Below are 72,089 nucleotides of genomic sequence, written 5' to 3'. Positions count from 1 at the left end.
TGGTCCCGTCCCCAGCCTTAATCCCAAAGAGCCCCACACCCAACAAGGAAGCAAACAAAGTGTGAAGAAAATCACAGCAAGTACAGATGAGGAATTCCAAGCACTGACCACTTACCCACAGCCAGTTATGCACGAGGCAGAAAGCTGAGGACTGTTCATGTCTCCTTAGAAGAATGTCCAGGCTCCTCCGGCTGCTGCTCCTGGACAATTCCTCTACAAGTGCACCAAATAAGCCAACCAAGAGCCCTCACTACAAAAAATTCAATTGGTGCATGAAATCTTGCCCTCATCCCTGCCTCCCACATCAGCCCCACTAGAGCAGAGACTCAGTCAACACCCACAGTCACCGCTTCACCCTAGCGCCCACTGCCCTGCATCATTTCGGTCCCCTACTTGTTCATAGCTCACAAGACCTAGCCTGTGGGGATGCACACCTAACACACCTGCCCGTGTCCTATGAAGGAAGACAGCACAAGAAGAGGCAAGGACAGAGAGAGATTGAGACAAACAGACAGAGTGTGTGTGTTGGCCAACACATTAGAGGAGAGAGAGAGAGAGAAACGTGGGAGGGAGTCAAGAAACTCACCAGCTGGAGTCATCCCCCTGGATTTAATATGCTGCGGAGGACACACTGGTCCTAGCCAGAGACATGAGCAGCCCCTGAAAATGGGGACATCGTCTCCCTTGTAACCACAACTAGTCAGGAACCTTTTCTTACAAACCCAGCCCCAGCTAACGGGGCGTCCCTACCGGGAGCAAGATGGGCTTTGAGCAGAGCGATCACCAAAGAAGACACTTATCTCATTGAGAGTGGTGGCGGTTCGCTCCCAGATGGACGCCTTCTGCGTCGCATCAACAACGCTTGCAGACTCATCGCTCTTGCTCTCTTTCCATTGCACGAGGGCAGTAGACTCTGGCCTGTGACTTCTTTTCTCTTGCTACTAAACCCAGCACAAGGGGGAAAAACAAATCAGTCACCCTTTCAGTCAGCAACTTTGGGTAGGCTCTTATTTTCCCCTCCCGCACACAGTGGGGCTCCGCCCTCAACCCTATTCCCATTACACCGGTAGGATAACAAGTAGAAAGCACCCCTTGCAACGACACCCGAAATAGTCACTTTGCACAGCAGACTTTGATCACAGAAACCAAATCTCAAGGGGGAAAATAAAACATAGAAATTGGGCTTGTTTTTGGCCTGTAGCTTATTTCTCATTGTAGCTTGCTGCTTCCGGCAAGCAGGGGCAAAGGGGGGAGAGAGTCAGGGGTGCACAGCGGACCCACCACAGTCCCAGACTGCACGCCAGGAGAGATCTAGTCATTGAGTGCTGGGATTCTTAGGAATTGGCTTGTTTTGGCCTTATTGGAAATAGGATTAGCTTGATTTTTGGAATACTGTGAATTCAGGGTTCTTATCTACCCAGTGAAAGTTGGCAAGTATGACTCTGGTCTCTTCCCCAGCCTTAATCCCACAGTGCCCCATACCAAACAAGGAAGGAAACGGCCTATGAAGAAAATTACAGTGAGTACAGATGAGGAATTCCAAGCACTCACTGCTTACTCACAGCCAGTTAGGCAGAAGGCAGAAACCTGAAGACTGTTGAGATCTCCTCAGAAGGATGCCCAGGCTGCTCACGTCCACTTCTGCAGATTCTCGTCCGGCGAGAGCTCCTGGATGATTCCTCTGCAAACTAATAAAGTCAAGCAAATACAATCACTACACACAGCACTACTGGCGCATTTAATCTTGCCCTCATCCGTGCCTCCCTCTCCCATCCCATCTACATCCGCTCGACTCAATGAACAGAGACTGAGTCAACATCCAAAGACACTGCTCCACTCTAGAGCCCAATACCCTGCATGATTTTCATCCCCTCCTATTTGTTCATAGCTCCCGAGATCTAGCCTGTGGGGATGCACACCTATCACTCCTATCCATGTCCTATGAAGGGAGACAGCACAAGAAGCAGCAAGGACAGAGACAGAGTGAAAGAGAGACAGACAGAGTTTGTGTTGGCCAACACATTAGAGGAGAGAGAGAGAGAGAGAGAGAGAGAGAGAGAGAGAGAGAGAGAGAGAGAGAGAGAGTAAAAAACACAGGAGGGAGTCAAGAAACTCATGAGCTGGAGTCATCCCCCTGGATCCAACCTTCTGCTGCAGAGGACACACCCCTCCTGGCCAAAGAAATTACCAGCCCCTGAAAATGGGGACCTTGTCTCCTTCATAACCACTAGTTACGAACCTTTTCTTACAAACCCAGACCTTGCTAATGGGGCGTCCCTACCAGGAGCTGAGCCGTGAGCAGAGCAATCACCAAACCAGACACTTATCTCAGTGACAGTGGCCTCTGCTCGGCTCCCAGATGCACGGCTCTTGCCTGGCATGAACAATGCTCACAGGCTCGCTGCTCTCACTCACTTTCCATCGCACGAGGGCAGTAGGCTCTGACGTGTGATGCTGGGTTTAGTACCAAGGAAGAAGTAAAAGGAAGAAAAAAAATAAAATTACCATCTCCGTCTGCAATGTCACGTAGTCTCTTCATCCCACATCTCCCGTATCCCACAGCTCTGCCCACAACCCATCTCCCATTACTACTTTACAGCTGCAACTAGAAGAGACCCATTTTAACTGCACCCAAAATAGTCACTTTGCTCAGGAGACTCTTGTCCCTTCCCCAGCCTTAATCCCAACGAGGAAGCACACGGCCTATGAAGGAAACAAGAGTGAGTACAGACAAGGAATTGAAAACACTGACTTCTTACTCATAGCCAGTTATCCAGAATGCAGAAAGCTGAGGACTGTTCATGTCTCCTTAGAAGGATGTCCAGGCAGTTCAGGTCCACTTCTGCCAGCTTCTTCTCCAGCTGAGACTCCTGGACAATTCCTCTGCAAACTAATAAAGGCAAGCAAGCAAGAACTATCACTACACCAGTGGTTCTCAACCTTTTGTACTGATGATCCCTTTTACATAGCAAGCTTCTGAGTGTGACCCTCCCCTTATAAATTAAGAACACTTTTTATATATTCAACACCATTATAAATGCTGGAAGCAAAGTGATGTTTAGGATGGAGGATGACATTTCACAACCCCCCAGATAACAACCTTGCAGCCCCCTGACGGGACCTAAACCCCAGTTTGAGAACTCCTGCACTACGTAGAGCCCAATTAAGGCCCTCTTCCCTGCGTCGCTTTCGATCTGTCTTAGCCCCAAACACCAACAGTCACCGCTCCAGTCTCGCACCGACTGCCCTGCATGATTTTCGTCCCCTCCTACTTCTTTGTGGCACCCGAGACACAACCTGTGGGGGTGCACACCTAGCTCGCCTGCCAATATCCTAAGAAGGGAGACGGCACAAGGAAAGGCAAGGACAGATTGAGAAAGAGTGTTGGCCAACACACTAGAGAAGAGAGAGAAACACGAGAGGAAGGCAAGCAATTCACCACCTGGACTCATTCTCCTAGATGCAACATTCTGCTGCGTAGGACACACTGCTCCTGACGAGAAAACTGAGCAGCCCCTAAAAATAGGGACCTTCTCTCTCTCAAAACCACAGCTAGTCAGGAACCTTTTCTTACAAACACAGCCTCAGCAAACGGGGCATCCCTTTCAGGAGCAAGGTGGGCTGTGAGCAGAGCAATCACCAAAACAGACACTTATGTCATTGACAGTGATGACTGTTCCATTCCCAGTTGGACGGCTTTTTCAAGGCATCAATAATTCTCGCAGTCCCATCACTCTCGTTCACTTTCCATCGCATGAGGGCAGTAGACTCTGACTTGTCACTTCTTTTCCCTTGGTACTAAATCCAGCAGAAAAACAAGTCAGTCACCATCTCAATTGGCAATGTTGGGTAGCCGCTTCTTTTCGCCTCTCCCACATGGTGGGGCTCTGCCCTGAACCCTCCTCCCATCACGCCTTTATGACTACAAGTAGAAAGCACCCCTTGCAACAACACCTGAAATAGTCACTCTGCACAGATGACTCTGGTCAGACACACCGAACCTGTGGGGAAAACACGTAGAAATTGTGCTTCTTTTTGGCTTGTAACTTATTGCTTCTTGTAGCTTTTTGCTTCCAGCAAGCACGGACAAGGAGGAGCAAAGGGGACGGCTAGTTGAGGTGCACAGCGGGCCCACCACAGTCCCAGACTGCACGCCAGGGGAGATCTAGTCATTGAGTGTTGGGGTTCTTAGGGATTGGCTTGTTTTGGCCTTGTTTTCAAATGGGTTTCTCTTGATTTTTGGCTTATTGTCAAAGTCGGGCTGCTTATTTCCCCAGTGAAAGTTAGCAATTGTGACTCTGGTCCCTTCCCCAGCCTTAATCCCAAAGAGTCACACACCCAACAAGGAAGCAAACAAAGTGTGAAGAAAATCACAGCAAGTACAGATGAGGAATTCCAAGCACTCACCGCTTACTCACAGCCAGTTAGGCAGAAGGCAGACCCTGAAGACTGTTGAGGTCTCCTCAGAAGGATGCCCAGGCTGCTCACGTCCACTTCTGCATATTCTCGTCCGGCGAGGGCTCCTGGATGATTCCTCTGCAAACTAATAAAGTCAAGCAAATACAATCACTACACAGCACTACTGGTGCATTTAATCTTGCCCTCATCCCTGCCTCCCTCTCCCATCCCGTGAACATCCACAGACACCGCTCCATTCTAGCGCCCAATACCCTGCATGATTTTCATCCCCTCCTATTTGTTCATAGCTCCCGAGATCTAGCCTGTGGGGATGCACACCTAGCACTCCTATCCGTGTCCTATGAAGGGAGACGGCACAAGAAGCAGCAAGGACAGAGACAGAGTGAGAGAGAGACAGACAGACAGACAGAGTGTGTGTTGGCCAACACATTAGAGGAGAGAGAGAGAGTAAAAAACACGGGAGGGAGTCAAGAAACTCATAAGCTGGAGTCATCCCCCTGGATCCAACCTTCTGCTGCAGAGGACACACCCCTCCTGGCCAGAGAAATTACCAGCCCCTGAAAATGGGGACCTTGTCTCCTTCATAACCACTAGTTAGGAACCTTTTCTTACAAACCCAGACCTTGCTAATGGGGCGTCCCTACCAGGAGCTGAGCCATGAGCAGAACCCTCAGCAAAACAGACACTTATCTCAGTGACAGTGGCATCTCCTCGGTTCCCAGATGGACGACTCTTGCCTGGCCTGAACAATGCTCACAGGCTCGCTGCTCTCACTCACTGTCCATCGTATGAGGACAGTAGACTCTGATGTGTGACTTCTTTTTCCTTGGTACTAAACCCAGCAGAGGGAAGAAAAAGAAAAAAAAATAGCATCTCGGTCTGCAATGTCGCGTAGTCTCTTCATTTCACATCTCCTGTATCCCACAGCTCCGCCCTCAAACCATCTCCCGTTACTACTTTACACCTACAACTAGACAGGACCCATTGTAACTGCACCCAAAATGGTCACTTTGCTCAGGACTCTCCTGTCCCTTCCCCAGCCTTAATACCACTGTGCCCTGTACCCAACGAGGAAGCACACGGCCTGTGAAGAAAACTATAGCAAGTACAGATAAGGAATTGAAAGCACTGACCGCTTACTCACAGCCAGTTGTTCAGAAGGCAGGAAGCTGAGGACTGTTCATGTCTCCTTAGAAGGATGTCCAGGCTGCTCAGATCCACTTCTGCCAGTTTCTCCTTGGGCTGGGGCTCCTGGACAATTCCTTTGCAAGCGCAGCTGCAAAAGCCAAGCATGAGCCATAACTACATGCAGCTCTATTGGTGCTTGAACTCTTGGCCTCATCCCTGCCTCCCTCTTCCATCCCAACTACATCGGCCCCACTCGACGAACAGAGACCGAGTTAACACCAACAGTCACCGCTCCACTTTAACGCCTACTGCCCAACATGGTTTTCGTCCCCTCCTACTACTCCAGGGCTTCCAAGACCTAACCTGTGGGGATGCACACCTAGCACACCTGCCCATGTCCTAAGAAGGGAGACAGCATAAGGAAAGGCAAGGATAGAGAGAGGGTGTGTGTTGGCCAACATACTAGAGAACAGAGAGAGACAGAGACAGAGAGAGAGAGAGAAACACAGGAGGAAGGCAAGCAACTCTCCACCTGCAGCCATTCTCCTGGATCTAACCTTCTGCTCCAGAGGACACACTGCTCCTGGCCAGAGAACTGACCAGCCCCTGAAAATGGGGACCTTGTCTCCCTCATAACCACTAGTCGGGAACCTTTTCCTACAAACCCAGCCCCAGCTAACGGAGCACCGCTACCAGAAGCGAGGGGGCCATGAGCAGAGCAATCACCAAAATAGACACTTATCATTGAGAGTAGCAGCTGTTCCACTCCCAGTTGGACGGCTTTTCCGTAGCATAAATAGCTCTCGCGGTCCGATCACTTTTGCTCATTTTCCAAAGTATGAAGGGAGTAGACTCTGACGCCTGATTTATTTTCCCTTGGTACTAAAGCCAGCATAAGGGGAAAAAACAAGTAAGTTACCATCTCTGTGGGCAATGTTGGGGAGGCTCTACTTTTCGCCTCTCCCACACAGTGAGGCTCTGCCCTGAACCCTCATCCCATCACACCTTTAGGACTACAAGTAGAAAGCAACCCTTGGAATGACACCTTAAACAGTCACTCTGCACAGCACACTCTGGTCACACACACACCACACCTGTGGGGAAAAGCATGTTTTTGGCTTGTAACTTATTGCTTCTTGTAGCTTGTTGCTTCCAGCAAGCAGAGGCAAAGGTGGGTGAGAGTCAGGGGTGCACAGCGGGCCCACCACAGTCCCAGACTGCAGACGCCAGGAGAGATCCAGAGATCCCCCCGGCACCCCTACAGCCTGGAAGTCGGTATCTCTGCACCCCAAAAACCCCATAAGCCACCCAGGGACCTCTACAGCCTGGACATTGGTATCTATGCCCCCCATAAACCCCCTAAGCCCCCCAGGACCCCTACAGTCTGTACGTAGGTATATGTGCCCCTCAGAAACCCCTTCATCCCCCAGAAACCCTAACAGCTTGGATGTAGGTATCTCTGCCCACCACAAACTCCCTAAGCACCCCATTGACCCTTCCAGCCGGGACGAAGGTATCTGTGCCCCCCACGAACACCCTAACCCCCCTAGCGACCCCTACAACCTGGACATAGGAATATGTGCTCCCCACAAACCCCCTAAGCCCCTGAGGGACTTCTACAGCCTGGAAGTAGGTATCTGTGCCCCCCACGAAACCCGTAAGTTCCCATGGGACCCCTAAAGCCTGGACGTAGGAATATGTGCTCTCCACAAACCTCCTAAGCCCCCGAGGGACCCCTACACCCTGGATGTAGGTATCTATAACCCCCACGACCCCCTAAGCACCTCCGAGAAACCTACAGCCTGGACGTAGGAATGTGTGCCCCCCACAACCCCCTAAGACCTCCGGGACCCCTACAGCCTGGACGTAGGTATCTGTTCCCCCTACAAACCCCCTAAGACCCCCAGGGACGCTCCAGCCTGGATGTAGGTATCTGGGACCCCACACACCATCTAAGCCCCCCAGGGACCCCTACATTCTAAACGTAGGTATGTGTGGCCCCCATAAACCCTGAAAGCCCCCCAGGGACCTCTATAGCCTGGACCTTGGTATTTGTGACCCCCATAAACCCCCTAAGCCCCCCGGGATTCCTCCAATCTGTTCATAAGTATCTGTACCTCCCGCAAACACCCTAAGCCCACCAGGGACCCCTACATCCTGGATGCAGGTATATGTGCCTCCCACAAATCCCCTAAGCCTCCGAGGGAACACTCCAGCCTGGATGTAGGTATCTGGGCCCCCCACAAACCATCTAAGCCCCCCAGGGACCTCTACATCCTAAACGTAGGTATCTGTTGCCCCCACAAACCCCCTAAACCCCCCAGGGACCTCTACAGCCTGGACGTAGGTATCTGTGCCCCCAACGAACCCCCTAATCTCCCCGGGACCCCTAAGGCCTGGACCTAGGTATCTGTGCCCCCCACAAAACCCGTAAGCCCCTGAGGGATCCCTACAGCCTGGAGATAGTTATCTGTGCCCTTCCCCGAACCTCATAAATACCCCCGGGTCCACTCCAGGGTGGACGTAGGTATCTGTGCCCCTCACAAACCCCCTAAGCCCCCCAGGGTCACCTAAACCCTGGAAGTTGGTATCTGTGCCCTCAAAAAACCTTGTAAGCCCTCCAGGGGCCCCTACAGACTGGATGTAGGTATCGGTGCCCCCCACAAATCACCTAAGCCTCCCAGGACCCCTCCAGCCTGGACGAAGGTATCTCTGCCCCCCGCAATCACCATAAGCCCCTCAGGGACCACTCCAGTTTAGCCTTAGGTATCTGGGCTCCCCACAAAGCCCCTAAGCCCCCAAGGTACCCCTGCAGCCTGGACGTAGGAATATGTGCTCCCCACGAACACCCTAAACCCCAGAGGAAACCCTACAGCTTGGATGTAGATATGTGTGCCCCCCACAAACCCCCTAAGCCTCCCAGGGACGTCTAAAGCCCAGAGATAGGAATCTGTGCCCCCCCCCTGAAATCCATAAGCTGCTCTGGGACCCCTACAGCCTGGACAGAGGTACCTGTGCCCCCCACGACACCCTAAGCCCCCACCCTGGGGCCCCTACACCCTGGACATAGCTATCTGTGCACCCCCGAACTCCATAAGCACACCCGGGACCCCTACAACCAGGACGCAGGTATCTGTGCCCCCCCCCAAACCCCCTAAGCACCCTGGGGGTCCTCCAGTTGGTACATAGGTATCTGTGCCTCCCACAAACCCTCTAAGCTCCCCAAGGACTGCTCCAGCCTGGACGTAGTTATAACCCTTCTGCCAGGCTGAATTGAGAGCAGCAAGGGCCGGGTTCAATACATAGGGGACCCTTCCCTACAACATAATGCAAACCAGCTCGATCCCCCACCCAGTGATCTGGAAAATCTTACACACACACCCCTGGGTGCCTCAAAGAGGCAATAGCTCCCCTCTCCCAAGCACAGAGTCTGGGTGTAGCAGAAAATGTTTAATAACATGAGATAAACAACATAGCATTAAATTGGGAAAACACCTCAACTAGGCCGAGTCCTTTTCTCTGGGCTCTTGAGTCCAGCAACCCCCAAATCACCCCAAGACTCCAAAGTCCAATGCCTCAAATATCCCGAGTCCAGCAACCCAAAAATCAACCACAGTCTCACAGCCCCAGAGTTCATGAGTCTCTCTGCAGGTGTTTCCCCCCTGCCAGCCTGGGTAGAAAGGGGAACCGTACGTGGTCCAGGGCTGACTGCCCTACCTCTCTGTGGGATTCTGCTTCCGCCTTCCCCACGAACTGCTCACCTCTGCTCCACCGGCTGCTCTACTCCACCAGCCTTCCTGTGATCTGCTCCAGCCGTCCCCACAAACTGCTCTGCTCTGGCAGCTGCTCTGCTCCACCAGCCGTCCCTCGATCCGCTCCAGCCGTCCCACAAACTGCTCCGCTCTGCCAGCTGCTCTGCTCCACCAGCCTTCCTGTGATCTGCTCCAGCCGTCCCCACAAACTGCTCTGCTCTGGCAGCTGCTCTGCTCCACCAGCCGTCCCTCAATCCGCTCCAGCCGTCCCACAAACTGCTCCGCTCTGCCAGCTGCTCTGCTCCACCAGCCATCCTGTGATCTGCTCCAACTGTCCCACAAACTGCTCCGCTCTGCCAGCTGCCCTCCTCCACCAGCCGTCCTGTGATCTGCTCCAACTGTCCCACAAACTGCTCCACTCTGCCAGCTGCTCTGCTCTGCAATATAGCTTCAGGCTCCCCCACTACTTAGAACAGCTCTTTAGGAATTTCAGCTCTTTAGTGATTCCAGTTCAGGAACCTAGAACTTAGATTCTTAAGAGAATCCAAAATCAGCTCTGGTATTCAACACCAGGAAGAAAAAACAAGTGCAATTGGTGTTTCTGGCTCACCCAAGGAGCCCACTCCCTTGTCTAGCGAGTACCACTCCATTGATGGTGAGATTCCCTGTCACAAAGCAGTTTCACAGTTCCTCATCCACACAGTCAGGGTGACAACACTCCCCTTCTGCCGCCCTAACAACAAAGAAACTGGGGATCCCACAGCTGCCAAAGGAACCATCCCAGGATGCCGTGGGCTGTGCCTATGCAAACACCATCAGCCCCTGAAATTATTTTCCACACTCGCCATAATTCACCACCAGATGTCAGGGTAGAGCTCATCCTGACTCTGCTTACATAGGTATCTGTGCCTCCCACAAACCCCTAATCCCCGCGGGACCCATCTAGCCTGGACGAAGGTATTTCTGCCACCCACAACCCCCTAAGCCTCCCAGGGACAACACCACCATGGACGTAGGTATCTGTGCCCCCCACAAACCCCATAAACCCCCAGGGAACACTGCACCCTGGATGTAGGTATCTGTGTCCCCACTAAACCCCTAATCCCCCCAGGAATGTCTACAGCCTGAATATAAGTATCTGGGCCCAGCCCCAAACCCACTAATCCCCTCGGGACCCATCCAGCCTGGACGTAGGTATATCTGCACCCCACGAATCCCCTAAGACCACCTGAGACCCCTAAAGCCTGGAGGCTGGTATCTGTACACCTCAGAAACCCCCTAAACCCCAAGGGATGCCTCCAGTCTAGACATAGTTATCTGTGCCTCCCACGAACCCCCTAAGCCCCCCAGGAACCCTACAGCCTAGAGAGAGGTATCTGTGCCCCCCACGAACCCCCTAAGCTCCCCCTGGGAACCCCTGAAGCCTGGAGAGAGGTATCTGTGTCCCCCACGAACCCCCTAAATCCCTCCTGGACCCCTACAGCCTGGAGAGAGGGCTAGGGGGCCCCATCAAACCCCCTAACCACCTAACCCCCCAGGACACCTACAGCCTGGAGACAGGGCTTGAGGGACCCCCAAAACCCCCTAAGCCCCCCTGATACCCCAACAGCTTAGGGCATTCTGGGGGGCCCCCCAGCCCTCTCTCCAAGTCCCCCCAGAACCCTACAGCCTGGAGAGAGGGCTGGGGAGCCCCTGGAATCCCCTAAGCCCCTCCAGGACCCCTACAGCCTGGAGAGAGGGCTGCGGGGTCCCCCCAAACTCCCTAAGCCCCCCGGGACCCCTACAGCCTGGACAGAGATCTAGGGGGCCCCCCTGAACTCCTGATCCCCCCCAGGACCCCTACAGCCTGGAGAGACATCTGGGGGGACTCCCGGAACACCCTAAACCACCCCGGGACCCCTACAGCCTGGAGAGAGGGCTGGGGGTCACCCCCAGAACCCCCTAAGCCCCCCCCAGGACTCTACAGCCTGGAAAGAGGGCTGGGGGGCCCCCAGAAAACCCTAAGCCCCCTTGGGATCCCTACAGCCTGGAGAGGGCGCTGGGGCCCCCCCGATGCCCGAAGCCCCACTGGGACCCCTACAGCCTGGAGAGATGGCTGGGGGCCTGCCTGGGACCCCTACAGCCTGGAGAGGAGGCTGGGAGCCCCCCCAGAACCCCCTCAGCCCCCTGGGACCCCTACAGCCAGGAGAGAGGACTGGGGAGTCCCCCAGAACCCCCTAAGCACCCCCAGGACACCTACAGCCTAGAGAGTGGGCTGGAGGCCCCCCCAGAACCCCATAATACCCCGTGGAACCCCTACAGCCTGGTGAGAGGGCTGGGGCCCCCCCGAACCGCCTAAACCCCCTGGGACACCTACAGCCTGGAGAGAGGCCTGGGGGCCCCTCCGGAACCCCCTCAGGCCCCCCGGGACACTTGCAGCAGCGGAGAGAGTGCTGGGGGGCCCCTCCAAATCCCCTAAGCACCATCGGGACGCCTACATTCTGGAAACAGGGCTGCGAGGGCCCCTGGAACCTCGTAAGACACAGTGACGGCTGCACTGACACCGTGTGGCCACGAAGGGTAATGCACTGAGCATTTCTCTCAGAGGAACAGTGACACCATGTGGCCACGAAGGGTAATACACAGAACAGTTCCTGCATGGAGCCACAGTGACACCATGTGGCCACGCAGGGTAATGCACAGAGCATTTCTCTCAGTGGAACAGTGACACCGTGTGGCCACGAAGGGTAATTCACAGAGCAGTTCCTGCATGGAGCAACAGTGACATCATGTGGCCACGATGGGTAATGCACAGAGCAGTTCCTGCGTGCAGCTACAGTGACACCGTGTGGCCACACAGGATAATGCACAGAGTATTTCTCCTGGAGCAAGCGTGACACCGTGTGGCCACGAGGGTAATGAACATGGAATTTCTCACGGAGCAAGAGTGACACCGTGTGGCCACGCAGGGAAATTCACAGACCATTCCTGCATGGAGCTACAGTGACATGGTGTGGCCACGTTTGGTAATGCACAGAGCAGTTCCTGCGTGCAGCTACAGTGACACCGTGTGGCTACGCAGGGTAATGCACAGAGTATTTCTCATGGAGCAAGTGTGACACCGTGCGGCCATGAGGGTAATGCACATGGGATTTCTCACAGCACAACAGTGACACCATGTGGCCACGCAGGGTAATGCACAAAGCATTTCTCTCAGAGGAACAGTGACATCATGTGGCCACGAAGGGTAATGAACAGAAGAGTTCCTGCATTTAGCTACAGTGACACCGTGTGCCCACGCAGGGTAATGATCAGAGCATTTCTCATGGAGCAAGAGTAACACCGTGTGGCCACGCAGGGTTATGAACAGAACGGTTCCTGCATGAAGCTACAGTGACATCATGTGGCCACGAACGGTAATGCACAGAACAGTTCATGCATAGAGCTACAGTGACATCATGTGGCCACGCAGCGTAATACAGAGCATTTCTCTCAGTGGAACAGTGACACCGTGTGGTCTCGAAGGGTAATGCACAGAGCAGTTCCTGCATGGAGCAACAGTGACATCGTGTGGCCATGACGGGTAATGCACAGAGCAGTTCCTGCATGGAGCAACAGTGACACCATGTGGCCACGACGGGTAATGCACAGGATCAGTTCCTGCGTGCAGCTACAGTGACACCGTGTGGCCACGCAGGGTAATGCACAGAACAGTTCCCGCATGTATCTACAGTGACACCATGTGGCCAGGCACGGTAATGCACAGAACAGTTCCTGCATGGATCAACAGTGACACCGTGTGGCCACAACGGGTAATGCACAGAGCAGTTCCTGCGTGCAGCTACAGTGACACCGTGTGGCCACGCAGGGTAATGCACAGAGTATTTCTCTTGGAGCAACAGTGACACCGTGTGGCCACGCAGGGTAATGCACAGACCATTTCTCATGGAGCAACAGTGACACCATGTGGCCACGACGGGTAATACACATGGGATTTTTCACGGAACAACAGTGACACCATGTGGCCACGCAGGGTAATGCAGATGGGATTTCTCACGGAGCAACAGTGACACCATGTAGCCACGACGGGTAATGCACAGGAGCAGTTCCTGCGTGCAGCTACAGTGACACCGTGTGGCCACGCAGGGTAATGCACAGAACAGTTCCCGCATGTATCTACAGTGACACCGTGTGGCCACGCAGGGTAATGCACAGAACAGTTCCTGCATGTATCTACAGTGACACCGTGTGGCCACAACGGGTAATGCACAGAGCAGTTCCTGCGTGCAGCTACAGTGACACCGTGTGGCCACGCAGGGTAATGCACAGAGTATTTCTCTTGGAGCAACAGTGACACCGTGTGGCCACGCAGGGTAATGCACAGACCATTTCTCATGGAGCAACAGTGACACCATGTGGCCACGACGGGTAATACACATGGGATTTCTCACGGAACAACAGTGACACCATGTGGCCACGCAGGGTAATGCAGATGGGATTTCTCACGGAGCAACAGTGACACCATGTAGCCACGACGGGTAATGCACAGGAGCAGTTCCTGCGTGCAGCTACAGTGACACCGTGTGGCCACGCAGGGTAATGCACAGAACAGTTCCCGCATGTATCTACAGTGACACCATGTGGCCACGCAGGGTAATGCACATGGGATTTCTCACGGAGCAAGAGTGACACCCTGTGGCCACGCAGGGAAATTCACAGAGCAGTTTCTGCATGGAGCAACAGTGACACCATGTGGCCACGACGGGTAATGCACAGAGCAGTTCCTGCATGAAGCCACAGTGACATCGTGTGACCACGCAGGGTAATGCACAGCGTATTTCTCATGGAGGAAGCGGGACACCGTGTGGCCACGAGGCTAATGCACATGGGATTTCTCACGGCGCAAGAGTGACACCATGTGGCCAGGCACGGTAATGCACAGAGCATTTCTCTCAGAGGAACAGTGACACCGTGTGGCCATGAAGGGTAATGTATAGACCATTTCCTATATTGAGCAACAGTGACACCATGTGGCCATGAAGGGTAATGCACAGACCATATCTCATGGAGCAACAGTGACATCATGTGGCCACGATGGGTAATGCACAGAGCAGTTCCTGCGTGCAGCTACAGTGACACCGTGTGGCCACACAGGATAATGCACAGAGTATTTCTCCTGGAGCAAGCGTGACACCGTGTGGCCACGAGGGTAATGAACATGGAATTTCTCACGGAGCAAGAGTGACACCGTGTGGCCACGCAGGGAAATTCACAGACCATTCCTGCATGGAGCTACAGTGACATGGTGTGGCCACGTTTGGTAATGCACAGAGCAGTTCCTGCGTGCAGCTACAGTGACACCGTGTGGCTACGCAGGGTAATGCACAGAGTATTTCTCATGGAGCAAGTGTGACACCGTGCGGCCATGAGGGTAATGCACATGGGATTTCTCACAGCACAACAGTGACACCATGTGGCCACGCAGGGTAATGCACAAAGCATTTCTCTCAGAGGAACAGTGACATCATGTGGCCACGAAGGGTAATGAACAGAAGAGTTCCTGCATTTAGCTACAGTGACACCGTGTGCCCACGCAGGGTAATGATCAGAGCATTTCTCATGGAGCAAGAGTAACACCGTGTGGCCACGCAGGGTTATGAACAGAACGGTTCCTGCATGAAGCTACAGTGACATCATGTGGCCACGAACGGTAATGCACAGAACAGTTCATGCATAGAGCTACAGTGACATCATGTGGCCACGCAGCGTAATACAGAGCATTTCTCTCAGTGGAACAGTGACACCGTGTGGTCTCGAAGGGTAATGCACAGAGCAGTTCCTGCATGGAGCAACAGTGACATCGTGTGGCCATGACGGGTAATGCACAGAGCAGTTCCTGCATGGAGCAACAGTGACACCATGTGGCCACGACGGGTAATGCACAGGATCAGTTCCTGCGTGCAGCTACAGTGACACCGTGTGGCCACGCAGGGTAATGCACAGAACAGTTCCCGCATGTATCTACAGTGACACCATGTGGCCAGGCACGGTAATGCACAGAACAGTTCCTGCATGGATCAACAGTGACACCGTGTGGCCACAACGGGTAATGCACAGAGCAGTTCCTGCGTGCAGCTACAGTGACACCGTGTGGCCACGCAGGGTAATGCACAGAGTATTTCTCTTGGAGCAACAGTGACACCGTGTGGCCACGCAGGGTAATGCACAGACCATTTCTCATGGAGCAACAGTGACACCATGTGGCCACGACGGGTAATACACATGGGATTTCTCACGGAACAACAGTGACACCATGTGGCCACGCAGGGTAATGCAGATGGGATTTCTCACGGAGCAACAGTGACACCATGTAGCCACGACGGGTAATGCACAGGAGCAGTTCCTGCGTGCAGCTACAGTGACACCGTGTGGCCACGCAGGGTAATGCACAGAACAGTTCCCGCATGTATCTACAGTGACACCATGTGGCCACGCAGGGTAATGCACATGGGATTTCTCACGGAGCAAGAGTGACACCCTGTGGCCACGCAGGGAAATTCACAGAGCAGTTTCTGCATGGAGCAACAGTGACACCATGTGGCCACGACGGGTAATGCACAGAGCAGTTCCTGCATGAAGCCACAGTGACATCGTGTGACCACGCAGGGTAATGCACAGCGTATTTCTCATGGAGGAAGCGGGACACCGTGTGGCCACGAGGCTAATGCACATGGGATTTCTCACGGCGCAAGAGTGACACCATGTGGCCAGGCACGGTAATGCACAGAGCATTTCTCTCAGAGGAACAGTGACACCGTGTGGCCATGAAGGGTAATGTATAGACCATTTCCTATATTGAGCAACAGTGACACCATGTGGCCATGAAGGGTAATGCACAGACCATATCTCATGGAGCAACAGAGACACCGTGTGGCCACGCAGGGTAATGGACAGAGTTTTTCTCACGGAGCAACAGTGACACCGTGTTGCTACGCCGGGAAATTCACAGAACAGTTCTCGCATGTAGCTACAGTGACACCATGTGGCCCCGCAGGGTAATGCACAAAGCATTTCTCTCAGAGGAACAGTGACACCGTGTGGCCATGAAGGGTAATGCACAGAGCATTTCTCACGGAGGAATAGTGACACCGTGTGGCCACGAAGGGTAATGCACAGAGCATTTCTCTCAGAGGAACAGTGACACCGTGTTGCTACGCCTGGAAATTCACAGAGCAGTTTCTGCATGGAGCAACAGTGACACCGTGTGGCCACGCAGGGTAATGCACAGAACAGTTCCTGCATGGATCAACAGTGACACCGTGTGGCCACGCAGGGTAATGCACAGAACAGTTCTCGCATGTAGCTACAGTGACACCATGTGGCCCCGTAGGGTAATGCACAAAGCATTTCTCTCAGAGGAACAGTGACACCGTGTGGCCATGAAGGGTAATGCACAGAGCATTTTTCACGGAGGAATAGTGACACCTTGTGGCCACGTAGGGTAATGCACAGAGCAGTTCCTGCATGGAGCAACAGTGACACCGTGTGGCCACGCAGGATAATGCACAGAACAGTTCCTGCATGGATCAACAGTGACACCGTGTGGCCACGCAGGGTAATGCACAGAACAGTTCTCGCATGTAGCTACAGTGACACCATGTGGCCCCGCAGGGTAATGCACAAAGCATTTCTCTCAGAGGAACAGTGACACCGTGTGGCCATGAAGGGTAATGCACAGAGCATTTCTCATGGAGGAATAGTGACACCGTGTGGCCACGTAGGGTAATGCACAGAGCAGTTCCTGCATGGAGCAACTGTGACACCATGTGGCCACGAAGGGTAATGTACAAAGCACTTTTCACGGAGCAACAGTGACAGCGTGTGGCCACGCATAGTAATGCACAGAGCAGTTCCTGCATGGAGCAACTGTGACACCATGTGGCCACGCAGGGTAATGCACATGGGATTTCTCACGGAGCAACAGTGACACCGTGTGGCCACGCAGGGTTATGCACAGAACAGTTCCTTCATGGAGCAACTGTGACACCGTGTGGCCAAGTAGGGTAATGCACAGAACAGTTCCTGCATGTTGCTACAGTGATACCGTGTGGCCAAGTAGGGTAATGAACAGAGCAGTTCCTGCATGGAGCAACAGTGACACCATGTGACCACGGAGGGTAATGCACAGAGCAGTTCCTGCGTGCAGCTACAGTGACACCATGTGGCAGGGGCGACTCTAGAGCCCAGCGGGGCAAGCACCCGCCTGGGGCGGCCCTTTCCCAGGGGGGCGGCAGGCTGGGCCGGTGGACCAGCCGCAGTCATGCCTGCGGGAGGTCCACTGGAGCCTGGGGACAACCGGACCTGCCGCAGGCATTACTGCGGACGGTTCGCTGGTCCCGCGGCTCTACTGGACCTCCCGCAGGCATGACTGCGGCAGCTCAACCGGAGCCGCCGGACCAGCGAACCGCCGGCAGCTGCAGAGATCCAGCTGAGCCGCGCGACCAGCGGACCCTCCGCAGTCATGCCCGCGGCAGTTCCGCTGCTCCCGCGTCTCGGGGGCGCCTCCCGGGCATGATTGCTTGGGGCGGCCAAATTTGTAGAGCAGCCCCTGCCATGTGGCCACGCAGGGTAATGCACATGGGATTTCTCACGGAACAACAGTGACACCATGTGGCCACGCAGGGTAATGCACATGGGATTTCTCACGGAGCAACAGTGACATCCTGTGGCCACGACGGGTAATGCACAGAGCAGTTCCTGCATGGAGCAACAGTGACACCGTGTGGCCACGCAGGGTAATGCACAGAACAGTTCCTGCATGGATCAACAGTGACACCGTGTGGCCACGCAGGGTAATGCACAGAACAGTTCTCGCATGTAGCTACAGTGACACCATGTGGCCCCACAGGGTAATGCACAAAGCATTTCTCTCAGAGGAACAGTGACACCGTGTGGCCATGAAGGGTAATGCACAGAGCATTTCTCACGGAGGAATAGTGACACCGTGTGGCCACGTAGGGTAATGCACAGAGCAGTTCCTGCATGGAGCAACTGTGACACCATGTGGCCACGAAGGATAATGCACAAAGCAGTTCCTGCGTGCAGCTACAGTGACACCATGTGGCCACGCAGGGTAATGCACATGGGATTTAACACGGAACAACAGTGACACCATGTGGCCATGCAGGGTAATCCACATGGGATTTCTCACGGAGCAACAGTGACACCCTGTGGCCACGCAGGGAAATTCACAGAGCAGTTTCTGCATGGAGCAAGAGTGACACCCTGTGGCCACGCAGGGAAATTCACAGACCATTTCTCATGGAGCAACAGTGACACCATGTGGCCACGACGGGTAATGCACAGAGCAGTTCCTGCACGAAGCCACAGTGACATCGTGTGACCACGCAGGGTAATGCGCAGAGTATTTCTCATGGAGAAGCGGGACACCGTATGGCCACGAGGCTAATGCACATGGGATTTCTCACGGCACAAGAGTGACACCATGTGGCCAGGCAGGGTAATGCACAGAGCATTTCTCTCAGAGGAACAGTGACACCATGTGGCCAAGTAGGGTAATGCATAGACCATTTCCTATATTGAGCAACAGTGACACCATGTGGCCATGAAGGGTAATGCACAGACGATATCTCATGGAGCAACAGAGACACCGTGTGGCCGCGGAGGGTAATGCACAGAGCATTTCTCTCAGAGCAACAGTGACACCGTGTGGCCACGCAGGGTAATGCACAGAGTAGTTCCTGCATGGAGCAACAGTGACACCATGTGGCCACGCAGGGTAATGAACAGAGTTTTTCTCACGGAGCAACAGTGACACCGTGTTGCTACGCCGGGAAATTCACAGAGCAGTTTCTGCATGGAGCAACAGTGACACCGTTTGGCCACGCAGGGTAATGCACAGAACAGTTCCTGCATGGATCAACAGTGACACTGTGTGGCCACGACGGGTAATGCACAGAGCAGTTCCTGCGTGCAGCTACAGTGACACCGTGTGGCCACGCAGGGTAATGCACAGAGTATTTCTCTTGGAGCAACAGTGACACCGTGTGGCCACGCAGGGTAATGCACAGACCATTTCTCATGGAGCAACAGTGACACCATGTGGCCACGACGGGTAATTCACAGAGCAGTTCCTGCGTGCAGCTACAGTGACACCGTGTGGCCAAGTAGGGTAATGCACAGAAGAGTTCCTGCATGTTGCTACAGTGACACCGTGTGACCAAGTAGGGTAATGCACAGAGCAGTTCCTGCATGGATCAACAGTGACACCATGTGGCCACGGAGGGTAATGCACAGAGCAGTTCCTGCGTGCAGCTACAGTGACACCATGTGGCCACGCAGGGTAATGCACATGGGATTTCTCACGGAACAACAGTGACACCATGTGGCCACGCAGGGTAATGCACATGGGATTTCTCACGGCGCAACAGTGACACCCTGTGGCCACAACGGGTAATGCACAGAGCAGTTCCTGCATGGAGCAACAGTGACACCGTGTGGCCACGCAGAGTAATGGACAGAGCAGTTCCTGCGTGCAGCTACAGTGACACCATGTGGCCACGCAATGTAATGCACATGGGATTTCTCACGGAACAACAGTGACACCATGTGGCCACGCAGGGTAATGCACATGGGATTTCTCACGGAGCAACAGTGACACCCTGTGGCCACGCAGGGAAATTCACAGAGCAGTTTCTGCATGGAGCAACAGTGACACTATGTGGCCCTGCAGGGTAATGCACAGACCATTTCTCATGGAGCAACAGTGACACCATGTGGCCACGATGGGTAATGCACAGAGCAGTTCCTGCGTGCAGCTACAGTGACACCGTGTGGCCATGCAGGGTAATGCACAGAACAGTTCCCGCATGTATCTACAGTGACACCGTGTGGCCATGCTGGGTAATGCACATGGGATTTCTCACGGTGCAACAGTGAAACCATGTGGCCACGCAGGGTAATGCACAGAGCATTTCTCTCAGATGAACAGTGACACCGTGTGGCCAAGTGGGGTAATGCACAGAGTAGTTCCTGCATGGAGCAAAAGGGATACCATGTGGCCACGCAGGGTAATGCACAGAGTATTTCTCATGAAGCAAGCGGGGCACCGTGTGGCCATGAGGCTAATGCACATGGGGTTTCTCACGGTGCAACAGGGACAGCACGTGGCCACACAGGATAATGCACAGAACAGTTCCTGCGTGTAGCTACAGTGACACCATGTAGCCACGCAGGGTAATGCACAGAGCATTTCTCTTAGAGGAACAGTGACACCGTGTGGCCAAGTAGGGTAATGCATAGAGCATTTCCTATATGGAGCAACAGAGACACCGTGTGGCCACGAAAGGTAATGCACAGAGCAGTTCCTTCCTGGAGCTACAGTGACACCGTGTGCCCACGCAGGGTAATGGTGTGTCTGTTCCTCCGAGAGAAATGCTCTGTGCATTTCCCTGCGTGGCCACACAGTGTCACTGTTGCTCCATGAGAAATGGTCTGTGCATTATCCTGCGTGGCCACACGGTGTCATTATTGCTCCATGCAGGAACTGCTCAGCGCATTACCCCACATGGCCACACGGTCTCACTAGTTATTTCCCTCATGGAGCCACAGAGACACTAGGTCAGGGGTCAGCAACCTCTGGCAGCCGCGTGCCAAAGATGTCACTGGAGCCGATTTTCAATGGCACGCGGCTGCCTGCCAGGACTCCAGGGTGCCATTAAAAATCCTGCCAGCACGGCAAGCCACAGGGTCCGCGCTCCCAGGCTGGAGCACCGGGCCGAGCACAGCAAGCCCCCAGCCCCTCCCCCAGATCCCTGCCGCCACGCGCAGAGCTCTGGGTCCGGGGCTGCGCGCTCCCATGGGGCAGCATAGGCTCATGGTAAGGGGATCTGGTGCTGGGGGGCTTTGGTAAGGGGTGGGGGCAGTCAGGGAACAGGGTTGGTTGGATAGGGGGTGGGATCCTGGGGGGGTGGCTAGGGTTGGGGGTCTCTGGAGGCAGCAGACAGGGAACAGGGTCAGGGGACAGTTAGTGTGGGGGGGGTCTCTGGAGGAGGTGGTCAGGGGACAGTTAGTGTGGGGGGGGTCTCTGGAGGAGGTGGTCAGGGGACAAGGAGCTGAGGGGGTTAGATGAGTCAGGAGTTTGTGGGGTCTCTTAGGAGGCAGGGGTGTCGAGGGGGTTGCGGCAGGCAGGGAGCAGGGGGAGGGTTGTACGGGTTGGGAGTGCTGGGGGTCCTGTCGGGGGTGGGGAGTGGTTGGATGGGGCGTGGGAGTCCGGGGGTCTATCTCGGGGTGTGGATAAGGGTTAGGGCAGTCAGGGGACAGGTAGGGGGTAGACTCCTAGGGGGGCAGTGAGGGGACAAGGAACTCGGGGGGTTGGATGAATCAGGAGTTTGGGGAGGGGCTGTCAGGAGAAGGGTTGTATGGCTCAGGAGTTCTGGGGGTCCTGTCAGGGGGTGGGGGTGTGGATAAGGGTTGGGGCAGTCAGGGGACAGGTAGGGGGTAGGCTCCTACGGGGGCAGTCAGGGGACAAGAACAGGGAGGCTTAGATAGGGGATAGGGTTCTGGGGGGCAGTTAGGGGCAGGGGTCCCAGGAGGGGATAGTCAGGGGACAAGGAGCAGAGGGGGTTGGAGGTTCTGAGGGGGGCAGTCACCCAGCCCTCTGCCCTGAACCCTGACACCCCCCAACACACACACAGGCCCCTGCCCTGAGCCCTGTACCTCCCTCATACACACCCAGCCCTCTGTTGACTCCTTCACCCCCCCCCCGACCCCAGCCCTGACTCTGGCACCCCCACACATACCCAGCCCTGATACCTGCACCCCCCCTCACATGGCCCCAGTCCTCTGCCCTGAATCTTGCACCCCTGCACATCCCCACCCCCACCCTGAGCACCAAAGAGGAGCGCCTGCACCCCCACTCACATTCCCACCTGCACCCCTCACACCAAATGGGAGCTGCCCAGCTAAGTGCCCCCACACCCAGACCTCCTGCCCCAACCCTGAGCCACCTCCCTCATTCTAGCTCCTGGGCCAGACCCTTCAGCCCCAGCCTTGTGCTTGGTCCACTCCCACCCTCAGCTCAGTGCAGAGAGAGGAAGAGAATGGGCCAGAACCAGGGAGAAGGTAGCTACCCTCTGTCTGTGGGCAGGGCCCCGCACAGCCTGCTGGCGGCCTAGTGGAACAAAACCCCGGACCAGCAGCAGGTTGAGCAGGCCAGCGGTGTAAGATCAACATTTTAATTTAATTTTAAATGAAGCTACTTAAACATTTTGAAAACCTTGTTTATTTTACAATACAACACTAGTTATATAATATATAGACCTAGAAACTAAAGAGACCTTCTGAAAAACATTAAGGTTTCGCGTGCCAGTAATAAATTTTAGAGTGACTAAATGAAGACTCAGCACACCACTTGTGAAAGGTTGCTGACCCCTGATATAGACAATAACGTTATCTCACTCCAGTGTCTTCCGAAATGTTAATATTGCTTTTTTGATCTTTGAATCACAGCTATAGCAATAGACAAGACCGGAGCTAACATTTACCCTTCTATCTCTAACAATGCAGGCTGCATTTCAAACCTCTATTCCTTTACAGATCTTCCTAACCAGTCTTTAAAGTTTGGCCATGGGTCAAGGTCAGTTTGTGAGTTATCCGAAGAAGTGGGTATTCACCCACTTGCATCTGAAGAAGTGGGTATTCACCCACGAAAGCTCATGCTGCAAAACTTCTGTTAGTCTATAAGGTGCCACAGGATTCTTTGCTGCTTCTACAGAACCAGACTAACACGGCTACCCCTCTGATTCTTTGAGAGTTAATTAACTCTTGCTGGCCTCGTCACCTTACAATGAGATATTACATTACACGCAGATCACCACAAGGTCTCTGTGGCTTTGAGCTCCTTAGGACCTAGCCTTTAAAACGCTCTTTGCCACTGACCAATCCCTGTGAGAAGGGTGCAGGTCTCCCCTTTCTAGCTCCTCTTGGGCCGCTGGCACTTGCTGGGCAATGAGACCACGCTCTCCTGGGGGAAGGGAGGTCTCTCCTTTACAGTGCTTTTCTCTATGCCCCATTCGAACGCCCCTGGCTTAAGGACCACCCTGTAAGGAAGGTTTGGGTCTCCTTTGCCAAGCCAATTAAACCACAGGTCACTTTGACACGCCCGGCAAAATGACTGCCCTGTAACCAGGCTGTAAGGTCTTATCCCTCGCACGCTTAAACTAGGGGAGCCTTTTTCTGCCTGTGGCTGAGCGACACCCCACCCCTTGAGAAGGCTTGAGCTTCTGTTTCTCTTAGTGACAGGAAATTCCCCCACAATTATTTCTACTGGACTTTTTTGAGATTTGAAATGAAATCTTACTTGCGGCCTATCCAGGTCAGATGCAACATAGTGTGGCAAAGGGGCAGCTGTAAGGGGATGGTGGAAGCTGTGGGAAAATGCACCCCTTTTCTCAAAACAGCCAAGAAATGGCCCAACCATGCAAATGTCACTCTGTCTAGAAATGAACAGGTGAGGTGGGGGACTCCTTTCAGACCCTCACTTCCACCTCATCCTTCCTCAAGTCCTTTTGCCCTGCCCAATTTACACCGCTCAACCAACCACAACTTTAACCCTTTGTTTTCTTGTGCACAAGAAACACACCGTCACACTGATGAGTGTTCAACTGTAGACATTCGGACAGCTCCCTCAGCTGTGTCCAAATTCCAGGCCTTGTGTCTCTTTGGAGATAGACAGAGGAGATTCCTAGGACTACGTCCGAAGGGATTGATGTGGCTATCCTTTCTGAAATGTGTTAATGTTCAGGTGTTGTAAGCACATGCGGTGGTATTCAGAGCCAGCCCGTGGGTGCACCTAACCCTACTAACAGGACTGCGTCACAAGGAAGAGGGGTCTTTTCTGGTAAAAGTTAGGGAGCACCAAGTTATTTTCTTGGTGAGGTAGGAAGGTAAGTCCGGAAGGGTGTCGCTAAGAGATGGAGGATTGATCGGAAAGGAGACACTCAGCAGGATCCCTCCCTTACCCGTTCATTTCCAGATCTTTTCACATTGGGGACTTCCCCCCGCACCGAGTTTAAAGGAGGAGTATTTTACTAAAGAAAGGGTGACCGCCCTGTAATCAGGGTTCAGGCCCCTTTTCTCCTCTCTGCATTGGCCCTCTTAATGGCACCCAACAGTCACTCCGCAGAGCAGATTCTGGGCCCTCCCCAGCCACAGAGCCCCGTACCCAAGGAGGAAGCACACGGCCTGTGAAGAAAACTACAGCAAGTACAGATGAGGAACAGCCAGTTATGCAGAAACCCGAGGACTATTCATGTCTCCTTAGAAGGAGGTCCAGGCTTCTCAGATCCACTTCTGAATATTCTGCTCCGGCGAGGGCTCCCGGACGATTCCTCTGCAAACTAATAAAGCCAAGCAAGGACCATCATTACACAGAGCTCTATGAATGTCCTCATCCCTGCCTCCCTCTCCCATTCCATCTATATCCACCGGACTCAATGAACAGAGACTGAGTCAACATCCACAGACACTGCCTCACTCTAGCGCCCACTATCCTGCATGATTTTCATCCCCTCCTACTTGTTCATAGCTCCCGAGACCAAGCCTGTGGGGATGCACACCTAGCACTCCTGCCCCTGTTCTATGAAGGGAGACGGCACAAGGAGAGGCAAGGACAGAGACAGAGAGAAAGAGAGTGTTGGCCAACACACTAGAGAAAAAAGAGTGAGAGAGAGAGAGACACACACACACGAGAAAGGCAAGTAACTCACCATCTGGAGTCATCCTCCTGGATCCAACCTTCTCCTGCGGAGGACACATTGCTTGTGAACAGAGCAATGACAAGCCCCTGAAAATGGGGACCTTGTCTCCCTTGTATCCCCAGCTAGTCAGGAAACTCTTCTGACAAACCAACCCCAGCGTCTGTACCTGGAGTCAGATGGGCTGTTAACAGAACCCTCAGCAAAACAGACACCTATCTCACTGACAGTGGGATCTGCTTGGCTCCCAAATGAACGGCTCTTGCCTGGCATGAACAATGCTCACAGGCTCGCTGCTCTCACTCACTTTCCATTGCATGAGGGCAGTAGACTCTGACATGTGACTTATTTTTCCTTGGTACTAAACCCAGCAGAGGAGAGAAAAACAAATTAGCATCTCCATCGGCAATGTCACGTAGTTTCTTCATCTCCCATATTCCACGGCTCCGCCATCAAACCATCTTTTATTACTACTTTACATCTGCAACTAGAAGGGATCCATTGTAACTGCACCCAAAATAGTCACTTTGCTCAGGAGACCCTTGTCCCTTCCCCAGCCTTAATACCACAGTGTCCTGTACCCAGCGAGGAAGCACAAGGCCTGTGAAGTAAACTACAGCGAGTACAGATAAGGAATTGAAAGCACTGACCGCTTACTCACAGGCAGTTGTTCAGAAGGCAGAAAGCTGAGGACTGTTCCTGTCTGGTTAGAACCGTGTCCAAGCTGCTCAGATCCACCTCTGCCAGTTTCTCCTTCGGCTCGAGCTCCTGGACAATTCCTCTGGAAATGCAGCTGCAAAAGCCAAGCATGCGCCATCTCTACACACAGTTCTAATGGTGCTTGAAATGTTGCCCTCAATCCTGCCTCCCTCTTCCACCCATCTACATCAGGCCCACTTGAACAGAGACCGATTAAAACACTGACAGTCACTGCTCCACTCTCGCACCCACTACCCCTCATGGTTTTCGTCCCCTCCTACTACTTCAGGGCTTTCAAGACCTAACCTGTGGAGATGCACATCTCGCAGGCCTGCCTGTGTCCTAAGAAGGGAGACGGCACAAGGAAAGGACAGATTAAGAGAGCGTTGGCCAACACACTAAAGAGACAGAGAGCGAGAAAATGAGAAACACGGGAGGAAGGCAAGCAACTTGTCACCTGGAGTCATCCTCCTGGATCCAACCTTCCGCTGCAGAGGACACACCGGTACTGGCCAGAGGACTGAGCAGCCCCTGAAAATAGGGACCTTGTCTCCCTCGTAACCACAGCAGAGCCGTCACCTAACAAGACACTTATCTCACTGACAGTGGTCCTTGCTCCACTCCCAGCTGGATGGCTCTTCCCTGGCATCAACAATGCTTAGAATCTCCCAGCTCTCGCTCCCTTTCCATGGCATGTGCTGAGTGGACTCTTGGTACTAAACCCAGCACTAGGGGGAAAAACCAATCAGTTAGCATCTCACTCTGCAACGTGCATAGGTTCTTCTTCTCCCATCTACCACACCTCAGGGCTCCGCCCTCAACCCTCCTCCCATTACAGCTTTAGCACTACAACTAAAAAGCAGCTCACTGCACCTACATCCAAGATACTCACTCTGCACAGGAGACTTGTGCCTTTGCCTCGTCTGAATCCCACAGAGCACCGTGTCCAATGAGGAAATTCAGAGCCTCTGAACAAAACCGGAGCCAGTACAGATGAGGGATTCCAAGCACTGACCGCTTACTCACAGCCAGTTGTGCGGGAGGCAGAAATCTGAGGACCATTCATGTCTGCTTAGAAGGATGTCCAGGCTCTTCAGGTCCGCGTCTGCCATTTTCTCCTTCAGCTGCTGCTCCTGGACAATTCCTCTGCAAGCGCAGGAAATGAGCGAAGCAAGAGCCATCACTACACAAAATTCAATTGGTGCAGGTAATCTTGCCCTCATCCCTGCCTCCCTCTCCCATCCTATCTACATCAGGCCCACTTGAAGAGAGACAGTCAACATCCACAGTCACCCCTCCACTCTAGCGCCCACTACGATGCATGATTTTTGTCCCTTCCTACTTGTTCATAACTCCCGAGACCTAGCCTGAGGGGATGCACACGTAGCACTCCTGCCCGTGCCCTATGAAGGGAGACAGCCGAGAGAGAGAGAGAGTGTGTTGGCCAACACAGTAGAGTAGACTAGAGAAGAAAGAGAGAGAAACAGAGGAGGAAGGCAAGCAACTCACCACCTGGAGTCATCCCTCATGGATCTAACCCTCTCCTGCCGAGGACACACCGATCCTGGCCAGAGAAATCAGCCCCTGAAAATGGGGACCGTGTCTCCCTCAAAACCACAGCTAGTCAGGAACCTTTTCTTACAAACCCACTCCACCTAACGGGGTGTCTCTACCTGTAGCCAGGTGGGCCGTGAGCAGAACCCTCAGCAAAACAGATACTTATCTCAGTGATAGTAGCAGCTGTTCTGCTCCCAGATGGATGGCTCCTGCCTGGCACCAACAACGCTCGCAGTCTCGTCACGCTCACTCATAAGGGCAGTAGACTTTGACATGTGACGTCTTTTTCCTTGGTTCTAAAACCAGGGGATAAAACAAGTAAGCTACCGTCTCAGTCAAAAATGTCTCGTAGGCTCTTCTTTTCCCCCCCTCTCACGCACGGCGGGGTTCCGCCCTCTACCCATTACACCTTTAGGACTAAAAGTACAAAGCACCTCTTACAACAACACCCCACAGAGTCACTCTGCACAGCAGACTCTGGCCCCTCCTCACCCTTAATCCCACAGAGCCCTGTACCCAACAAGAAACCACATGGTCAATGAAGAATACTACAGTGAGTACAGATGACTGAGTTCAAAGCACTGAGCCCTTACTCACAGCCAGTTATGCAGAAGGCAGAAACCTGAGGACTATTCTTATTTCCTTAGAAGGATGTCCAGGCTGCTGAGGTCCACTTCTGACATTCTCATCCGGCTGGGGCTCCTGGACGATTCGACTCGATGAACAGAGACTGAGTCAAGATCCACAGACACCGCTCCACTCTAGCGCCCAATATCCTGCATGATTTTCATCTCCTCCTATTTGTTCATAGCTCCTGAGACCTAGCCTGTGGGGATGCACACCTAGCACTCCTGCCCGTGTTCTATGAAGGGAGACAGCACAAGGAGAGGCAAGGACAGAGACAGATTGTTGGCCAACACACTAGAGAAGAGAGTGAGAGAGAGAGAGAGAGAAAGGCAAGAAACTCATATGGGTCGTGAGCAGAACCCTCAGCAAAACAGACACTTATCTCACTGACAGTGGCGTCTGCTCGACCCCCACATTGACGGCTGTTGCCTGACATGAACAATGCTCACAGGCTCGCTGCTCTCACTCACTTTCCATCGCATGAGGACAGTAGACTCTGATGTGTGACTGCTGGGTTTAGTACCAAGGAAGAAGTAAAAGGAAGAAAAAAAAATAAAATTACCATCTCCGTCTGCAATATCACGTAGTCTCTTCATTTCACATCTCCCGTATCCCACAGCTCCGCCCTCAACCTATCTCCCATTACTACTTTACAACTGCAACTAGAAGGGACCCATTTTAACTGCACCCAAAATAGTCACTTTGCTCAGGAGACTCTTGTCCCTTCCCCAGCCTTAATCCCAAAGAGCCTCGTACCCAACGAGGAAGCACACGGCCTATGAAGGAAACAAGAGTGAGTACTGATAAGGAATTGAAAACACTGACTTCTTACTCATAGCCAGTTATCGAGAATGCAGAAAGCTGAGGACTGTTCATGTCTCCTTAGAAGGATGTCCAGGCCATTCAGGTCCACTTCTGCCAGCTTCTTCTCCAGCTGAGACTCCTGGACAATTCCTCTGCAAACTAATAAAGGCAAGCAAGAACTATCACTACACCAGTGGTTCTCAACCTTTTGTACTGATGATCCCTTTTACATAGAAAGCTTCTGAGTGTGACCCTCCCCTTATAAATTAAAAACACTTTTTGTATATTCAACAGCATTATAAATGCTGGAAGCCAAGTGATGTTTAGGATGGAGGATGACATTTCACAACCACCCAAATAACAACCTTGCGGCCCCCTGACAGGACCTAAACCCCAGTTTGAGAACTCCTGCACTACATAGAGCCCAATTAAGGCCCTCTTCCCTGCGTCGCTTTCGATCTGTCTTAGCCCCACAACACCAACAGTCATCGCTCCAGTCTCACACCGACTGCCCCGCATGATTTTCGTCCCCTCCTACTTCTTTATGGCTCCCAAGACACAACCTGTGGGGGTGCACACCTAGCTCGCCTGCCGATATCCTAAGAAGGGAGACAGCACAAGGAAAAGCAAGGACAGATTGAGAAAGAGTGTTGGCCAACACACTAGAGAAAAGAGAGAGAAACACGAGGGAAAGGCAAGCAATTCACCACCTGGACTCATTCTCCTAGATGTAACCTTCTGCTGCGTAGGACACACTGCTCCTGACGAGAAAACTGAGCAGGCCCTAAAAATGGGGATCATCTCTCTCTCTCTCAAACCACAGCTAGTCAGGAACCTTTTCTTACAAACACAGCCTCAGCAAACGGGGCATCCCTTTCAGGAGCAAGGTGGGCCGTGAGCAGAGCAATCACCAAAACAGACACTTATCTCATTGACAGTGATGACTGTTCCCTTCCCAGTTGGACGGCTTTTTCAAGGCATCAATAATTCTCGCAGTCCCATCACTCTCGCTCGTTTTCCATCGCATGAGGGCAGTAGACTCTGACTTGTCACTTCTTTTCCCTTGGTACTAAATCCAGCGGAAAAACAAGTCAATCACCATCTCAATTGGCAATGTTGGGCAGCCGCTTCTTTTCGCCTCTCCCACATGGTGGGGCTCTGCCCTGAACCCTCCTCCCATCACGCCTTTATGACTACAAGTAGAAAGCACCCCTTGCGACGAAACCTGAAATAGTGACTCCGCACAGATGACTCTGGTCAGACACACCAAACCTGTGGGGAAAACACATAGAAATTGTGCTTCTTTTTGCCTTGTAACTTATTGCTTCTTGTAGCTTTTTGCTTCCAGCAAGCACGGACAAGGAGGAGCAAAGGGGACGGCTAGTTGAGGTGCACAGCGGGCCCACCACAGTCCCAGACTGCACGCCAGGGGAGATCTAGTCATTGAGTGTTGGGGTTCTTAGGGATTGGCTTGTTTTGGCCTTGTTTTCAAATGGGTTTATCTTGATTTTTGGCTTATTGTCAAAGTCGGGGTGTTCATTTCCCCAGTGAAAGTTAGCAACTGTGACTCTGGTCCCTTCCCCAGCCTTAATCCCAAAGAGCCCCACACCCAACAAGGAAGCAAACAAAGTGTGAAGAAAATCACAGCAAGTACAGATGAGGAATTCCAAGCACCGACCACTTACCCACAGCCAGTTATGCACGAGGCAGAAAGCTGAGGACTGTTCATGTCTCCTTAGAAGAACGTCCAGGCTCCTCAGGCCCACGTCTGCCAATTTCTCCTCCGGCTGCTGCTCCTGGACAATTCCTCTACAAGTGCAGCAAATAAGCCAACCAAGAGCCCTCGCTACAAAAAATTCAATTGGTGCGTGAAATCTTGCCCTCATCCCTGCCTCCCACATCAGCCCCACTAGAGCAGAGACTCAGTCAACACCCACAGTCACCGCTTCACTCTAGCGCCCACTGCCCTGCATCATTTCAGTCCCCTACTTGTTCATAGCTCACAAGACCTAGCCTGTGGGGATGCACACCTAACACACCTGCCCGTGTCCTATGAAGGAAGACAGCACAAGAAGGGGCAAGGACAGAGAGAGAATGAGAGACAGACAGACAAACAGAGTGTGTGTTGGCCAACACATTAGAGGAGAGAGAAAAACGTGGAAGGGAGTCAAGAAACTCACCAGCTGGAGTCATCCCCCTGGATCTAATATGCTGCGGAGGACACACTGGTCCTAGCCAGAGACATGAGCAGCCCCTGAAAATGGGGACATCGTCTCCCTTGTAACCACAACTAGTCAGGAACCTTTTCTTACAAACCCAGCCCCAGCTAACGGGGCGTCCCTACCAGGAGCAAGATGGGCCTTGAGCAGAGCGATCACCAAAGAAGACACTTATCTCATTGGAGAGTGGTGGCGGTTCCGCTCCCAGATGGACGCCTTCTGCGTCGCATCAACAACGCTTGCAGACTCATCGCTCTTGCTCTCTTTCCATTGCACGAGGGCAGTAGACTCTGGCCTGTGACTTCTTTTCTCTTGCTACTAAACCCAGCACAAGGGGGAAAAACAAATCAGTTACCCTTTCAGTCAGCAACTTTGGGTAGGCTCTTATTTTCCCCTCCCGCACACAGTGGGGCTCCGCCCTCAACCCTATTCCCATTACACCAGTAGGACTGCAAGTAGAAAGCACCCCTTGCAACGACACCCGAAATAGTCACTTTGCACAGCAGACTCTGGTCACACACACACCAAATCTCAAGGGGGAAAATAAAACATACAAATCGGGCTTGGTTTTGGCCTGTAGCTTATTGCTCGTTGTAGCTTGCTGCTTCCGGCAAGCAGGGGCAAAGGGGGGAGAGAGTCAGGGGTGCACAGCGGACCCACCACAGTCCCAGACTGCACGCCAAGAGAGATCTAGTCATTGAGTGCTGGGGTTCTTAGGAATTGGCTTGTTTTGGCCTTATTGGAAATAGGATTAGCTTGATTTTTGGAATACTGTGAATTCAGGGTTCTTGTCTACCCAGTGAAAGTTGGCAAGTATGACTCTGGTCTCTTCCCCAGCCTTAATCCCACAGTGTCCCATACCAAACAAGGAAGGAAATGGCCTGTGAAGAAAATTACAGTGAGTACAAAAATTCCAAGCACTCACCGCTTACTCACAGCCAGTTAGGCAGAAGGCAGAAACCTGAGGACTGTTGAGGTCTCCTCAGAAGGATGTCCAGGCTGCTCACATCCACTTCTGCATATTCTCGTTCGGTGAGGGCTCCTGGATGATTCCTCTGCAAACTAATAAAGTCAAGTAAGTACCATCACTACACACAGCACTACTGGTGCATTTAATCTTGCCCTCATCCCTGCTTCCCTCTCCCATCCCATCTACATCCGCTCGACTCGAACAGAGACTGAGTCAACATCCACAGACACCGCTCCACTCTAGCACCCAATACCCTGCATGATTTTCATCTCCTCCTATTGGTTCATAGCTCCCGAGATCTAGCCTGTGGGGATGCACACCTAGCACTCCTATCCGTGTCCTATGAAGGGAGACGGCACAAGAAGCAGCAAGGACAGAGACAGAGTGAGAGAGACAGACAGACAGACAGTGTGTGTTGGCCAACACATTAGAGGAGAGAGAGAGACAGAGAAAAAAACATGGGAGGGAGTCAAGAAACTCACGAGCTGGAGTCTTCCCCCTGGATCCAACCTTCTGCTGCAGAGGACACACCCCTCCTGGCCAGAGAAATGACCAGCCCCTGAAAATGGGGACCTTGTCTCCTTCATAACCACTAGTTAGGAACCTTTTCTTACAAACCCAGACCTTGCTAATGGGGTGTCCCTACCAGGAGCTGAGCCGTGAGCAGAGCAATCACCAAACCAGACACTTATCTCAGTGACAGTGGCCTCTGCTCAACTCCCAGATGTACGGCTCTTGCCTGGCATGAACAATGTTCACAGGCTCGCTGCTCTCACTCACTTTCCATTGCATGAGGGCAGTAGACTCCGACGTGGGACTTCTTTTTCCTTGGTACTAAACCCAGCAGAGGGGAGAAAAGCAAAAAAAGAAAACAGCATCTCCGTCTGCAATGTCGCGTAGTCTCTTCATTTTACAGCTCCTGTATCCCACGGTTCTGCCCTCAACCCATCTCCCATCACTACTTTACACTTGCAACTAGAAGGGTGCAGTTACAATGGGTCCCAAAATAGTCACTTTGCTCAGGAGACTCTTGGCCCTTCCCCCACCTTAATGCCAAAGAGCCTCATGCCCAACGAGGAAGCACACGGCACGTGAAGAAAAGTACAACAAGAACAGATGAGGAATTCAAAGCACCGACAGCTAACTCACAGCCAGTTATGCGGGAAGCAGAAAGCCGAGGACTGTTCGTGTCTGCTCAGAAGGATGTTCAGTTTCCTCATGTCCACATCTGCCAACCTCTCCTCTGGCTACGGCTCCTGGGAAATTCCTCTGGAAGTGGATCTGCAAAAGCCAAGCATGAGCCATCACTACACACATCTCTATTGATGCTTGAAATCTTGCCCTCATCCCTGCCTCCCTCTTCCAGCCCATCTACATCTACCCCACTTGATGAACAGAGAGCAAGTTAACACTGACAGTCACCCCTCCACTCCCGCTACCTTGCACAATTTTCATCCCCTCCTACTTCATCATGGCTTCCGAGACCTACTCTGTGGGGGTGCACACGTGCTCGTGTTGTACGAAGGGAGACAGAACAAGGAAAAGCAAGGACAGAAAGAGAAAGGGTGTGTGTTGGCCAACGTACTGGAGAAGAGAGAGAAAGAAAAAAAACAGGAGGAAGGCAAGCAACTCGCCACCTGGAATCAACCTCCTGGATCCAACTTTTTCTGCAGAGGACACAGCGCTTGTGAACAAAAATGAGCAACCCCTAAAAATTGGGACCTTGTCTCCTTCAGAACCCACACCTAGTCAGGAATATTTTGTTACAAACCCAGTCCCAGCTAATAGGGCATTTGTATCTGGATTCAGGTGGGCAGTGAGCAGAGCAATCACCAAAACAGATACTTATCTCATTGACAGTGGCGGCTGCTCCGCTCCCAGCTGGACGGCTCTTGCCTGGCATCCAAAATGCTTGCAATCTCGTCGCTCTCACTCGCTTTCCGTCACATGAGGTGAGCCGACGCTGACCCTCCACTTCTTTTCTCTTGGTCCTGAACCCAGCACAAGGGGGTGGAGGAGAAACAAACGAGTTAGCATCTCAGTTGGCAACATCACATAAGTTCTTCTCCCATTTACTGCACCCCAGACCTCCACCCATAACCCTTCTTCCGTTACACCTTCAGGACCACAACTAGAAAGCAGCCTGTTGCACCTACACTCAAAATAGCCACTCTGCACAGGAGACTTGTGCCTTTCCCTCCTCTTAACCCCACAGAGCCATGTACCCGACCAGGAACAAAACTGGAGCGAGAACAGATGAGGAATTCGAAGCACCGACCGCTTACTCACAGCCAGTTACATGGAAGGCAGAAAGCTGAGGACTGTTAATCTGTGCTTAGAAGGATGTCCAGGCTGCTGAGGTCCGCATCTGCTAGTTTCGCCTCCTGCTGCTGCTCCCCGATGATTTCTCTGCAAGTGCAGCAAATAAGCCAAGCAAGAGCCATCACTACACAAAATACAATTGATGCGTGAAATCTTGCCCTCATCCCTGCCTCCCTCTCCCATCCCATCCACAGCAGCCCCACTAGAGCAGAGACTCAGTCAACACCCACAGTCACCGCTTCACTCTAGCGCCCACTGCCCTGCATCTTTTCGGTCCCCTACTTGTTCATAGCTCACAAGACCTAGCCTGTGGGGATGCACACCTAACACACCTGCCCGTGTCCTACGAAGGGAGACAGCACAAGGACAGGCAAGGACAGAGACAGACAGACAAACAAACAGAGTGTGTTGGCCAACACATTAGAGGAGAGAGAGAGAGAGAGAGGAAAAAAACGTGGGAGGAAGTCAAGAAACTCACCAGCTGGAGTCATCCCCCTGGATCCAACCTTCTGCTGCAGAGAACGCACTGCTTGTGGACAGAGAAATGACCAGCCCCTGAAAATGGGGACCTTGTCTCCCTCGTAACTACAGCAGGTCAGGAATCTTTTCCTACAAACCAAGCCCCAGCTAATGACAAGTCTCAGCCTGGAGGCAGCTGGGCCGTTACCGGAGTCCTCCCCAAACCAGACACTTATCTCACTGATGGTGACGGCTGCTCCACTCCCAGATCGACGGCATCGCCATAGGCTGGCATCGACAACGCTTGTGGTTTCCCGGCTCTTCGTGCTTTCCATCTCACAATGGGGGTGGGCTCTTACCCTTCACTTCTTTCTCCGTGGTACTAAGCACAACACAAGAGGGAAAAACAGAAGTTATCATCGGAATCTGCAGTGTTGTGTACGTGGTTGTTCTCCCATCTCCCATTACACCTTTATAGCTCCATGGAGTCATGAAGAATCCCCGAGCTACCACCTGAGCTGGAACAAGAGCTGTACCAGGGAAAGAATTGTGCCCAAGCCTGAATGGGGTCCAGTCTGAGGAAAAAACTTACTGAAGCATCTCTGAGGGTGAGATTATCTATGTTCAGTTTGATTAGACATAGATTTGCGCTTTTTAATTCGCTTGGTGACTCACCTTGTTCTGTCTGTTACTATTTGCAACCACTTAAATCCTACTTTCCGTATTGATAAAATCACTTTTTACTTATTAATTAACCCAGAGTTAAGCTGGAGGGGGGGCAAACAGCTGTGCATCTCTATCAGTGTTATAGAGGATGAACTATTTTTGAGTTTACTCCCTATAAGCTTTATGCAGGGTAAAACGGATTTATTTGTGTGTGTACACCATTGGGAGTTGGGCATCTGAGTGCTAAAGACAAGCACACTTCTGTGAACTGTTTTCAGGTAAACCTGCAGCTTTGGGGCAAGTAATTCAGACCCTGGGTCTATGTTGGAGCAGATGGGAGTATCTGGCTCAGCAAGAGAGGGTGCTAGAGTCCTGAGCTAGCAGGGAAAGCAGGGGCAGAGGTAGACTTGGCACATCAGTTGGCAGCTCCCAGGGGGGTGTCTGTGATCCAACCCATCACAGGGGCCGTCACTGCCCCAAGTTCTATTGGTGTGTGAGATGCCGCCCTCCCTCTCCCACCCACCATACATCAGCCCCACTTGATGAACAGAGTCAGAGTCAACTGCCACAGTCACCCCCACCACTACCAATGGAGGATCTAGTACCCATCATGCTTCTCTTCCCCCTCCCAATGCCCCAGTGGGATGCAGGCTCTCCAGCCCTAGACTGTGAGCATCCACCATTGCCCATGTTCTATGCAAGGAGAGAGGCAGAAAGAGAGAGCGCGCACATGTTGGCCAACATATGAGAGCAGAGATACACGTACAGGAAGGAGGCAAACTCAGCACCTGTAGTCACCTTCCTGGCTCTCCACAAAGAGTTATCGCACTTTGGGAAGACTCCATAGCACCTGACAATTCCTTGAGAGGGCACAAAGGATTCCCCCGAGCTTATCGTGCCCCCGTGAGATGCTGAGGCTTTTCCTCAGGGGCCTCCCCATACTCACAAATTCTTTCCACTGACAAGAGTATTTGCAGCCCTCCCTCACTACTGAACTTCAGCAAGTTTCCATTTGCTCTTACTCTGCAGATCATTGTCCGGCTTCCATCCCTAGGGATGGGCTCCGGGTGGCTGTTCCTTCCTTGGTCTCTGCCACAGGTTGGCCGATCTCTCATCTGACCAATCTCAGTACGACTGAAAAGAGAGAGAGAGAGAGAACACTTGTAAGCTAGGTCACCACTTGTGCATGGAAGAACAACGGAGACACACGTCACTGGCTGCTGCTCCCTCCTTTATTCTTCTTCAGCTTACCCAGGGCCTAAAATACTCACCACTCCTAAGGAGCTACAGCCCTCCAGGAAAGGGACAATCCCAGACCACTGCCAGCCACAGGCAGAGCTGGACCTTCCCCAGGACCCATCCCATGGATAGGAGAAGCATCTCTCTGCTCTCCACGAGGCACCTCACTATGCAGATACTGGATAGAGAAATATCATTTCACAAAAACACGCACCTGCTCCTCCAACATTACAAGAGCGCTCCTCGGCTGCACTGCAAAGCTAAACAGCTAGATCGTGCAGGTCCGCTTCCTGCAGATGCTCCGCTGCCCTCTGCAAGAACAGCAAACCACCTATGGAAGAGCCATCACTGCCAAAAACACTACAGGTGCACAAGACCTTCCAGTACCTGCCTCCACTCTCACACCCACTTCCCTGCATTATTTTCATCCTCTCCTACTTCGCCATGCTTCCCGAGACCTGGCCTCTGGGGATACACAGCTAACTCACCTGCCTGTGTGCAATGAAGTGAAACAGCAGAAAAAGAGGCAAGGACAGACTGACAGAGTGTGTTGGCCAACACTAGAGAAGAGAGAGAGAAACACGGGAGGAAGGCAAGCAACTCGCCACCTGGAACCTACCTTTTCTGCAGAGGACACATCGCTTGTCAGCAGAGCAATGAGCAGACCCTGAAAATGGGGACCCAGTCTCCCTCATAACCACAGCTAGTCATGAACATTTTGTTACAAACCCAGGCCCAACTAACAAGACATCCCTATCTGGAGCCAGGTGGGCCGTGAGCAGAGCTCTCACCAGGACACTTATCTCACTGACAGCAGTAGCTGCTCCGCTCCCAGATGCATGCCTAATGCTTGACTTTGACAATGCTCGTGGTCTCATCACTCTCGCTCGCTTTCCATCGCATGAGGACAGTAGACTCTGACCGTGACTTCTTTTTCCTTGGTACTAATCTCAGCAGAGGGAGGGAAACAAAAAAAAATTAGCATCTCCAACTGCAATGTCATGTAGTCTCTTCATTTCACGTCTCCCGTATCCCAGCCCTCAACCCATCTCCCTTTACTACTTTACAATTGCAACTGGAAGGCACCCATTGTAAAGGCACCCATTAAAACATAAGAATGGCCAAACTGGCTCAGACCAAAAGATCCATCCAGCCCAGTATCCTGGCCATTGCCAGGTGCCCCAGAGGAAATTAACCCAATGGGTAATGATCAAGTGATCTCTCTCCTGCCATCCATCTCCACCCTCTGAAAAACAGAGGCTAGGGCCATCATTCCTTACCCATCCTGGCTAATAGCCATTAATGGCCCTAACCTCTATGAATTTATCCAGTTCTCTTTTAAACCCTGTTATAGTCCTGGCCTTCACGAGTTCCACAGGTTGACTGTGCGCTGCGTGAAGAAGAACTTCCTTTTATTTATTTTAAACCTGCTGCCCATTAATTTCATTTGGTGGCCCCTAGTTCTTATATTATAGGAAGTAAACTTATTTTTCCTTATTCACTTTTTCCACACCTCTCGTGATTTTATATACACCTCTATCATATGCCCCCTTAATCTCCTCTTTTCCAAGCTGCAAAGTCCTAGCCTCTTTAATCTCTCCTCATATGGGATCCATTCTGAACCCCTAATCATTTTAGTTGCCCTTCTCTGAACCTTTTCTAATGCCAGTATATCTTTTTTGAGATGAGGAGACCACATCTGTACCCAGTATTCGAGATGTGGGAGTACCATGGATTTATATAAGGACAGCAAGATATTCTCTGCCTTATTCTCTATTCCTCTTTTAATGATTCCAAACATCCTGTTTGCTTTTTTGACTGCCGCTGCACACTGCGTGGACATCTTCGGAAAACTATCCACGATGACCCTAAGATCTCTTTCCTGATTAGTTGTAGCTAAATTAGCCCCCATCATATTTTATGTATAGTTGGGGTTGTTTTTTCCAATGTGCATTACTTCACATTTATCCACATGAAATTTCATTTGCCATTTTGTTGCCCAATCACTTAGTTAAATCCAATTAACACTGAATAACTTCAAAAAGTTCCCATAAACTATCTTGAGCAATTTAGTATCATCTGCAATCTTTGCCACCTCACCTTTCTCCAGATTATTTATGAATAAATTGAATAGGATTTGTCCTAGCATTGACCCTTGGGGAACACAACTAGTTACCCCTCTCCATTCTGAAAATTTACCATTAATTCCTACCCTTTGTTCCCTGTCTTTGAAGCAGTTCTCAATCCATGAAAGGATCTTCACTCTTTTCCAGTGATAACTTTATTTACATAAGAGCCTTTGGTGAAGGACCTTATCAAAGGCTTTCTGGAAATCTAAGTACACTTTGTCCCAAAATAGTCACTTTGTTCAGGAGATTCTTGTCCCTTCCCCAGCCTTAATCCCAGAGTCTCATAACAAACGAGGAAGCACACGGCCTGTGAAGCAAACTACAGCGAGCAGAGGTGAGGAATTGAAAGTGCTCATCTCTTACTCACAGGCAGTTATGCAAAAGGCAGAAAGATGAGGAATATTCATGTCTCCTTAAAAGGATGTCCAGGCTGCTGAGGTCCACTTCTGCATATTCTCGTCCAGCGAGGGCTCCTGGATGATTCCTCTGCAAACTAATAAAGTCAAGTAAGTACCATCACTACACAGAGCTCTATTAGTGCATTTAATCTTGCCTTCATGCCCGCCTCCCTCTCCCATCCCATCTACATCAGCCCCACTTGATGAACAGTAACCAAGTCAACATCGACAGTCTACACTCCACTCTAGTGCCCACTACTCTGCATGATTTTCATCCCCTCTTACTTGTTCATAGCTCCCGAGACCTAGCCTGTGGGGATGCACACGTAACACACCTGCCCGTGTGCTATGAGGGGAGACAGCACAAGGAGATGCAAGGACATAGAGAGAGAAAAAGTGTTGGCCAACACACCAGAGAAGAGACAGAGAGAGAAAGAGCAAGGCAAGAAACTCACCAGCTGGATTCATCCCTCTGGATCCAACCTTCTGCTGCAGAGGACACACTGCTTGTCAACAGACCAATAACCAGCCCCTGAAAATGGGGACCTTGTCTCCCTCATAACAGCAGCTAGTCAGGAATCTTTTCTTACAAACCCAGCCCCAGCTAATGGGGCATCCCTACCTGGAGCCAGGTGGACCATGAGCAGATCCCTCACCAAACCAGACATTTATCTCACTGACAGCGGTGACTGCTCCGCTCCCAGATGTACAGCTAATGCCTGATTTCGACAATGATCGCGGTCTCGTCGGTCTCGCTTTCCTTCGCATGAGGACAGTAGATTGATACGTGACTTCTTTTCCCTTGGTACTAAACCCCGCACAAGGAGAAAAACAAGCAAGTTACCATCTCAGTAGGCAAATGTCACGTTGGCTCTTCTTTTCCCCTCTCCCACACGGGGGAGCTCTGCCCTCAACACTCTTCCCATTACACCTTTAGCATTACAGCCAAAAAGCAGCCCTTGCAACAGCACCCGACAGTCACTCTGCGTAGCAGACTCTGGCCCCTCCCCAGCCTTAATACCACAGAGCCCCGCACCCAACAAGGAGACACACGGCCTGTGAAGAATACTACACTGAGTATAGATGAGATATTCCACTGGCACCGACTGCTTACTCACAGCCAGTTATGCAGGAGGCAGAAAGCTGAGGACTGTTCATGTCTGCTTAGAAGGATGTTCAGGTCCACTTTTGAGAGTCTCTCCTCCAGACAGCGCTCCTGGACAATTCCTCTGCCAGTGCAGTTGCAAAAGCCAAGGATGAGACAGCATTATACAAAGCTCTGAAGGTACGTGAAATCTTGCCCTAATCTCTGCCTCCCTCTCTCATTTGGTCTACATCATCCCCAGGTGATGATTAAAGACCAAGTCAACACCCACAGGCACTGCTCCACTGTGGCACCCACTAATATGCATGATTTTCATACCCTCCTAATTTTTCATGGGTCCCAAAGACGTAGACTGTGTGGATGCACACCTAGCACCCTTTTCCCGCGTCCTGCGTAGAGACAGCACCAGGAAAGGCAAGGAAGAGAGAATGAAAGAGCGAGAGTGTTGGCCAACACAATAGAGAAGACAGAGAAACATGGGAGGAAGGCAAGTAACTCGACACCTGGAGTCATCCTCTAGATGCTACTTTCTGCTGCATAAGTCACACTGCTCCTGACCAGAGGAATCATCAGCCCCTGAAATTGGGAACCTTGTCTCTCTTACAACCACAGCTAGTCAGGAACCTTTTCTTACAAACCCAGCCCTAGCTAACGGGGCATCCCTACCAGCATCAACGTGGGCCATGAGCAGAGCCCTCACCAAAACAGACACTTATCTCACTGACAGCGACGGCTCTTCTGCTGCCAGATGGACGGCTTTTGCGTGGCATCAACCATGCTCACGGTCTCATCGCTCTCGCTCGCTTTCCATCACATGAGGGCAGTAGACTGGCACATGACTTCTTTTCCTTTGGTACCAAATCCAGAAGAGGAGGGAAAAAACAAAAAAAAATAGCATCTCCATCTGCAATGTCGCATAGTCTCTTCATTTCCCATCTCCCGTATCCCAGGGCTTCACCCTCAACCCATCTCCCATTACTGCTTTACAACTGCAAGTCGAAGATACCCATTGTAACGGCACCCAAAATAATCACTTTCTCAGGAGACTCTGGCCACTCCCTAGCCTTAATCCCACAGAGCCTTGTACCCAACGAGGAAGCACACGGCCTGTGAATAAAAGTATAGCGCTTACTCACAGCCATTTATGCAGGAGGCAGAAAGCTGAGGACTGTTCATGTCTGCTTAGAAGAATGTTCAGGCTGATCAGGTTCACTTCTGAGTCTCTCTCCTCCGGGTAGGGTTCCTGGACAATTCCTGTACCAGCGCAGCTGCAAAAGCCATGCATGATCCAGCATTACACAGTTGTGAAGGTGTGTGAAGTCTTGCCCTCATCTCTCGCTCCCTCTGCCATTCCATTTACATCAGCCCCACTTGATGAACACAGATCGACTCAAAACTGACAGTCTCCAATCCACTCTCATCCCTTCTACCCCACATAATTTTTGTCCCCTCCTTCTTCTTCATTACTCCCGAGACCCAAGCCTGTGGGGAGCACACCTAGCACACCTGCCTATGTGCCATGAAGCAAGACAACGCAAAATGAGGCAAGGACAGATTTAGAGAGTGTGTTGGCCAACACACAGAGGAGAGAGAGAGAGAGAGAGATTAACACGGGAGGAAGGCAAGCAACTCCTCACCTGGAATCATCCTCCTGGATCCAAGCTTTTCTGCAGAGGACACACCGCTTGTGAACGGAGAAATGAGCTGATGCTGAAAATGGGGACCTTGTCTCCCACATATCCACAGCTCATTTTGTTACACACTGAGCCGTAGCTAACTGGGCATCCGTACCTGAAGCCAAGTGAGAAGTGAGCAGAGCCCTCACCTAACAAGACACTTATCTCACTGACAGTGACGGCTACTCGGCTCCAAGCTGGACGGCTCTTGCCTGGCATCAGTAACGTTCGCTGTCTCCCCGCTCTTACTTGCTTTCCATCGCATGAGGGGAGCAGACTCTGACCCTCCACTTCTTTTCCCTTGGTACTAAACCCACAGAGCACCGTGTTCAACGAGGAAATTCACAGCCTCTGAACAAAACTGAAGCGAGTACAGATGAGGGATTCCAAACACCGACTGCTTAATAAGAGTCACATGCTTAACAGCCTCACCTGACTCTTAGCAGGTTAATTGGAGTCAGGTGTTCTCATTAGCTCCCTGCTCTGGTCACTCAGGGAACAGAAAACTACTTATCCAGTGGCAGGTTTATCTCCCTTCTACTACTCTGCTGTTCCCAACTTGCCTGGGTCTATCACAGCAGATACTGGATAGAGAGAGATTTCACAAAAACACACACCTGCTCCTCAAATATCACAAGAGCACTCCTTAGCTCCACTGCCAAGTGAAAAACATCTAGATTGTGCAGGTCTGGTTCCTCCAGATGCTTCTCCTCTGTCTGGGGCGGCTCCATTGGCCTTGAGCGGGCCTCTGCAAGAACAGCAAACCACATATGGAAGAGCCATCACTGTCCAACATGCTACCGTGCTAGATATTTTACAATACCTGCCTCCACTCTCGCACCCACGACCCCACATGATTTTCATCCCCTCCTACTTCTTCCTGCCTCCCGAGACCTAGCCTGTGGGGATCCACACCTACCCGTGTCCTATAAAGGGAGAAAGCACAGGGAGAGGCAAGGACACAGACAGGGAAAGAGAGTGTGTGCTGGCCAACACAGTACAGGAAAGAGAGAGGGAGGGAGGGAGAGAAACAAAGGAGATGGGGAAGGAGCTCGCCAGGTCGAGGCATCCCCCTGGATCCAACCTTCTCTTGCGGAGGACACACTGCTTGTGGATAGAAAAATGAGCAGCCCCTGAAAACGGGGACCTTGTCTCCCTCGTATCCACAGCTAGTCAGGAACCTTTTCTTACAAACCCAGCCCCAGCTAACAGGATGTCTCTACCTGGAGTCAGATCGGCCGTGAGCAGAACCCTCAGCAAAACAGACACTTATCTCACTGACAGTAGCATCTCCTCGGCTCGCAGATGTACGGCTCTTGCCTGGCCTGAACAATGCTCACAGGCTCGCTGCTCTCACTCACTTGCCATCGCATGAGGCAGTAGACTGACGTGTGACTTCAGAGGGGAGAAAAAGCAAAAAAAAAAAATAGCATCTCGGTCTGCAATGTCGCATAGTCTCTTCATTTCACATCTCCTGTATCCCACAGCTCCGCCCTCAAACCATCTCCCGTTACTACTTTACACCTGCAACTAGAAGGGACCCATTGTAACTGCACCCAAAATGGTCACTTTGCTCAGGAGACTCCTGTCCCTTCCCCAGCCTTAATACCACTGTGCCCTGTACCCAACGAGGAAGCACATGGCCTGTGAAGAAAACTACAGCAAGTACAGATAAGGAATTGAAAGCACTGACCGCTTACTCACAGCCAGTTGTTCAGAAGGCAGAAAGCTGAGGACTGTTCATGTCTCCTTAGAAGGATGTCCAGGCTGCTCAGAAACTTCTGCCAGTTTCTCCTTGGGCTGGGACTCCTGGACAATTCCTCTGCAAGCGCAGCTGCAAAAGCCAAGCATGAGCCATAACTACACACAGCTCTATTGGTGCTTGAAATCTTGGCCTCATCCCTGCCTCCCTCTTCCATCCCATCTACATTGGCCCCACTCGACGAACAGAGACCGAGTTAACACCAACATTCACCACTCCACTTTAGCACCTACTGCCCAACATGGTTTTCATCCCCTCCTACTCCTCCAGGGCTTCCAAGACCTAACCTGTGGGGATGCACACCTAGCACACCTGCCCATGTCCTAAGAAGGGAGACAGCATAAGGAAAGGTAAGGATAGAGACAGGGTGTGTGTTGGCCAACATACTAGAGAACAGAGAGAGAGAGAGAGAGAGAGAGAGACACAGGAGGAAGGCAAGCAACTCTCCACCTGCAGCCATTCTCCTGGATCTAACCTTCTGCTGCAGAGGACACACTGCACCTGGCCAGAGAACTGAGCAGCCCCTGAAAATGGGGACCTTGTCTCCCTCATAACCACTAGTCGGGAACCTTTTCTTACAAACCCAGCCCCAGCTAACGGAGCATCGCTACCAGAAGCAAAGGGGCGATGATCAGAGCAATCACCAAAACAGACACTTATCATTGACAGTAGCAGCTGTACCCACTCACAGTTGGACGGCTTTTCCATAGTATCAATAGCTCTCACGGTCCGATCACTTTCCAACGTATGAAGGGAGTAGACTCTGATGCCTGATTTCTTTTCCCTTGGTACTAAAGCCAGCACAAGGGGAAAAAATTACTTACCATCTAAGCGGGCAACATCGCATTAGCTCTTCTTTTCACCTCTCCCACATGGCGGCGCTCCACCCTCAACACTCTTCCCATGACACCTTTAGCATTTCAGCCAAAAAGCAGCCCTTGCAACAGCATCCAACAGTCACTCTGAACAGCAGACTCTGGCCACTCCCCAGCCTTAATACCACAGAGTCCTGTACCCAACGAGGAAGCACACGGCCTGTGAACAATACTAGAGCAAGTAAAGATGAGAAATTAAAAGTGTAAGTTTTAAACAAACAATTTAATACTGTAACCAGTAATGATAATTGTGAAGCTTGGTTGAGGTGGTGCTGTCAGAGGGTGGGATATTTCCCAGGGAATGCCTTACTGCTAAATGATGAACTAGCACTCAGCTGAGCCCTCAAGGGTTAACGCATTGTTGTTAATGTAACCTCACACTCTACAAGGCAGCACGAATGGAGGGAGGGAGGGGAGACAGCATGGCAGAGAGAGACAGAGACACACCCTGTGTGTGTGGGGGGGGGGAGCGAGAGATGCACATTGCCCCTTCAAGTGCGCTGACACCACTTTAAGGACATTGCCTTATTAAGTAGGTCAGGAAGTTGAGACAGCAGCTGCGGGCAGCAGACTCTCTCCACCCTGAGCCCTGTCCTGTCCCCACCCTGCTCTAGATGGAGAAGGGATAAGTGGGGGGCAGGAGTAGGGGGAGGGGGACACCCTGACATTAGCCCCCCTTTCCCCTCTCCCCTGCACAGCAAGCAGGAGGCTCCAGGGAGCAACTCCAAGACAGAGGGCAGGAGGAGCACATGGCAGTGGGGGGGGAGGGACAGCTGAACTGCCAGCAACTAATAGCCTGCTGGGTGGCTGCCGCACAGGGAACTTAGCGGGGCGGGGAGCTGATGGGGGGCTGCCGGTCCACCCTGGTTCCAAGCCCCCACCAGCGAGCTGAAACGGGCTGCTCTTCCTGCAAGGACTGGATAAACCAGGCAGCTGCCAAGCAACGTTATAAGGGAGCATTGCGCAATGTTACACAAGCATGTTCCCTAATTGATCAGCAACATAACAACGTTAATCAGGGTGACTAAGTGAGGAGTTCAGTGCTTTGAATACAGTATCACTTACTCACAGCCAGTTATGTGCAAGGCAGAAAGCTGAGGACTGTTAATCTCTGCTTAGAAGAATGCCCAAGCTGCTCAGGTCCACATCTGCCACCTTCTCCTTTGGCTACTGCTCCTCCATGATTCCTCTAGAAGCGCAGCTGCAAAAGCCAAGCATGAGAAATCACTACATACAGCTCTATTGGTGCATGAAATCCACTCAATGAATACAGACCAAGTAAACACTGACAGTCACCGCTCCACTCTCGCACCCACTGTCCAGCATGATTTTCATCCCCTCCTACTTCTTCATGGCTCCTGAGACCTAGCCTGTGGGGATGCACAGCTAGCACCACTGCCCGTGTCCTATGAAGGGAAACGGCACAAGGAGAGGCAAGGACAGAGAGAGATAGATACAGGGAGAGAGTGTTGGCCAACACATTAGAAGAGAAAGAGAAAAAAACACAGGAGGAAGGCAAGAAACTCACCAGCTGGAGTCATCCCCCTGGATTCAACTACTGCTAGCAGGGCCGGTTCCAGGGGTCTTGCCGCCCCAAGCAGCCCCCCCAAAAAAGCCACAATCGCGATCTGCAGCAATTCAGCGGGAGGTCCTTCGCTCCGAGTGAGGGACCCTCCGCCGAATTCCCGCCGAATACCTGAAAGTGCTGCCCCGCTCAGGAGTTGCCACCCTAAGCACCTGCTTGATAAGCTGGTGCCTGGAGCCGGCCCTGACTGCTAGAGAGGACACACCATTTATGGACAAAGAAATGAGCAGCCCCTGAAAATGGGGACCTTGTCTCCCTCCTAACCACAGCTACTCAGGAATCTTTTCCTACAAACCGAGCCTCAGCTAACGACAAGTCTCAGCCTGGAGGCAGGTGGGCTGTTACCAGAGTCCTCCCCAAACCAGACAGACACTTATCTCACTGATGGTGACGGCTGCTCCGCTCCCAGATCAACGGCATCTGCATAGCCTGGCATAACAATGCTCACTGTCACATGGCTCTTGTGCGCTTTCCATCTCACAACAGGGGTGGGCTCTTACCCTTGACTTCTTTGTCTGTGGAACTAAGCACAACACAGATGGGAAAAACAAAAGTTATCAGAATCTGCAATATTGTATATGTTCTTCTTCTGTTGAGAAAGTGGATAAGGAAAAGTTATTTACTTATTCCCATAATACAAGAACTAGGGGTCACCAAATGAAATTAATAGGCAGCAGGTTTAACACAAATAAAAGGAAGTTCTTCTTCACGCAGCGCACAGTCAACTTGTGGAACTCCTTACCTGAGGAGGTTGTGAAGGCTAGGACTATAACAATGTTTAAAAGGGGACTGGATAAATTCATGGTGGCTAAGTCCATAAATGGCTATTAGCCAGAATGGGTAAGAATGGTGTCCCTAGCCTCTGTTGGTCAGAGGATGGAGATGGATGGCAGGAGAGAGATCACTTGATCATTGCCTGTTAGATTCACTCCCTCTGGGGCACCTGGCATTGGCCACTGTCGGTAGACAGATACTGGGCTAGATGGACCTTTGGTCTGACCCGGTACGGCCTTTCTTATGTTCTTCTCCCATCTCCCATTACACCTTTATAGATACAATTAAAAAGCATGCAACGCACATTCAATTTCTGGAATTCCTGGCCAGGGAACCCTGTGAAAGCCACGGCTATAACAGGTTTAAAAAAAGAACTAGGTAAATTCATGGAGGATCGGTCTATCAATGGCTATTGGTCAGGATGGGCAGGGATGGTGCCATTATCCTCTGTTTGCCAGAAATTGGGAATGGGCGACACAGGATGGATCACGTCTCGATTCCCTGTTCCATTCCTTCCCTCTGAAGCACCTGGCATTAGCCACTATCAGAAGACAGGACACTGGGCTAGATGGATCCTTGATCTGACCAAGTACTGCCCTTCTAATGTTTGTATGTTGAGCAGCCTGTTGCACCTGCACCCAAGAGAGTCACTATGCAGAAGAGACTATTGTCTCTTCCCCTGGATGTAACTCCACAGCTACTCCCAAAATAGGGAAATTCTTCTCCCACACCCAGAACAAGAAGGAAAACTTTTATAAGAAACCAAACCCACCTAAAGTGAAGCAGCCGCCTGTACTCAGCCTCTACCATGCATTTATCTTAAGCTTCAGCCGTGCTGCTACAAGTCATGAAGTGTTATGTGCGAGGCAGAAAGCTGAGGACTGCTCATGTCTGCTTAGAAGGATGTTCAGGCTGATCACATCCACTTCTGCCAGCTTCTCCTCGGGCTGGGGCTCCTGGACACTTCCTCTGGAAGTGCACCTGCAAAACCCACCCATGAGCCATCAGTACAAACAGTTCGATTCATGCATGAAATCTTGCCCTCATCCCTGCCTTCCTCTCCCTTGTCATCTACCTGAGCCCAACTCAATGAACAGAGATGAGTAATCAGAGTCACCACTCCACTTCAGCACCCACTGCCCCTCATGATTTTTCTCTGCTCTTCCTTCTCCATGGCTCCCAAGACCTAGCCTGTGAGGATGCACACCTAGCACCCTGCCCGTGTCCTATGAAGGGAAATGGCGCAAGGAAAGGTAAGGACAGAGAGAGAGAGAGAGAGAGAGAGAGAGAAAAAGAGACACACAGAGGGTGTGTGTTGGCCAACATACTAGAGGACAGACAGAGGGAGAGAGACAAACACGGGTGGAAGGCAAGCAACTCACCACCTGCAGTCATCCTCCTGGATCCAACCTTCTGCTGCAGAGAACTTGCCACTCCTGGCCAGAGAACTGAGCAGCCTCTGAAAATGGGGACCTTGTGCCCTTCGTAACTACAGCTAGTCAAAAACATTTTCTTACAAACCCAGCCCCAGCTAATGTGGCGTCCCTACCAGGAGCAGGGAGGGCCGTGAGCAGAGCAATCACCAAAACAGACACTTATCTCATTGAGAGTGGCAGCTGTTCCGCTCCCAGTTGGATGGCTTTTGCGTGGTATCGATAATACTCGCAGTGTCATCGCTCTCCTTCGCTTTCCATCGCATGAGGGCAGTAGATTCTGGCACATGACTTATTTTCCCTTAGTACTAAACCCAGCACAAGGGGAGAAAACAGATCAGTTACCACCTTAGTTCATAATGTCTTCTAGGCTCTTCCTTTCAACTCTCCCGCATGGCACGGCACTGCCCTCAACCCTCTTCCCGTTATACCGTTAGCATTGCAACCAAAAGCACCCCTTGCAACGGCACCCAACATAGTCACTCTGCACAGCAGACTCTGGCCCCTCCCCAGCCTTAATACCACAGAGCCCCATACCCAACGAGGAAGCACACGGGCTGTGAAGAATACTACAGTGGGTACAGATGAGGATTTCAAAGCACTGACCTCTTACTCACAGCCAGTTAAGCGGGAGGCAGGAAGCGCAGGACTATTCATGTCTCCTTAGAAGAATGTCCAGGCTGCTCATGTCCACTTCTGCATATTCTCACCCATCTAGGGCTCCTGGATGATTCCTCTGGAAACTAATAAAGCCAAGCAAGTACCATCACTACACAGAGTTCTATTGGTGTATTTAATCTTGACCTCATCCCTGCCTCCCTCTCTCATCCCATCTCCATCTGCCCGACTCGATAAACAGAGACTGAGTCAACACTGACAGACACCGATCCACTCTAGCGCTCACTGTCCTGCATGATTTTCATCCCCTCCTACTTGTACATAGCTCCTGAGACCTAGCCTGTGGGGATGCACACCTAGCACTCGTGCCGTCTCCTTTGGTAGGACACGGGCAGAAGAGGAGGCAAGGACAGAAAGACAGACAGACAGAGAGCGTGTGTTGGCCAACACAGAGGAGAGGAGAGAAAAACATGGGAGGGAGTCAAGAAACTCACGAGCTGGAGTCATCCCCCTGGATCCAACCTTCTGCAGCAGAGGACACACTGCTTGTGGTCAGAAAAATGACCAGCCCCTGAAAATGGGGACCTTGTCTCCCTCGTAACCACTAGTTAGGAACCTTTTCTTACAAACCCAGCCCTAGCTAAAGGGGTGTCCCTACCAGGAGGTGGGCCGTGAGCAGAGCAACCACCAAACCAGACACTTATCTCACTGAGAGTGGTGGCGGTTCCACTCACAGATGGACGGCTTTTGCATCGCATCAACAATGCTCGTGGTCTCGTCGCTCTTGCTCGCTTTCCATTGTGTGAGGACAGTAGACTCTGACGCGTGACTTCTTTTCTCTTGGTACTAAAACCAGCACAAAGGAGGTAAATAATTAAGTTACCCTCTCAGTCGGCAATGTCGGGTAGGCTTTTTTCACCTCTCCCACACAGTGGGACTCCGTCCTCAACCCTTTTCCCATTACACATTTAGGACAAAAAGTAGAAAGGACCCCTTGCAACAACCACCGAAAAAGCCACTCTGCACTGCAGACTCTGCACAGAAATGCCAAACCCCCAGAAAAATATGCAGCAATTGGGCTTGCTTTTGGCTTAATTGGCTCGTGAGTTGCTTGTTGACTGGTTTTTGGCTTGTAGGTTGTTCCTCATTGTAGCTTCTTGCCTTTTTTATTGATCGGCTCCCAGCAATCGGGGCAAGCAGGAGGAAAGAGGGGAAGAGAGTCCACAGTGGGCCTACCACAGTCCCAGACTGCACACCAGGCGAGATCTAGTCACAGAGCTTTGGGGTTCTTAGGGATTGGCATGTTTTGAAATGGAATTAGCTTGATTTTTCGCTTAGACTCATAGACTTTAAGGTCAGAAGGGACCATTATGATCATCTAGTCTGACCTCCTGCACAATGCAGGCCACAGAAGCTCACCCATCCACTTCTATAACAAATCCCTAACCTATGTCTGAGTTACTTAAGTCCTCAAATTGTGGTTTGAAGACCTCAAGTTCCAGAGAATCCTCCAGCAAGTGACCCGTGGCCCATGCTGCAGAGGAAGGCAAAAAACCTCCAGGGCCTCTGCCAATCTGCCCTGGGGGAAAACTCCTTCCCGACCACAAATATGGCGATCAGTTAAACCCTGAGCATGTGGGCAAGACTCACCAGCCAGCATCCAGGAAAGAATTCTCTGTAGTCACTCAGATCCCACCCCATCTAACATCGCATCACAAACCATTGGGCATATTTACCTGCTAATAATCAAAGATCAATTAGTTGCCAAAATTAGACTAGCCCATCATACCATCCCCTCCATAAACTTATCAAGCTTAGTCTTGAAGCCAGAGATATCTTTTGTGCCCACTACTCCCCTTTGAAGGCTGTTCCAGAACTTCACTCCTCTAATGGTTAGAAACCTTCGTCTAATTTCAAGTCTAAACTTCCTAGTGTCCAGTTTATATACATTTGTTCTTGAGTCCACATTGGTACTAAGCTTAAATAATTCCTCTCCCTCCCTAATATTTATCCCTCTGATATATTTATAAAGAGCAATCATATCCGCCCTCAACCTGCTTTTGGTTAGGCTCAACAAGCCAAGCTCTTTGAGTCTCCTTTCATAAGACAGGTTTTCCATTCCTCGGATCATCCTAGTAGCCCAGGCAACTGCAACTCTGGTCCCTTCCCCAGCCTTAATCCCACAGAGCCCCGTACCCAACCAGGATGCACATGGTGTCTGAAGAAAATTACAGCAAGTACAGATAAAGAATTCCAAGCACTGACCATTTACTCACAGCCAGTTATGCAGGAGGGAGAAAGCTGAGGACTGTTCATGTCTGCTTAGAAGGATGTTCAGGGTGATCAGGTCCACTTCTGAGTCTCTCTCCTCCGGGTAGGGCTCCTGGACAATTCCTCTGCCAGCGCAGCTGCAAAAGCCATGCATCAGACAGCATTACACACTCAAACAGATAGTCAACATCAAGAGTATCCACTCCACTCTTGCGCCCGCTACCCTGCATGATTTTGGTCCCCTACTTGTTCATAGCTCATAAGACCTAGCCCGTGGGGATGCACAGCTACCACACCTGCCCGTGTCCTACAAAAGGAGACAGGACAAGGAGAGGCAAGGACAGAGAGAGAGACAGACAGACAGACAGACAGAGAGTGTGTTGGCCAACACATTAGAGGAGAGAGAGAGAGAAAAACATGGGAGGAAGTCAAGAAACTCACCAGCTGGAGTCATCCCCCTGGATCCAACCTTCTGCTGCAGAGAACACACTGCTTGTGGACAGAGAAATGACCAGCCCCTGAAAATGGGGACCTTGTCTCCCTCGTAACTACAGCTATTCAGGAACCTTTTCCTACAAACTCAGTCCCAACTAACGACAAGTCCTGGCCTGGAGGCAGGTGGGCCGTTACAAGAGTCCTCACGAAACCAGACACTTATCTCACTGATGGTGACGTCTGCTCCACTCCCAGCTTCATGGCATCTGCATAGCCTGGAATCAACAATGCTCACTGTCTCACGGCTCTTGGGCGCCTTCCATCTCACAATTGGGGTGGCCTCTTACCCTTCACTTCTTTCTCCGTGGTAATAAGCACAACACAAGAGGGAAAAACAGAAGTTATAGAATCTGCAGTGTTGTGTAGGTTCTTCTTCTCCCATTACACCTTTATAGATACAATTAAAAAGCACGCAACACACACTCAGCCTTTGGAGCTCCTGGCCAGAAAATGCTGTGAAAGCCAAGACTATAATGGGGTTCAAGTAAGAACTAGGTACAGTAACTCCTCACTTAACGTTCCCGTTATGTTCCTGAAGAATGTGACTTTAAGTGAAACGATGTTAAGCAAGTCCAATTTCCCCATAAGAATGAATGTAAATGGGGGGTTACGCTGCAGGTAATTATTTTTTGCCATACAATACAGTACTATAATTGGGGGGGTGCCCCCGCCTTACCCCACACAGGCACAGCCCACTGGCACTGGCGACAATGAGGCAGGCAAGGAGGCTGAAGGTGCGGTAGGCTAGCAGAAGCATGTTGCACAGGAGCAGCGGCAGCTTCCCCTCTCTGCAAGCACCAGGGTCGGGCGCCTCAACCCTCGGCCACCCACGCCGCCTCTTCCCCCAAGCCCCCACCCTTAACCTGCCTCTTCCTCCCCCCTCCTTCCCCTTTACTTCATACACCGCGTCCTCGCTCCTGCCCGCAGCAATCAGCTGGCTTGCGGCGTTTGGAAGCAGGGGAGGGAGGGGGAGCCTACACAACGAGTCTTCACTCCCCGTCCCCGGACGCCACAAGCCAGCTGATTGCCACAGGCAGAAGGCGATGGGGGAAGGCACTGATCCACGGGGTCTGCTGGCGGGCGGGAAGTGCTGGGGGGGCATAGGAGAGCTGATGGGGGGCTGCCGACTGTGGACAAAGCAGGCAGCCAAACGCTGTTATAGCGAAGCATTGCACAACTTTAAAAACAGCATGTTTTGTAATTGAGCAGGGACCTAAGATTGAAACAATGTTAAGCGAGAGGATGTTAAGTGGAGAGTTACTGTCAATTCATGGAGGATGAATCCATCAACGGCTATGAGTCACGATGAGCAGGGATCGTGTCCCTGGCCTCTGTTTGCCAGGAGCTGAGAATGAGTGACAGTGGATGGATCACTTGGTAATTCCCTGTTCTGTTCATTCCTTCTGGGGCACCTGACATTAGCCACTGTCGGTAGACAGGATACTAGGCTAGATGGACCTTTGATTTGACCCAGTCTGGCCATTCTTACGTTCATATGTTAAGCAGCCTGTTGCACCTGCATCCAAGACAGTCACTGAGCAGAGGAGACTGCGGTCCCTTCCCTTGGTCGTAATCCCACAGAGCCCCATGGCCAACAAGGAGGCTCACAGCCTCTGAAGAAAACTTTGAGTGGTACAGATGAGGGATAGAGGCCATAATTGTTCACTCACAGCCAGTCATGGAGAAGGCAGAAAGCTGAGGACTCTTCATCTCTGTTTACAAGGATATCCAGGCTGTTCAGGTTCACTTCTTCCAGTTTCTCCTCCGGCTCCAGCTCCTGGACAATTCCTCTGCAAACTAATAAAGACAAGCAGGAACTATCACTACATAGAGCTCTATTAACACCCTCATCCCTGCCTCCCTTTCCCATCCCATCTCTAGCCGCCCCAGTCGAGGAACAGAGACTGAGCCCACACTATCAGTCACCGCTCCACTCTACAAGCCACTGCTCCCCACAGGTTTCGTCCCCTAGCTCGCCTGCCCGTGTGCTATGAAGGGTGAGTGTTGGGCAGGAAGGAGAGAGAAGGGCTGAGGGGCCCCATGGGTGGAGGGAGGAATGGGGGTGCAGGTTGGGGAATGTTGGCACTGGGGGGGGCCACAGATCTAGGGACAGAGTGGAGTGCAGATTGCAGTGGGAGGGAGGAAAAAAGGGGACTGAGGGGCCGAATGGATGGGGGGAATGAACTGGGGGGGCTGTTGGGGAGGAAGCGGCGCCGAGCGGTCCCTACAAGTGGAGGCGCAGGTTGTGGTGAGCTGGGATGTTGGAGAGAGATGGGGTCAGAGGAGTCCCTTGAATGGAGGAATGAACTGGGGGATACAGGCATGTAGGTTGGGGAAAGTTGTTGCAGGCTAGGGGGTGTTGGGGAGGGAGGGGGCGGAAGGGGGCTATGGGAGAAGGCATGTATGGGGGAAAGTAGGGATGGGGTGCAGGTTGGGGTGGCCTAGGAGGTGTTGGAGGGAGAAGAAAGGACTGAGGGGCCCAACAGATGGGGGGATAGACGGGGGCGAGTTGGTTTCGGCTAGAGGAACGGGCCTTCAGATTGGAGAAGGCTGCAGGCATAGGGGGCAGGATGGGTGGGTTGGGGACCGGGGAAGCAGGGTGGGGCGGGCTGGGGATGCCGGGGGGGAGTTGGAGGTGGGGGTGGGAAGGGGGCTGTGGCTGGGCAGGGGGGGCGCTGTGGGAGCCCATGGGGGGAGGAAAGACACGCTGGGGGTGCCGTGGGGGCTGTGGCTGGGCGGGAGGGGGAAGGCAGAGAGGTTGAGGGGGCTGTGGCTGGGCAGGGGAGGAGGAAAGGCGCGCTGGGGGTGCCGGGGGGAGGTGGGGGTGGGGAGGGGGCTGTGGGAGCCCGTGGGGGGGAGGAAAGACACGCCGGGGGGGGCTGTGGCTGGGTGAGGGATGCGGAGGTGCTGGGAGGAGGCAGGGGGGCTGTGGCTGGGTGAGGGATGCAGGGGTGCCGGGGGGAGGCAGGGGGCTGTGGCTGGGTGAGGGAAGCGGTGGAGATGCGGGGGGGGCTGTGGCTGGGCAGGTGAGGAGGAAAGGCGCGCTGGGGGTGCCGGGTGGGGGTGGGGAGGGGGCTGTGGGAGCCCGTGGGGGGGAGGAAAGACGCGCCGGGGGGGGGGGCTGTGGCTGGGTGAGGGATGCGGAGGTGCTGGGAGGAGGCAGGGGGGCTGTGGCTGGGTGAGGGATGCGGAGGTGCTGGGAGGAGGCAGGGGGGCTGTGGCTGGGTGAGGGATGCAGGGGTGCCGGGGGGAGGCAGGGGGCTGTGGCTGGGTGAGGGAAGCGGTGGAGATGCGGGGGGGGGCTGTGGCTGGGCAGGTGAGGAGGAAAGGCGCGCTGGGGGTGCCGGGTGGGGGTGGGGAGGGGGCTGTGGGAGCCCGTGGGGGGAGGAAAGACACGCTGGGGGTGCCGTGGGGGCTGTGGCTGGGCGGGAGGGGGAAGGCAGAGAGGTTGAGGGGGCTGTGGCTGGGCAGGTGGGGAGGAAAGGCGCGCTGGGGGTGCCGGGTGGGGGTGGGGAGGGGGCTGTGGGAGCCCGTGGGGGGAGGAAATACGCGCTGGGGGGGCTGTGGCTGGGTGAGGGAAGCGATGGAGATGGGGGGGCTGTGGCTTGGCTGGGAGGAAAGACGCGCTAGGGGGTGCCGGGAGGAGGTGCTGGCGGGGGGGCTGTGGGAGCACTTAGTGGGGCGGGGTCGCTATGGGGACCCCACGTCCCGGGGCCGCACCGCCTCCGGCCCAACGCTCCCAAGTCCCCCGCTTATCACGGGCGGCCTCCAGACCGCTGACGTCACTTCCGCTCCAGGCCCCGCCCTGCAAGCGGAGCCTGTCGCGCTCAAAGCGCCGCCCGCTGGGTCCGCGGGGGCTGATGGGAATTGTAGGCCGGGGCGCACTACAACTCCCACAAACCCCTGCGTCAACCCGCCCTGCGCCCCTCCCCCCAACGGGGGCTGGGGGCTCTGGCTGGGAGGGACCCCCACTATTAAACCCCCCGGTGAAGGCTTGAGCAGCTGGAGACTGGGGCCGGGTGCAGAACTGTGTAAAACCCACCGATGGCGCAGACACAGATTGACATGGATCGATAATATCGGCTTTAAAAACAGGACTGGAGCCAATGAGGCAAAACTAGAAAGGGAACGTAGCGGGGAGGATTTTGCTAGGGGAACAGCTGCTATTACTTAGAACATACATACAAGCAACTCACTGCCCCCCCCCAGGGGATTCCATCCCTCTCCCCCCCAGCCTCGTCACCCCCCAATTCCTCCCCCCACAAGCCACGTCATCCCCTGATTCCTTCCCCCCCCCCAGCCCCGACCCTCTCTGATTCCTCAATCCGCCTCTTTCCTTGGGCTCCACAGGCTGCCAGCTGCAGTGTGATTCCCCTGCAGCGGGGGCGGCAGCGGCGGCAGCTGCTGCTGGGAGACAGCTGCAGAGCCCAGCGTCCTTTGCCCCAGCGCTACCTTCCCCCGGTTTGCCCTGCAGCCCCCCGAACCTCGTCACCCCCAATTCCTCTCCCCCCCGTGCCTCGTCACCCCCAGAGTCTCCCCTCCCAGTCTCCTCTTACCTTGAGCTCCCGCAGGCTGAGAGCTGCAGTCTGATTCAATCAGCCAGCCAGAGCCCAAGGTAAGAGGAGACTCGGAGGGGAGTGTTGCCGGCCCAAAGGGCCCGAGGAGGAGCAACAGTGGGGGTTCGTTGCCCGGTGTGCGTCGCACTAATTAACACACCAGGGTGGAGAAGCAAACCAAGTTTATCTGAGCTCAAAAAAAGGTGCCAGGGAGAAAAAGCATTCTCGAATCCTGCACATCCGCACGCAGGCGGGGTCCCAGCATTTATACCCCCCTTGTTTTTCCCCCTTTCCCCCCCCTTGCAACAGTTACACTTAACACTATAATGTAGCTTGTTAGAACTGTTCTCATTCGCATATTTATCTATGGCCTTCACAGCACAGACGAATGCAGATTTTCCTCCCCCTTCTCCTCCGCGTCTTACTGCCGCTTTTTGCTGTTTTAAGCTGTCCTACAACTGCAAGCTAAGAAAGCTGACAGTTACACGTTTTGCTTGCTGTTTATTAGCATCTTAGGCTGGTTAAAGTTCACAGCATGGAAGAACTTTGGTTCACTCAGGCCCAAACAGGAGGAATCCGGGGGTGACGAGGCTTGGGGGGGCTGCCAGACAAACTGGGGGAAGGTAGCGCTTGGGAAAAGGAGGCTCTAGCTGCACAGAGCCAGGGGTCCTGTCTCCCCCCAGCTTCTCACTGTATGGTAACCCTAACAACAGGTTCTAAACCGGCTTAAAATTTAGCAACCAGTTCCAGCAAACCGGCTCCAGCTCACGACTGTACGTAGGTATCTATGCCCCCCCACGAACCGCCTAATCCTGCCCACGACCCCATCCAGCCTGGACCTAGGTATCTGTACCCCCAGAAACCCCCTTATCCCCCCTCCAGGACCCCTACAGCCTGGACGTAGGTATATGTGACCCCTAGGAACCCATAAGCCCCCCCAGGGACCCTTAGAGCCTTGAAGTACGTATCTCTCCTCCCCAGAAACTCCCTAATCCCTTCCAGGACCTCTCTATACTCGGGGACCCTTACAGCCTGGAAATGGGTATCTGTGCCCCCTAGAAATCCCCTAATCCCACCCGGGACCCCGACAGCCTGGAAGTAGGTATCTGTGACCACAAGAACCCCCTAAGACTTTGAGGGACCCAACAGCCTGGACGTAGGTATCTGAGCTCCCCACAAACCCCCGTAGCCCCTCAATGACCCCTACATCCTGGACATAGGTATCTGTGCCCCCCCGACCCCCTAAGCCCCCCCAGGACCCCTACAGGCTGGACATAGGTAGCTGTGCCCCCACTACCCAGGCTGGGACCCCTACAGCCTGGAGAGAGGCCTGGGGGCCCCCGGAAACCCCTAAGCCCCTCAGGGACCCCTACAGCCTGGAGAGAGGGCTGTTTGCCTCCCCCCCCCGGAACCTCCTAAGCCCCCCGGTACCCCTTCAGCCTGGAGAGAGGGCTGGGGGCACCCCCCAAAACCCCTAAACTCCCCCGGGACCCCAACAGCCTGGAGAGAGGGCTGAGCCCCCCCAGAACCCCATAAGCCCCCCTGGAACCCCTACAGCCTAGAGAGAGGGCTGGGGGGCCCCGGAAACCCCTAAGCCCCCCCGGGACCCCTACAGCCTGGAGAAAGGGCTGGGGGGCCCTGGAAACCCCTAAGCCCCCCAGGGACTCCTACAGCCTGGAGACAGGGCTGGGGGCTCCCCGGGACCCCAAAAGCCTGGAGAGAGGGCTGGAGGGCCCTGGAACCCCCTAAGCCAAACCCAGTACCCAACAGTCTGAAAAGAAGGCTGGGGGGGTCCCCCGAGCCCCATAAGCAACCCCGGGACCCCTACAGCCTGGAGAGAGGGCTGGGGGGGCCGCCCGGGACCCCTACAGCCTGGGGAGAGGCCTGGGGGCCCATCCGGAACCCCCTAACCCCCCAGGGACCCCTGTAGCCTGGAAAGAGTGCTGGAGGGCCCCTCCGAACCACCTAAGCCCCCCCGGGACCCCTACATTCTGGAGAGAGGGCTGTGGGGCCCCCAGAACCTCCTAAGCCCCAGTGACGGCTGCAGTGACACTGTGTAGCCACGAAGGAATACACAGAGCATTTCTCATGGAGCAACAGTGACACCGTGTGGCCATGCCGGATAACGCACAGAGCTCTTCTCAAAGAGCAACAGTGACACTGTCTGGCCACAAAGTGCAATGCACAGAGCAGTTGCTGCATGGAGCTACAGTGACACCGTGTGGCCACGCAGGGTAATGCACAGTCCATTTCTCATGGAGCAACAGTGACACCGTGTGGCCACAAAGGGTAATGCACAGAGCAATTCCTGAATGGAGCAACTGTGACACCGTGTGGCCAGGCAGGGTAATGCTCAGAGCAGTTTCTGCATGGAGCTACAGTGACACCGTGTGGCCACGAAGGGTAATGCACAGAGCAATTCCTGCATGGAGCAACAGTGACACCGTGTGGCCACAAAGGGTAATGCACAGAGCAATTCCTGAATGGAGCAACAGTGACATCGTATGGAAATGCTGGATAATGCAGAGAGCATTTCTCTCAGAGGAACAGTGACACCATGTGGCCACGTAGGGTAATGCACAGTCCATTTCTCAAGGAGCAAAAGTGACATCTTGTGGCCACGCAGGGTAATCACAAAACATTTCCCTCATGGAGCAACAGTGACACCGTGTGGCCACGAAGGGTAATGCACAGAGCAATTCCTGAATGGAGCAACTGTGACACCGTGTGGCCAAGCAGGGTAATGCACAGAGCAGTTCCTGCATGGAGCAACAGTGACACCGTGTGGCCACACAGGGTAATGCACAGAGCAGTTCCTGCATGGAGCAACAGTGGCACCGTGTGGCCACGAAGGGTAATGCAGAGAGTATTTCTCTCACAGGAACAGTGACACTGTGTGGCCATGCAGAGTAATGCACAGAGCATTTCACTCACAGGAACAATTCAGATAACTCACAAACCATTTCCCTCATAAGGGACAGTGACAATGAGGGGCCACTGGGGTTAATACACAGAGCATTTCCCTCATGGAGCAGCATTGTCAGTGGGTGGCCTCTTGGAAGAATGCACAGAGCATTTATCTCATGGAGAAAGAAACAGGGTGGGAATGCTGAGGTTGCTGACCCCTGACCTAGTGTCTCTGTGGCTCCATAAGGGAAATAACTAGTGACACCGTGTGGCCACGCGGGGTAATGCACTGTTGCTCCATGCAGGAACTGCTCTGTGTGTTACCCCGCGTGGCCACACGGTGTCACTGTTGCTCCACGCAGGAAATACTCTGTGCAATACCTCGCGTGGCCACAGGGTGTCACTATTGCTCCATGCAAGAAATGCTCTGTGTGTTACCCCGCGTGGCCACACAGTGTCACTGTTGCTCCATGCAGGAACTGCTCTGTGCCTTACCCCACATGGCCACACGGTGTCATTAGTTATTTCCCTCATGGAGCCACTGAGACACTACGTCAGGGGTCAGCAACCTCCAGCAGCCGTGTGCCGAAGACGTCACTGGAGCCGATTTTCAATGGCACGCAGCTGCCTGCCGGGACTCCAGGGTGCCATTAAAAACCCTGCTAGCACGGCAAGCCGCAGGGTCCACGCTCCCGGGCTGGAGCACTGGGCCGAGCGCAGCAAGCCACCGGCCCCTCCCCCGCCTTCTCCCCTCCCCCAGATCCCTGCCCCCGCACGCAGAGCTCTGGGGCCAGGTCTGCACACTCCCGTGGGGCAGCGTTTGGCTCTGCAGGGAGGGAAAGACGCTCCCTGCTCGTCCAGAGCCCTACCCCCGCACGCGCAGCGCTCTGAGGGGCGGGGCTGTGTGCTCCCACGGGGCAGCATAGGCTGGCTCTGTTTGGAGGCTCATGGTAAGGGGATTGGGGCTGGGGGGCTTTGGTAAGGGGTGGGGGCAGTCAGGGGACAGGGAGCAGGGTTGGTTGGATGGGGGTGGGATCCCGGGGGGTGGCTAGGGGCAGGGGTCTCTCGAGGCAGCAGACAGGGAACAGGGGGGTGGATGGGGCATGAGAATTCCGGGGTCTGTCAGGGGGTGGGGGCTGGATGGGGTCAGGGGACAGTTAGGGTAGGGGGTCTCTGGAGGACGTGGTCAGGGGACAAGGAGCTGGGGGGGGTTGGATGAGTCAGGAGTTTGGGAGGGCTGTCAGGAGGCCGGGGTGTGGAGGGGGTTGCAGCAGGCAGGGAGCAGGGGGAGGGTTGTACGGGTCGGGAGTTCTGGGGGTCCTGTCGGGGGTGGGGAGTGGTTGGATGGGGCGTGGGAGTCCGGGGGTCTGTCTCGGGGTGTGGATAAGGGTTGGGGCAGTCAGGGGACAGGTGGGGGTAGGCTCCGGGGGGGCAGTCAAGGGACAAGAACAGGGAGGCTTAGATAGGGGATAGGGTTCTGGGGGGCAGTTAGGGGCAGGGGTCCCAGGGGGGGGCAGTCAGGGGACAAGGAGCGGAGGGGGTTGGAGGTTCTGAGGGGAGCAGTCACCCAGCCCTCTGCCCTGAGCCCTGTACCTCCCTCATACACACCCAGCCCTCTGTTGACTCCTTCACCCCCCCCCGCCCGACCCCAGCCCTGACTCTGGCACCCCCACACCTACCCAGCCCCCCCGCCCTGACACCTGCACCCCCCTCACATGGCCCCAGTCCTCTGCCCTGACTCTTGCACCCCTGCACATCCCCACCCCCACCCTGAGCACCAAACGGGAATTTCCCAGGTAAGTGCCCCCACACCCAGACCTCCTGCCCCACCCCTGAGCCCCCTCCCTCATTCTAGCTCCTGGCCAGATCCTTCACCCCAGCCCTGTGCTCAGTGCACTCCCACCCTCAGCTCACTGCAGAGAGAGGAAGAGAATGGGCCAGAACCAGGGAGAAGGTAGCTACCCGCTGTATGTGGGCAGGGCCCCGCAGAGCCTGCTGGCGGCCTAGTGGAACAGAACCCCAGACCAGCAGCGGGTTGAGCAGGCCAGCGGTGTAAGATCAACATTTTAATTTAATTTTAAATGAAGCTACTTAAACATTTTGAAAACCTTGTTTATTTTACAATACAACACTAGTTTCTATGTCTAGTTATACAATATATAAAGAGACCTTCTGAAAAACATTAAGGTTTGCGTGCCAGTAATACATTTTAGAGTGAATAAATGAAGACTCGGCACACCGCTTGTGAAAGGTTGCCGACCCCTGATATAGACAATAATGCTATTTTACTCCAGTGTCTTCCTAAATGTTAATATTGCTTTTTTGATCTTTGAATCACAGCTATAGCAATAGACAAGACCAGAGCTAACATTTACCCTTCTATCTCTAACAGTGCGGGCTGCATTTCAAACCTCTATTCCTTTACAGATCTTCCTAACCATCTTTAAAGTTCGGCCATGGGTCAAGGTCAGTTTGTGAGTTAATTAACTCCTGCTGGCCCCGTCACCTTACAATGAGATATTACATTACACGCAGATCACCACAAGGTCTCTGTGGCTTTGAGCTCCTTAGGACCTAGCCTTTAAAATGCTCTTTGCCACTGACCAATCCCTATGAGAAGGTGCAGGTCTCCCCTTTCTAGCTCCTCTTGGGCCGCTGGCACTTGCTGGGCAATGAGACCACCCACTTCTGAGGGAACGGAGGTCTCTCCTTTACGGCGCTTTTCTCTCTGCCCCATTCGAACGCCCGTGGCTTAAGGACCACTCTGTAAGGAAGGTTTGGGTCTCCTTTGCCAAGCAAATTAAACCACAGGTCACTTTGACACGCCCGGCAAAATGACTGCCCTGTAACCAGGGTGTAAGGTCTTATCCCTCGCACGCTTAAACTAGGGGAGCCTTTTTGTGCCTCTGGCTGAGCGACACCCCACCCCTTGAGAAGGCTTGAGCTTCCGTTTCTCTTAGTGACAGAAATTCCCCCACAATTATTTCTACTGGGCTTTTTTGAGATTTGCAGTGAAATCTTACTTGCGACCTATCCAGGTCAGATACAACATGGTGTGGCGAAGGGTCAGCTGGAAGTGGATTGTGGAGGCCGTGGAAGAGTTGCCCCGTTTCTCAAAAAAGCCCAGAGGTGGCCCGACCATGCAAAGGTCACACCGTCTGGAAATGAACAGGTGAGGTGGGGGGCTCCTTTCAGACCCTCACTTCCACCTCATCCTTCCTCAAGTCCTTTTGCCCTGCCCAATTTACACCCTCAACCAACCACAAATTTGACCCTTTGTTTTCTTGTGCACAAGAAAGACACCGTCGCACTGATGAGTGTTCAACTGTAGACATTCGACAGCTCCCTCAGTTGTGTCCAAATTCCAGCCTTGTGTCTCTTTGGAGATAGACAGAGGAGATTCCTAGGGCTACGTCTGAAGGGATGTGGCTATCCTTTCTGAAATGTGTTGATGTTCAGGTGTTGTAAGCACATGTGGTGGTATTCAGAGCCAGCACATGGGTGCACCTAACCCTACTAACAGGACTGCGTCACAAGGAAGAGGGGTCTTTTCTGGTAAAGGTTAGGGAGCACCAAGTTATTTTCTTGGTGAGGTAGGAAGGTAAGTCCGGAAGGGTGTCGCTGAGAGATGGAGGATTGATCGGAAAGGAGACACTCAGCAGGATCCCTCCCTTACCTGTTCATTTCAAGATCTTTTGACATTGGGACTTCCCCCCCACCCCACACCGAGTTTAAAGGAGGAGTATTTTACTAAAGAAAGGGTGACCGCCCTGTAATCAGGGTTCAGGCCCCTTTTCTCCTCTCTGCATTGTCCCTGTTAATGGCACCCAACATAGTCACTCGCAGAGCAATTCTGGGCCCTCCCCAGCCACAGAGCCCCATACCCAAGGAGGAAGCACACAGCCTGTGAAGAGAACTACAGCAAGTACAGATGAGGAATTCCAAGCAGTGACAGCTTACATGAGAGGCAGAAAGCTGAGGACCCTTCATGTCTCCTTAGAAGGATGTCCAGGCAGTGCAGGTCCACCTCTGCCAGCTTCTCCTCTGGAGACACCTCCTGGATGATTACTCTGCAAACTAATAAAGCCAAGCAAGAACTATCACTACACAGAGCTCTATGAACGCTCTCATCCCTGTCTCCCTCTCCTATTCCATGTACATCAGCTCCGCTCGAACACAGATGGAGTGAACACGGACAGTCACTGCTCCACTCCACTATCCACTACCCTGCATGATTTTTGTCTCTTCCTACTTCTCCATGGTTCCCGAGACCAAGCCTGTGGGGATGCACCCCTAGCACACCTGCCCATGTCCTAGGAAGGGAGACAGCACAGGGAGAGGAAAGGGGGGAGGGGGAGAGAGAGAGAGAGAGAGAGTGTGTGTTGGCCAACACAGTACAGAAAAGAGAGAGAGAAAGAAAGAAAGAAAGAAAGAGAGCGACACGCAGTAGGAAGGCAAAGAACTCATCCCCCTGGATCCAACCTTCTCCTGCAGAGGACACACTGCTTGTGGACGGAGAAATGACCAGCCCCTGAAAATGGGGACCTTGTCTCCCTCGTAACTACAGCTAGTCAGGAATCTTTTCCTACAAATCAAGCCCCTGCTAACGACAAGTCCCAGCCTGGAGGCAGGTGGGCCATTACCAGAGTCCTCACCAAGCCAGACACTTATCTCACTGATGTGACAGCTGCTCCACTCCCAGCTCGACGGCATCTGCATAGCCTGGCATCAACAACGCTCACTGTCTCATGGGCCTTGTGTGCTTTCCATCTCACAACGGGAGTGGGCTCTTACCCTTGACTTCTTTCTCCCTCGTGTTTTGCTTAGTACCACAGACAAACAAAAGTTACCATCGAATCTGCAGTGTTGTGTAGGTTCTTCTTCACTCATTTCCCATTACACCTTTATAGATACAATTAAAAAGCACACAACGCACATCAACTTCTGGAATTACTGGCCAGAGACTTCTGTGAAAGCCAAGACTATAACAGGGTTAAAAAAAGAACTAGGTAAATTCATGGAGGACAGGTCCATCAATGGCTATTAGTCAGGACAAGCAGAGATGGTGCCCTTATCCTCTGTTTGCCAGAAGCTGGGAATGGGCGACACAGGATGGATCACGTCTCGATTCCCTGTTCTATTCATTCCCTCTGAAGCATCTGGCATTAGCCAGTCAGAAGACAGGATACTGGGCTAGATGGACCATGGATCTGACCAAGCATTACCATTCTTACATCCGTATGTTAAGCAGTCTGTTGCACCTGCACCCAAGAGAGTCACTATGTAAAGGAGACTATTGTCTATTCCCCTGGATGTAACCCCACAGCTACTCCCACAATACGGAAATTCTCCTCCCACACCCAGAACAAAGAAGCATAGGTTTACGAGAAACCAAACCCACCTAAAGGGAAGCAGCCGTCTGTGCTAATCCTCTACCCTGCATTTATCTTAGGCTTCAGCCGTGCTGCTAAAGTAATGAAGTGTAGTTATGCGGGAGGCAGAAAGCTGAGGACTGCTCATGTCTGTTTAGAAGGATGTTCAGACTGATCAGGTCCACTTCTGCCAGCTTCTCCTCGGGCTGGGGCTCCTGGACACTTCCTCTGGAAAACCAATTCATTGAGCCATCAGTACAAACAGTTCTATTCATGCATGACATCTTGTCCTCATCCCATCCTCCTTCTCCCAGGCCATCTACCTGAGCCCAACTCCATGAACAGAGACAAGTAAACAGAGTCACCGCTCCACTTCAGCACCCACTGCTCCTCATGATTTTTCTCTGCTTCAACTTCTCCATGGCTCCCAAGACCTGACCTGTGTGGATGCACACCTAGCACTCCTGCCCATGTCCTACGAAGGGAGACAGCACAAGGAGAGGCAAGGACATAGAGAGAGAAAGAGAGCGTGTTGGCCAATAAAGTACAGAAAAGAGAGAGAGAGAGAGAGAAATATGGGAGGAAGGCAAGCAACTCACCACCTGGAGTCATCCTCCTGGATTCAACCTTCTACTGCAGAGGACACACCACTCCTGGCCAGAGAAATGCGCAGCCCCTGAAAATGGGGATCTTGTCTCCCTCATAACCACATCTACTCAGGAACCTTTTCTTACAAACCCAGCCCCAGCTAACGGGGTGTCCCTACATGAAGGAACAGAACCCTCAGCAAAACAGATACTTTTCTCAGTGATAGTAGCGGCTGTTCTGCTCCCAGATGGACGGCTCCTGCCTGGCACCAATAACACTCGCAGTCTCGTCACTCTCACTCCGCTTTCCATTATAAGGGCAGTAGACTTTGACACGCGACGTCTTTTTGATTGGTACTAAAACGAGGGGATAAAACAAGTAAGCTACCGTCTCAGTCAGAAACGTCTCGTAGGCTCTTCTTTTTGCCTCTCACGCACGGCGGGATTCCGTTCTCCACCCATTACACCATTAGGACAACAAGTAAAAAGCACCCCTTACAACTCCACCCAGAGTCACTCTGCACAGCAGACTCTGGCCCCTCCTCACTCTTAATCCCACAGAGCCCTGTACCCAACAAGAAACCACACCCTAACCCTAACCCTACCCCTGACCCCGACCCCAACCCCTCACCCTCACCCCAACCCCAAATCCTAAACCCTTACCCTCACCCCAACCCCTAACCCTAACCCTATCCCTAACCCTAAACCCAACCCTAAACCCTGACCCCGACCCCTGACCCCTACCCCCAACCCCAACCCCTCACCCTCACCCTGACCCTAACCCTAAACCCTCACCCCAACCCCTAACCCTAACCCTACCCCTAACCCTAAACCCAACCCTAAACCCTAAACCCTGACCCCGACCCCTGACCCCTACCCCCAACCCCTCACCCTGACCCTCACCCTGACCCTATCCCTAAACCCTAACCCTAACCCAACCTACCCCTACTCCTAACCCTAAACCCAACCCTAACCCCTAACCCTAACCCAACCCTAACCCCAAACCCTAAGCGATACACCGCCCGCCCCCCCCGACCCCACAGCGCGCCTAGCGGCAGCTCCTCACTCTATCTCTAGTCCCTGCGCGCCGAGCGGAACCCTAACCCTAAACCTTAAACCTAAACCCTAAACCCTAACCCCTAAACCCCAACCCGAACCCCGACCCTAACCCTGACCCTAAACCCTGACCCTAACCCTAACTCCAGCACCCTGCCCCTACCAGCCTCCACACATACAAACTCCACAAAATACAAAAACCTGCTCCTCCAACAGAACTCCCAGTGAAACTCCCCTGTTTACAGCGCTGTTTGCTGGCTGCTGCAGCTGTCCTATGCTGCTGCCTGACTGGCTGGCTACCCTTTATAGGACCCCTAGGCAAGATAAGCCCCGCCCCCTAAGCAGGGCTCAGCTTCTCCCCCCAGCACCCTGCCCCTACCAGCCTCCACACATACAAAACAACATATTACCCTTTGTGCATTTGTGTCCACACGACGTCACTGTAGCTCCATCCAGGAAATGCTCTGTGCATTATCTGGCGTGGCCACACGGTGTCACTCTTGCTCCATGCAGAAACTGCTCTGTGTATTACCCTGCATGGCCACACGGTGTTACTGTTGCCGCCGTGAGAAATCCTCTGTGCATTACTCTAACGTGGCCACATGGTGTCACTGTTGCTCCGTGAGAAATGCTCTCTGCATCTGAAGAAGTGGGTATTCACCCACGAAAGCTCATGCTGCAAAAACGTCTGTTAGTCTATAAGGTGCCACAGGATTCTTTGCTGCTTCTACAGAACCAGACTAACACAGCTAACCCCTCTGATGCTCTCTGCATTACCATTCATGTCCACACAATGCCACTGTAGCAACATACAGGAACTGCTCAGTGCATTACCCAGCGTGCCACATGGTGTCACTGTTCCTCTGAGAGAAATGCTCTCTGCATTACCTTTCGTGGCCACACGGTGTCACTGTTCCTCTGAGAGAAATTCTCTATGCATTACCTTTCGTGGGCACATGGTGTCACTGTTGCTCTGTGAGAAATACTCTGTGCATTACCCGGCGTGGTCACACGATGTCACTGTAGCTCCACGCAGGAACTGCTCTGTGCATTACCCTGCAAGGCCACACGGTGTCACTGTTGTGCCGTGACAAATCCTCTGCGCATTACCCAGCATGGCCACACGGTGTCACTGTTCCTCTACGAGAAATGCTCTGTGCATTACCCTGCGTGGCCACAGGGTGTCACTGTAGCTCCACACAGGAACTGCTCTCTGCATTACCCTGCGTGGCCACAGGGTGTCACTGTAGCTCTGAGAGAAATGCTTTGTGCATTACCCTGCGTGGCCACAGGGTGTCACTGTAGCTCCACACAGGAACTGCTCTGTGCATTACCCTGCGTGGCCACACAGTGTCACTGTTGCTCCATGCAGAAACTGCTCTGTGTATTACCCTGCATGGCCACACGGTGTCCCTGTTGTGAAGTGAGAAATCGTCTGTGCATTACTCTACGTTGCCACATGGTGTCACTGTTGCTCCATGAGAAATGCTCTGTGCATTACCCTGCGTGGCCACACGGTGTCACTATTCCTCTGAGAGAAATGCTCCGTGCATTACCTTCGTGGCCACATGGTGTCACTGTAGCACCGTGAGAATAGCTCTGTGCATTACCCTGCGTGGCCACACAGTGGCACTGTTGCGCCGTGAGAAATCCTCTGTGCATTACCCTGCGTGGCCACACGGTGTCACAGTTGCTCTGAGAGAAATGCTCTGTGCATTACCATTCATGGCCACACAATGTCACTGTTGATACATGCAGGAACTTCTCTGTGCATTACCCTGAGTGGCCACACGGTGTCACTGTTGATCTGTGAGAAATACTCTGCATTACCCTGCGTGGCCACATGGTGCCACTGTAGCTCCATGCGAGAAATGCTCTGTGCATTACCCTGCATGGCCAGGCGGTGTCACTGTTCCTACCTTAGAAAAGCTCTGTGCATTACCTTTCGTGCTCTGTGCATTACCCTGCATGGCCACACGGTGTCCCTGGTGCTCTGTGAGAATAGCTCTGTGCATTACCTTGCGTGGCCACACAGTGTCACTGTTGCACCGTGACTAATACTCTGTGCATTACCCGGTGTGGCCACACGGTGTCACTATTCCTCCGTGAGAAATGCTCTGTGCATTACCTTTCATGCCACACGTGTCACTAACCCTAACCCTAGGCCTAGCCCTGACCCTATTCCTAAACCCTCACCCTCACCCCCCTAATCCCTACCCTCACCCCGACCCCCACCCAAACCCCAAAAACCACCGCCACCCCACCCCCTAACCCTAACCCAACACCAACCCTAAACCCAACCCTAACCCCTAAACCCTAACCCCAAGCCTAGACCCTGACCCTTGACCCCTGACCCCTACCCTACCCCCTAACCCTACCCCTGACCCCCAACCCCTAACCCTAAACCCCAAGCCTAAACCCGACCCCAAACCTAAACCCGACCCCAACCCCCACCCCATCCCGACCTTGACCCTTGACCCGACCCCACCCCAAACCCTACCCCTGACCCTACCCCCAATCCCAACCCTAAACCCTAACCAATCCTAACCCTAACCCCAACCTACCCCTGACCCCTGACCGTGTCCCCAAACCCTAAACGCTAAACCCTAACCCTACCCCCAACACCGCACCCTGACCAACCCCTACCCCTACCCCTACCCCCAACCCCTAACCCTAAACCCTCACCCTGACCCTGACCCCAACCCTAAACCCTCACCCTAACCCCTGACCCCGACCCACACCCTCACCCCCAACCCTGACCCTGACCCAACCCCACCCTCACCCTAACTCCCTAACCCAACCCTAACATTTGACCCTGACCCTACCCCATTACCCCAACCCTTGACCCTGACCTTAAACCCTAACCCCAATATTCAAGGTGTGGATGTACCAGGGATTTACAGAGGGGCATTATGGTATGTTCTGTCTTACCTATCACTTTCCTAAACAGTTCCTAACATTGCTAGCTTGTTAGGTGCAGAGAAGGGATGGAACAGCAATGCTTAGGGGTATAGAACAGCTTCCAATGGAGGAGAAATTAAAAAGACTAGAACCGATCTGTTTAGAAGAGACACAAGGGGGGGGGGAATATGACAGAGGTCTATGAAATCAGGCATGGTGTGGGGTGCTGCCTGCCAAACACACTGGGGAGGGAGATTACAACTCCAGTGATGCATAGGGCTCAATATATGCTTATTAAGTATTGTCAACTATCACAGGGTTTTGGCACCTGCAGAACCCCGGGTGGGTGAAGGGGGACTAGAGGAACCAGGGATGAGGTGGAAACAAAGGTGCACACATCCCCTTGCATAGGGTGAATAGGGCACACAGCCCATGGAGACAAAGGGAAATGGGAAGGGGGTGCACACAGAGCCATTGGTATGGGGGGGGTGGAGGGATTGGGTGCACACAGACACTGGTAGCGAAGAAGATTTGTGGAGGAATTGCAGGGAGTCCCCTCGAAAAGAGGGATAAGAGAGTGGCACCCCCATGGAGCTTGTTGGGAGTGGGGATGGGGAATGGTAGAAATTATAAAGAAGCCCTAATGGTGTGTGCAATAATGCTCACCCTGCACATGCTACCAAGTGTGTGACCTCTTAACTTAAGTCAGCACGTCCGAGTTATCAAAATTTAAACCAGGAAAGATTACAGGGAATGTAACAGAAACTAACTGAAGAACTCTCTTTCATGGTGCCCCAGAGGCCTCGCCATGGCTGATGGGAAACAGCATCTGGGACAGGATATGTTTTTTCTACAGTAAGTAACAATGGAAAATTTAGAGAGCACAAGGTGGGTGAGCTCTCATCACCAAAAGAAGACTGGTCCAATAAAAGAAATTACCTCTACCCAATCTTGTCTCTCTAAATATCCTGGAAAATATCGAAATGGCTACAACTAAATTTGCCATACAAATAGTGGAAAAAATTTGAAACATAATATCTCCACTAATCATGTTGCTATTTAAGTCAGATTTAGTTTTGATAATATTATAGTACTAGGGTTTCAATCATCACAATGCATAGAAATGCCATGAACCTGATTTTCCAGAAGAAGACGATTTCTCACAATACAGAATTCCCTGGAAATATTGATCCTAAGTAAAATCTTTCCAAAATGATAAATTTAGCAGGGTGGACCCCTGCGCCTTCCTGCCTTGAAGGGGTTAAAAATAGTCCCTGGGAAGGGGCTGTGGCTGAGAAAGCAGCACTTTAGGCTGGGAACAAGAAAGCCTCCGGGCTGATTGGGGAATATTAGTCTCAGCTGTGCTCCATGCTCCAATCAGGCCCAGCTGGCCCCTATAAAGGAAACTGGTGAGTCCAGAACCAAGACAGTCCCTCCACTCTAGCTGTAGAAGTGAGATGGGCCTGGCAGCAGGGAGCTGGACATAAGGTACCTGAGATAGGAAGCAGGGGCTGAGGGGAGCTCCAGCCTGGAAAGCCCCCAAGGCTGCGGCCTACGTATTGGGCTAAATAGGTACTAGGGTTTGTGGAGGGCAGCCCAGGGGTAGGCGCAAGGCAGCAGTCCAAAACCCAACCTTGCCCAATGATGAGATTGGTTGATACTGCACGTCCTACCCCAGGGTGTGAGGCTAGAGACAGAAGACATGGCAGTAGCCATATTCTGAGGCAAGGTGGGATAGAGGGTGGGGGTTCCCTCCCGGGGAGGGGGAGACCTGAGAGAATGGGGTTACTGCCAGGGGGCAGCAACCCCCATGTAAAAGGGCACCAGGGACATTGGGGGCCAGAGAACAGGTGGATCACCAGCCTGCAGAAGGTGCTCCAAAGCTGAAATTGAGCTAATTTCCCTGGAAGACACCAAACAGGAGGCGCCGCAGAGAGTGAGTCCATGGCTCGTCTATCAGAATATGTTTAGAAATACAAACCCACAGTTACCATACTGTATATATCTTTTTACAATAAAATGGAAGACCTCAAACCTCAATTGGTGCTACAAACAACAGTAAGCTAAGCAACTAAAAGACTCAAAAATTTTAATTTCATATCGATAATAAAAATAAATTCCATGAATTCTGTAAACCATTAGGCGATAAATAGCTATAGTGTAAAAAAAAGTTTGTAACAAGTGTTAACAATTCACTACAAGTAAATGATTATGCATTATAAATGACCATTTCTCAGTTTAAGAACATTTCCATTCACAATACCATTTCTGTCTATGCACTCGCAGAACATTAATCAGGTTCCATAAATTAATACAAGTGAAAAAATTTCCCACATCCATTTAAGGTCTTTTTGCTGACCACAGTTACACAAATATATTGGTGACAGTAATAAAATATACTATTTAAACACTAGGATATTCTGAATCAGCAATACATAATAAAAACAGATGTATCTTAATAAAATCTGCTATTCAAAAAAGACTAAACAACAAACCCATAAAGATGCAGCTTGGGATCTATCTGTTTTTAGAACTTTCTGTTAAATTACATGTTCTTGACTTTTTAGAAAAACCCTGAGAAACTGTAATATTTTTCATCTATACAATACAATCCCAGGTCGATTAAGAAAACGTTAATGGCATTTCACAATAAAAGATATAATACTTTTACATAAATTTACATGATAACTTTGGTCAAACAGTCTTCAAACACTAGAATGAACACTAAGAGTGTAGTTAATACCTTTATTATAATTTGCTCATCTAAAAATTACAATATTATATTCTTGCTCAAATAAATATTTTTAGTGCATCTACATAGTGTTTGTATCACCAGGACAAAACTCACAAATGTAAATATTTCCTTTGTAGTAATTTTCATTAAAGATAGCAACAAGATAGAATGCTAGATTTATGCTGCATATATATTCATTATCCTGGATTTAAAAGTATCACTGTAAAAGTGTATCCAAT

General features: G+C 52.4%; 3 long non-coding RNA genes across 6 annotated transcripts; all 3 read right to left on the bottom strand.

Moving 5' to 3' along the window:
* Positions 1 to 3,639: 3,639 nt before the first annotated feature.
* LOC123343799 lies at positions 3,640 to 4,677 on the bottom strand. The gene is made up of 3 exons (XR_006572365.1): positions 4,408 to 4,677; positions 3,955 to 4,001; positions 3,640 to 3,798 (listed from the first exon to the last, which is right to left on the bottom strand). It is a non-coding gene; the product is annotated as an uncharacterized LOC123343799 (long non-coding RNA).
* Positions 4,678 to 39,695: 35,018 nt separating this feature from the next.
* Positions 39,696 to 48,183, bottom strand: LOC123343796. 3 transcript variants are annotated; one of them, XR_006572361.1, is made up of 9 exons: positions 47,693 to 48,183; positions 46,647 to 46,669; positions 45,631 to 45,762; positions 44,511 to 44,733; positions 42,542 to 42,672; positions 41,886 to 42,039; positions 41,385 to 41,516; positions 40,262 to 41,096; positions 39,696 to 39,951 (listed from the first exon to the last, which is right to left on the bottom strand). It is a non-coding gene; the product is annotated as an uncharacterized LOC123343796 (long non-coding RNA). The 3 variants fall into 3 exon arrangements; XR_006572360.1 differs by having other exon boundaries at positions 44,511 to 44,721; XR_006572362.1 differs by having other exon boundaries at positions 44,511 to 44,695.
* An 856-nt stretch (positions 48,184 to 49,039) lies between these two features.
* Positions 49,040 to 51,654, bottom strand: LOC123343797. 2 transcript variants are annotated; one of them, XR_006572363.1, is made up of 3 exons: positions 51,237 to 51,654; positions 49,706 to 49,817; positions 49,040 to 49,096 (listed from the first exon to the last, which is right to left on the bottom strand). It is a non-coding gene; the product is annotated as an uncharacterized LOC123343797 (long non-coding RNA). The 2 variants fall into 2 exon arrangements; XR_006572364.1 differs by having other exon boundaries at positions 51,248 to 51,654.
* Positions 51,655 to 72,089: the final 20,435 nt, after the last annotated feature.

Source organism: Mauremys mutica, chromosome 11 (genome assembly GCF_020497125.1).
Source record: "Mauremys mutica isolate MM-2020 ecotype Southern chromosome 11, ASM2049712v1, whole genome shotgun sequence".
NCBI lineage: Eukaryota > Metazoa > Chordata > Testudines > Geoemydidae > Mauremys > Mauremys mutica.
Note: the sequence above shows the minus strand (reverse complement) of the source record. Positions and strands in the feature narration are given on the sequence as shown.